General features: G+C 38.2%; 2 protein-coding genes and 1 long non-coding RNA gene across 3 annotated transcripts; 1 reads left to right on the top strand and 2 right to left on the bottom strand.

Moving 5' to 3' along the window:
* Positions 1 to 6,234: 6,234 nt before the first annotated feature.
* LOC117293715 (major facilitator superfamily domain-containing protein 8-like) lies at positions 6,235 to 20,959 on the top strand. Its single transcript, XM_033776137.1, has 14 exons — positions 6,235 to 6,451; positions 7,094 to 7,224; positions 8,716 to 8,736; positions 9,635 to 9,735; positions 10,023 to 10,066; positions 10,638 to 10,881; positions 11,700 to 11,813; positions 12,543 to 12,670; positions 13,726 to 13,873; positions 15,487 to 15,631; positions 16,653 to 16,784; positions 18,294 to 18,412; positions 19,082 to 19,389; positions 20,084 to 20,959. Exons 2-14 carry the CDS (start codon positions 7,106 to 7,108, stop codon positions 20,465 to 20,467), a joined length of 2,007 nt encoding a protein of 668 aa, XP_033632028.1. The 5' UTR covers positions 6,235 to 6,451; positions 7,094 to 7,105; the 3' UTR covers positions 20,468 to 20,959.
* An 85-nt stretch (positions 20,960 to 21,044) lies between these two features.
* LOC117293716 (probable dolichyl pyrophosphate Glc1Man9GlcNAc2 alpha-1,3-glucosyltransferase) lies at positions 21,045 to 45,748 on the bottom strand. Its single transcript, XM_033776138.1, has 13 exons — positions 45,667 to 45,748; positions 44,812 to 44,890; positions 43,583 to 43,776; positions 42,196 to 42,314; positions 34,725 to 34,792; positions 31,471 to 31,597; positions 30,975 to 31,078; positions 29,543 to 29,663; positions 27,601 to 27,746; positions 24,916 to 25,055; positions 24,054 to 24,151; positions 23,430 to 23,502; positions 21,045 to 22,193 (listed from the first exon to the last, which is right to left on the bottom strand). The coding sequence occupies exons 1-13, from the start codon at positions 45,741 to 45,743 to the stop codon at positions 21,950 to 21,952; spliced, it is 1,590 nt and encodes a 529-aa protein (XP_033632029.1). The 5' UTR covers positions 45,744 to 45,748; the 3' UTR covers positions 21,045 to 21,949.
* Positions 45,749 to 55,157: 9,409 nt separating this feature from the next.
* LOC117293229 lies at positions 55,158 to 70,902 on the bottom strand. The gene is made up of 3 exons (XR_004519393.1): positions 70,591 to 70,902; positions 57,374 to 57,424; positions 55,158 to 55,819 (listed from the first exon to the last, which is right to left on the bottom strand). It is a non-coding gene; the product is annotated as an uncharacterized LOC117293229 (long non-coding RNA).
* Positions 70,903 to 72,089: the final 1,187 nt, after the last annotated feature.

Raw genomic sequence — 72,089 nt, forward strand, 5'->3', positions numbered from 1 at the left:
ATTGACCGATTTGACATACTAGTTCAAATCAATCGCAAAACGCGACAGTAAGTATTGCAGCATGGAGTTTTGTGCACTCGCTGGACGTATGTAACAAAAATAATACAACATAGATAAAAACAAAAAGCACTTAGGCCTATATATTACTATGGCTTTCATCCAAAATAGATATTTTGTTTAAAGCTCATACGGCTTTTAAAGGCAGTGGACACTATTGGTAATTACTCAAAATAATTATTAGCACAACACCTTACTTGGTGACGAGTAATGGGGAGACGTTGACAGTATAAAATATTGTGAGAAACAGCTCCCTCTGAAGTGACATAGTTGTCGAGAAAGAAGTAAGTTTGCACGTAGTTGATTTCGAGACCCCAGATTTAGAACTTGAGGTCTCGAAATCAACCATCTATAAGCACACAACTTCGTGTGACAAGGGTGCTTTTTTTCTTTCGTTATTATCTCGCAACTTCGACGACCAATAAAACTGAGCCCAAATTTTCACAGGTTTGTTATTTTATGCATATGTTGAGATACACCAAGTGAGGAGACTGGTCTTTGACAATTACCAATAGTGTCCAGTGTCTTTAAACTGAGGAGCAAATTCCATGTCCTTCCAATCTTAGTAACAGTCGTAGCCTTAAGACATTGGTCACTATTGGTAATTGTCAAAGACCAGTCTTCTCGCTTGGTGTATCTCAACATGCATAAAATATCAAACCTGTGAAATTTTTTAGCTCAATATTGGTCGTCGAAGTTGCGTGATAATAATGAAAGAAACAAAAAAACAACGAAGTTGTGTGCTTTTAGATGGTTGATTTCGAGACCTCAAATCCTTAACTTGAGGTCTCGAAATCAAATTTGTGGAAAATTACTTCTTTCTCGAAAACTATGTCACTTCAGAGGGAGCCGTTTCTCACAATGATTTATACTGTCAAACTCTCCCCATTACTCGTAACCAAGTAAGGTGTTATGCTAATAATTATTTTGAGTAATTACCAATAGTGTCCACTGCCTTTAATTAACCGTAGCCGCCAATCGGACACGTGTTTTGAGTTTATGGATGGAATACAATAAAAAATAGGTCAACATTCGTGTGCCGTACAAACTGATTATCAAAGTAACCCCACACCCTTTTTATCGCATTTTAGTAATTATTGGGGGTTCATGAAACAGATAGATTGTGTATGACAAGTTTTCACAGTCTCGGAGTTATGTGCTTTAACTTGTTAGGAAACTTGATAAGGTTAAGCTTTAAAGGTGGTCTTATTTGGTTTTCAATATGGAGGGATACTTCATGCAAAATTGCAGCTAGTCAGTTAGGGACCAAGTCTATTTTCGGGGGTGTTACTTCTTGGGGTTAGCATTCCATCAATCCAAACGGCTGACCAGTCAATTAAAGACACTGGACACTACTGGTTATTGTCAAAGACTAGCCTTCACAGTTGTTTTATCTAAACATATGCATATAATAACAAACCTGTGAAAATTTGAGTTCAATCGGTCGTCGAAGTTGGGAGATAATAATGCAAGAAAAAACACCCTGGTCACACGAAGTTGTGTGCTTTTAGATGCTTGATTTCGAGACTTCAAATTCTAAATCTGAGGTATCGAAATCAAATTCGGGGAAAATTACTTCTTTCTCGAAAACTACATTACTTCAGAGGGGAGCCGTTATACTATTGACCTCTCCCCATTACTCGTTACCAAAAATAAGGTTTTATGCTGATAACTATTTTGAGTAATTACCAAAATAAGTGTCCACTGCCTTTAAAGAAAACTGAAGTGAGTTGTCGGAAAATGTATTGGATTGGTTTGCAGAGATATTAAAGTATTGTTTGAGCATTTCTTATATTTAGCATTCAGCATTGGTTTCTATAGGAATGTTTATTTAATGTGGTGAACCCTCATTGGTTAGTGCGCCCTCTGCTGCCAGGCTCTTGACCACAAAAGTCCTTACAATGTAAGCTTCAATTTCATAAAAGCTGTTTATAAGCAGAAGATAACAAGTTTTTTTTGCTAAACAAAAAATTTACCAGTCACAGCAATGGTAACTTTATGGAATGTTGGCTTAGTGTAACCTTTTTTCTAAACATGATTATCCTGTGCTTAGCAGGTTCGCAGGTTGCGTATTATATATATGTAGGTAAGAGTTCGCAATTGCAAGCGGTAATACTATAAAGAGGTCGTTTTGATAAGGGGAAGTAATCCCTGATAAGTCTATGTGTGTTTGTTTTTATCAACCATAATCTTAAAAGTGCTGCCACAGGTTATGTACAACCATTTCTTCCCCCGTGACATCCGTAAGGGCCTAGACTTGACTCAAGTCCCAATCTCGTGTATTTTTTTTCTGTGAGGACGCACTGCTATAATAACCGGCTTGTTTTGATAGTTGGCGTGATATGATTATGGACCTCTCGCGCGAGCACCAAGCAACTTAGAGGCTAGACTGGTCCCTTGTCCTTGGACAGGTATTGGCTTAGCACGTATACACATGTACGTCGATTTTACCTGCGAATCTCAAATGTGATTTTGTAAGTGGGCTCAAAAGCAGATCTCTTGCGTAATTCACGAGTTCATGCTGAATACATTGATGGCACATGAGTTTCAAACATTGTCTTGCGATCCCTAAGAAAACAAAATGTGAAAACTCACGAAAAGACTTTCGAACAAAACCATAGAGCAGGGGACACAACATCTGTCATTTTCCTCATTTCTGTAGACAAAGTTTTGTGTATGTGTTACAAACCATCTTATTTTGGACTGTGTATAGGGTTAGATTCTTCATGAGTTAGATTCTCGTCATTCTTTGGCCATCGAGATTGCCTGGAGCTGGTTACCCGTAAACTGCCTCGTGTGATATAGCCCTTGCGGTCACCCTACCGCTATAGACAGAAAAAAGGCTGTATCTCAATTGGTAGAGCGTCAGCATGCTAATTTGAATCACCAGGTTCAAGTCCCTCTCTTTGTTCGTTCCACCCACAATTATTTTAAAGTTACCAAAAAAAGTCCGTTTCCCTGGTTTCCCTTGCCTTCATGAAGACGATCAGAGCATACTGATCGAAACGTTGAGTTGTCAACCACCGAACTTTCAATACCAACACTACCCAAAGTATACTTTTACTGGTGGTGCTACCGCAAACCTCGACCCTTCTTTCGTTAGACATCTGGACCAAGGTAAACATTAAAATAAAGTGGCTTCAAGCCACTTGATGGTCAACTTCAAGGGTCAATGAGTGGTCTAAAGTCAGGGCAGTCATTATGAATGACTCGACTAAAAAAAAACCTTAAAAAAAACACGTTTTTCTCTTACAGATTATTTCACTTGGTACATTATTAAACAAGACTGACAGGACGAGTGTGCCAAGGTGGTATACGCGGTTTGACAATGTTAACCATCGGCCAGTGCCCCCATAACCCCTTCACGATCCAGCCATAGAGTTGACTGTGTCAGCGAAACACTGTGCTATCTTTAGAAATAATCTTCTCTAAAAACAAACGCGAATTACGTAATTAATTGATAAATTTCTGACTAAAATTGCCAAATGTTTGAAGTTGGATCAAGATTTTGAGGGTTCCACATTATGTGTGGCCATGGTGAAGGCTTGCTGATTATGGTGCGCCTTTCTTTAAAGGGACTGTCTGGGGTTAATAATTATTGGTATACACAAATTTAATTATGACAAAATTATCAATTAATTTCGTCTGAAATGATGCCAAGGCTCTCATGAAATAATTAAATGCGTTTCAACGAACTGGGCTCTGTAGACGACCTATTCGATATGAGAAACATACAAAACAACTGTTTTGTGATGTATTCTGGAAAACTTAAAAACAAAAACTTTTTAACAACCTTTTTCAGGCACTTTAAATTAATTGTATTTAATTAACAAATTATTGTTGGTGTCCCCCCCCCCTCCCCGTTAACAAATGAAGGTGCATCACTCCTAAAAACAGGTAGCCGATCGCTTAAAAAATGTATCGCCAAGTATGAGCAAAGTTCAACGATCCGAAAAGACAAAGAAAACAGTACAAAAGAAGCAAAATTAGAAGACAAAAATACAGAATGAAGGCTGCAAAACAACCAGGCATCCCACACCTGTATTTCTTATTCTTCTGTATTATTTGATAGCTTTGTTTAAAATTCGTGTATAAATTAATCCCAGAAAAATGAAAATTTGGGGTGCGGGATCAGTCCAAACCTTTGAGGGGGATCTGTTCATATTTTGCCCGTGCTTCTACTGACTGAGTTCATGCTCCGACACGATTCGTCTTTCTCTAATCTCGGCAGAAACATCAAAGTCCAATTCCTTATCTTAGGAACAGGATCATAAAAGAACCGCCTTTTAAAACATCTACTCATAACTACAAGTATACATCAACGTCATAATCGAGCCAGAATTGACGGTAGCTAGTTGATGAGAACAATAACACCTCTTCAGAAGTTTGGACACGGTTGGATTTATGGTGTTGGGGATTTGATTGTAAAGAAAACTTTCTGGCTGTAAAGTGATAAGGATAATTGCAGTATTTTAATAAAGGTAAGCTAGTTAGTTTCAACATGGAGGAAGTAATATTCCTTCCTTCTTGGTTTTAAGTACTGGATAATTTTATAGAGTCGGAACCTTAGACAATAGCCAGCCATTTTACTTAAGTGGGAAAACCTCAAGCCATTGTCTTAATTTAAGAGGTGGGCCTACTGACAAGAATAATTTGCCTAGTCACGAAAAATGATGCGTATCCAAAATAAGGTACAAAAACAGGGCAAGATTTCGTGTAAAATATACAAGTATAACTTGTGTGCAGACAGACAGACAGAAAGAAAGAAAGAAAGAACAAATCAACAATTTGATTTGCATTAATAATATTAAACAAACTACTCTTTTAAAGGTGCTGTACATGTTTGGTAATTGTCAAAGACCAGTGTTTCACTTTGTGTATCCCATCATAACCACAAAATAACAAACCTGTGAAAATTTGAACTCAATTGGTCATCGAAGTTGTGAAAAAATGATGAAAGAAAAAACACCCTTGTTGGACGAATTTGTGTGCTTTCAGATAGGAATAAAAGGCTTCTAGCTAGAAGTCTTTTAATATTTTAGTGAGAAGTTACCCCTTTCTCAAAAACTACGTTACTTCAGAGGGAGTCGTTTCTCACAATATGTTATACTATCACCGCAGGGGCCAATTTCATAGAGCTGCTTAAGCAAAATATTTGATTAAGCACGAAAATAGCTCGCTTATTTTACACATGTTACTGGCCAAAATTTCCTGCCATATACATTGCTTATAACTAGTATTAAGCTGTTGTTTACTTAGCATTGCAACTGAGTGGAGTCTTGGCCGGTAATCTGATTTTACTAAGCAATGAATTTTTTGCTTAAGCAAAACTTTTTGCTTAAGCAGCTCTATGAAATTGGGCCCAGCTCTCCAATGCTCGTTACCAAGTCATTTTTTAAGTTAATACTTGTTTTGAGTAATACACCAAACGTGTACTACTGATTATTGATTTCATTTTATAACTGGGTTGTACCCTTACACCGATGAGGCACTTTACTCACTGCTTTACTCGAGTTCTGAGAAAAACACAACGGGAAATCACTCACGTGGGATTCGAAACCACCACCCATGCACCACTAGTGCATAATTTTATGATTTCAATTGCTTGTTTTAACAGTTAATTTATAGGGTTTCAAGATGAGTGCCAACACGCCGTCCACAGACTCCCCGGCCCGGCCGAGGACTGAGTCCCACTTGGCAGTCAACAGGCTACGCTCGGACAGTAGACGGTCGCGTGCACCTAGCGTGCTGGATCGCATGGCAGAGAAAGTAAGTCCAATTAATTAGGTTTCTTGTGAAATTCACCCGTTTTTTTCACCAACTGTACGGTAATAAGCGATGGGTTCAATGCAAACATTAGAGAAGATATATTTCCTTTTTGGAAACTAGGGAATCAAATGATGTAGTCGAGATTGGCTCCTTTGGTCTTGGTACTACCAATGGTAGAGAGGCGTTTACTTGACCAGGTTTTGATCGCACTGTCACTCCCAGGTTTTTTGTAAACTAAATTTCACGAACCCTCGCGCTCTCTTTCCTGAAAGAACTAAATTGGCGTTCAGCAAGCATCTGACACTGAAAATAATAGGCATGTATAGTTGGAAAAGCATCCCAAGGGAAACATCAAACCACCTTTTTGTAAAGAAGACAATGAAGAAATTCCAGTTTTAGAAACGCCCAACCCGAATGCAATGCAAGGCTTATGGTCTGGGTATCGAACCGGGGTCTCACAGAGTGAAAGGCAGGGACAGAAACCACGAGCCAACCCGACTACCCGTAGCATTGCTAAATAAGACCTCCGTTCAAAAACGACTCATTTTTACAAGATGGGGACACTTTGTTCGAGTTTAAAGTACCTGTTTCTCTCAGTATATATTCGGTCGACCTTTCTAGACAGGTAAGGATATAATTTGACCTAAATAAGGGAAATGAAGTATGGAGATAGTCCTGTGTGCGTGCTGCAGCATGGAGCTCATTCGTCTGATAGGCTATCTAGCCTGTTGGGTATTGAAATTATACGTAGACAACACTTTACTGCTTGTTCAAACCAAAACAGTTCAGCTATGTTGTACCACGGAGGTACAGTGTGGTCTTTTTCTCATTTTTGTTTGTTCTGATTTTGTAAAAAAATTAATAGTGTTGAGCTACAACTTACAATTTACAAGCCCCATCAGGAGTATGTGGATTTTCATCTTAATTCAAGCCCTGTAATGTAGCCTGTAAAGTGTAGATCCTTGAATCTCTTTGTTAGACTTATTGAACATCGGTGCAAAAGAACATACAATTTTCTTACCATTTGTCTATACATACCGTCCCTTTCATACCTCCGACCCAAATAAGCTCCACCTATCTTAACTCCCCCTCTCTCTACTGACCTATATTCATATTTTTATAATTATTTATCCCTACTCACTAGTCTTGTTTGTTGATCTTCTATACGGTCCCTTCATAATCCTGCACTCCCCCATATAGGGATTATACCAACACACCTGTTGTGTTAAAGCAGTTTTCTTACTTGATATTAATGATATTCTTGCAGATTGGTGCTGATATGACCTTAGCAGCAGAATATTATGATCCACATACAGGTCCTGGGTACACTTCACCCCCAGCTGACATAGAACCAATTGCAGACATTGATGCAGAATCAGGCAAGAAACTCACCAGAAAGTGAGTACCCTATATCCTTAACCCATATAGCCTTGTCATTTGCAGAATGCACACTCTCCTACTATGGTCCAAAAGAGTAGAACACTTTTCCAAGTCGCATCAAGGATGCTCAGACTACTCCAGACTTATTAACTTTTGGTTTTTACCCAATCACACATGTACACCAATGTGTGTAAGTATTGTATACTGGGTACTTTTCCGAGTCCTGTAAAAAAATATCACAGGCATATTACTCGGGTGGGATTCGAACCCACGACCCTTGCAATTCTAGAGCAGTGTCTTACCAACTAAACTACCGAGATTACCCGGTAGCTAGAGGCAAAACTTATTTGTTGAAGAACTTATCAAGACTTATTTGTTGAAGAAACTCCTCAAATGTAACTTTTTTTGTAACAAGTATATATTGTAACTAATTTTATGTAACTGTCTTGAGCTGGCCTTGGATTTTGAAGCTTTATAAAAGTTTTCTGATTGATTGATTGATTGATCCTGAACCCTTACACAATGTACTCCAAACCCCATCCCAGACACAAATCCTAATCAATCCCTGATCCACACACTATTCTAATATTCAGCCCCTAAAAAAATGGGCCCATAACAAACAAAAACAGCCCACCTGAAAACACACACATCCACTTTTCCCCTCCTGGTCTGCCCCATTCATTTGGTGCTCGATATGTTGGCATGGTGTACCCAACCTCCTTGTGTCCTGGGCAAATTGGTGATTCTTTAGAGGATCTTAGAGGAGTGGGGGGGGGGCTTTTGCATGAGAGGAAATGAAGTATGTGAAAGTATGGGAACACTTGGGGGGCACCCTCTGCCACATCTCAGGCATGGTATAACCCCAACCCATTAGCCAGGGCCCAATTTCAGAAAGCTGTAAAGCAGAAAATACTGCTAGACAAATTTCTTTACTAAGAGTTGAGTGGAGCACCAGTCACATTAATTTTAAACTTTATGTAATTTTGGCTGGGAAACTGTTTCTGTTAATATAGGATTTGAGGCATTGCATGGTGAGGTATCAATGTATATTTGGTTTGCGGTACCACCATGTGTGTATCTACTTGCCAGGTAGAGTTGTTCTTAGGGAACTGTCTTGCTTTATTCTACTGCCGTGGAGTAGATAATCGGAGGTTCGGGAGACTTCTCAGTTCTGAAAAGAACTGTCCTGTTTCTGTTAAGCAATACTTTTATGTGCTTAGCAAGTTTCTCAGGCTTTATGAAATTGGGCCCAGACCCCATCCCCTACCCCTCCTTACTCAAATTGATCAATTGACTTGTCCTATTTAAAAAAAAAATGGAAAGCAATAACGACCTCAAAATTCAACCCTAGCAGAATCAACTTTTTTTCAACTAATCTTTCTCACTTTAGTTTTGGTAAATGAAAGAAGTTTTAAATATAGCTGTTTCCTTTTTCATTTTAGAAAAGTAAGCAGAGATACCTTAATCACTAATAAACCATTAACATCTGTAATCCTTTTTATTTTTCAGACAAAGACGAAAGTTGAACAAGTAAGTATTTTTGTTTTTATCCATACAGCAGAGTTATTCATTTAAAAGGTCTATTTCAATTGATGCACCTCAAAACATCTCTGAATTGTAAATGACAAAATATTGAAGACTGTAATGCCAGGGCTCACATTTGTTGGGCAAGACTACTAGTTCTTGTTGCTCATACTTTTCTTTGGGCCAGACTTTTGTTCACAAGAAAAGATTCAGAAAGAGAAATAGTAAAATAGAATCAAAATATTGAACTTGTTACTGCTGTCATAAGTTTTTTTTTTTTACTTTGTTGTTTTAATTTTGGTGTTTACCCATACACTGATATGTGTTAGCACTGTATTCTCAGTACTTTTTCCGAGTCCTGTGGAAAAAATATTACAGGTATGTTACTCGGGTGGGATTCGAACCCACAACCCACGACCCCAAAAATGTCAAAGGCATGTTCCTTGGGTGGGATTCGAACCCACGACCCCAAAAATGTCAAAGGCATGTTCCTTGGGTGGGATTCGAACCCACGACCCCAAAAATGTCAAAGGCATGTTCCTTGGGTGGGATTCGAACCCACGACCCACGACCCCAAAAATGTCAAAAGCATGTTCCTTGGGTGGGATTCGAACCCACGACCCACGACCCCAAAAATGTCAAAGGCATGTCCCTTGGGTGGGATTCGAACCCACGACCCACGACCCCAAAAATGTCAAAGGCATGTTCCTTGGGTGGGAGTCGAACCCACGACCCTTGCAACTTTAGAGCAGTGTCTTACCAACTACTGAGGTTGCCCGGTAGCTAGAGGCAGTTCGAATCCTATGTTTTGGCAGCGGGTACCGCAACTTTATTATTGCCCAATATTCGTGAAAACACACATCTATTACATATTCATAAAACTGTAATATCTTGACTTTTTCAGAGAAGTTACATTGAAGGAAACCGGTGAGACGTCTGATGAGTATGATTCAAGATGGGTCTCTATTTACATTGTGTATCTTTGCGTCTTCCTCTCAGGAACTGGTGAGTTTTTAAATTTCAATTATTTGATCCACTACAAGCCTTGGTTTTATAGGATCGTGCCTGCACAATATTTGGCTTTTTGCATTTATGTTATGTAATGTTGAGTATGGAAATAAATGATAACATTGAATTGAATTAAATTGCAATCCATGACTGCTCTTAGTCTCACTCCCATGAAAGCTTGAATTTTTTAAATTGTATTTCTTTTAGAAAAACTTGTTTCCTGTTTTTACTCATGTTCCCTCTACAGGGAATTAATTACAGTTGTATTTTGTTTAAACCAACAGGTTTTTCGCTGATCCTGCCCTCTGTCTGGCCATATTTACAAGAAGTAAGTTATGTTTAATTCTTAAACACAGAAGAGCTCAGAAATGAATTTAGTTTTAATCTCAAACATGTATCTTATCATTTCAAATCCTCCCCATTTAAAATGCCTTTACTAAAAGTAAATATTGATTTTCATTGATAACTTTCACCCTGTTGAGAATTTTTTAAATTTAAAAGAACAAGATATTTTTCATTTTTTTTTTTTTACAAATGGTTTTTAATTGAACCAAAAAATATTTACTGGGAGGGAACTGAACCTGTGACCTTTGGAGTAACCAAAGCTATTTAGCCCTAGTGTTAGCAGTCTACTTATTTTGGCAATATCTTTATGCAGGTTACCCCAGTCAGAAGCAATACCTGTTGTATTGCTTTAAACTGCTGTATAATCAGGGATCACACCCAAGTTTACGATATACCCTGGGAATTGTTAGTAGAGGAATCACATTCAGGGGATGCGACTCTTGCTTTTCAGTCTGGTTAATGTTTTCAGATTGAAATAATATGTTTTCCCTGATGATTTCTTGATTGATTGATTGTGTACCTAATCAACCTGTCTTGCCCTTTCCCTATTCAAGGTAGACTCAACAAGCACGACTAACTTCCTTGGATTCACAGTGGCTTCATTCGGCCTGGCCCAGTGCATCGGCTCACTGGTCTTCGGCTGGTGGGCAGACTACTTCAAGTCAGTCAAGATGGCGCTGATCTACTCCGCAGGGCTGACTTTCATCGGTAACATGGTCTACTTTCTGGCAGACTTTGTCCCGACTAACGGCCGATGGGTCGTGTTGGCTGGACGTTTCTTTATCGGTCTTGGGGCTGGTGAGTCTTATGTTTAACATATCGATAGAATATTGAAAGCAGCTTTTATCATGGTGAATCAAGTTGGTTTTGCTTCCACTCGAACCAATGTAATTATAAAATCAAGGCTTGGAGGGTATACATGGGAGTCGATATGATTTACAAACACAGGGTACTTATTCCTCCATGGTATAACAGTGACTGCTCTAAGTCCTGACAATCTGTTTTAGGACAATCCCATGTCTGAGGTGTTGGCTAAAATTATTTTGATCCAGAGTCTGTTGCCACCTACTCCTAGGGCTGAAACAGGGTTACCCCCTTTACAGTCCATATGTATGTAAGCTTGGGTATCATCAGTCCGAAGCCTGGCTGGTAGAGCAGAAAGCACTACCTCCCCAATTCTATGTAGCAAGTGTCACGACCGAGATTCAAACCAACACCCTGCTGGTGAAACACCAGAGATTGAATCCAGAGCTCTTAACCGCTCGGCCATGACACGCCAAAAACACAGTACACTAGGGTTAGGGTTAGGGTGAGAGTGAGGGTTATGGTTAGGGTTATAAACAGGGATGTTAGAACATAAATATGTGCAAACAGCATAATGTAGCCTAAAACTTGCTAAACTATACTGTCAGCCTAATGAAATCTATCAGAGAATGTGTACATAATAATTAGGGGGCCATATAAAATGTGAAATTTTTTTTATAAGGGAAAATTACACTGAACTCGTTGCAGTTTCACCTGTAGAATTGAATATCGATTGTCATAACAACTATAAATAGTTGTTTATAATACTAGTACGACTGACTATTACAACTTTTTTTTTTTTTTTTTTACAGGGGATGTTGCTCTTGGTCGTACCTATGTGGCTTCAGCAACTACAGTCCGTGAACGCACGGACGCTGTAGCTCTTATGAGTGCATGCATCTCCATTGGCTATATTGCTGGACCATGTAAGTTATCTGCATTGAGACAATTGTTTCACCCTTTAAGCCAAGGTTATAAACTGGTAATGAGCCCCCCCAAAATGTGCAGATTTTGTATCCTTGTTTGTTTAGATGGTAATGGTAGTGAACATCATGTAACATTGTTTTGTCTGAAGTGCTGTCATTTATCAGAAATCAATATTTGATGTTGACAAAATTAAATCTCCAAAGATTGCCTGGAGGCTGCCAAAATCTGGCAAAATAGTGGTGACAATTTGGACACAAGCAAAAGAAAACAAACTGGCCAGAGAAATGTAATACTCAGTATTAGAAATTTGTACTTTTTTTATCTGAGTGATATTTTGAGGCAAATAAACCACTCTGCCCCCTTAACCAAGGAGTCCCCATATACCAATGCTTACATAATATAAATTTGAGGAATAACTGTTGGTCACTGGGTTTCAAGTAAATAACACAATATTCTATTTACTTAAGTTATTTAAGTCTTTATCAGACATATTTGTGAAATTTAGTTTGTGTTGTTGTTTTCACTCTATATATTTGTCCTCTACCTTAACTTGACTGTTATTATCTTTTTACATTATTCTTTTTAATGTTCCTAGTCATTAAATTGTTAAATTCTACTGTTTGTTTGTAGCTGCTTGGCACCTCTGAAAAACTGTTTTGTTAAGGGGTCTCCTCAGGGTAAATACGAAATAAATAAATAAATTAAATTATTATAAATTCTTTTCTCAGTGTTGCAGACAGCGTTTGCCACCATTGGTTATCCCGGCTGGTCCTTTCTTAATATGTACTCCGTGCCAGTCCTATTCAGTGCAGTTATTGGAATTGTCAACATTGCTCTGATTGCCATCAAATTCTACGTAAGTCAGTCTGGTCTGTCTGTGTTCATTATAAATGAACAGTGCAAGAGTTCCCAGGTCCAATGCACAAGCTTCCGTTACTCTTTGGTGCACAAGGCAGTCGCTAGGGACCATCAAAAACATGTCAAATTGGACTTTTACAAACAGTCATAACTTAAAAACCACAAACCACAAATATACCGCCCTCATTCGATTGTTTAGAGCAAGTGTTGAGCTTTTGTTTTGTGTGATGTTCGACAAGGGGTCCTTTTGAACAATTTTGAGGAAAACAAGGTGGAATGTTTCTTTTTTGACTTAAAAAAATAATAATCTGTACACCCAAGTGTAAATTGCTCCCTTTTGACAGACAGATACAAATATTCCACAACACCTGCTCTATCAAAACTCACGAATGAGAAAGTTGGGCCTGGTTGTGGTTTTCAACAATAACCTTCTTGCTCGCTCCTTGTTTGTATTTTTCTAGTCAAAAAATTGAATTCTTTTCAATTTAGTGTATATTTCTAAAGCCACTTGTCTCTGTTGTTTGTTGTATTTTTGTAATTTTAGTATTTTAATGCAATGTTTGATATTTTAACTTTGTACATTGAAGCAATTTGGCCACCTGTTTCAATTGAATGTGTTGATAATAAATAGACCTGAAATATAATATAAAGTATCAGAGGCTGGCATTCTTAGGCATTCTCATGTTCTGTTGTTGAAAAACAAGGGTTAAAATCCGGGTTGAGCTTATCATTTTAAAGGGGGAAAAAACCCAATATAGACAACACAACTGTTCGTTTATTATTACCCTTGCACTGATGTATGTTTCATGCAGCAAAATCATTGTGTCATACAATTATTCAAAACAAGAGGTTCTTGAAGAATTTAAAGATTTGTACTAATGAGATTTTTACTTCTTTTAATTTAATTTAATATAATTTAATTTGTTTTTTTGTATGTGCATATTTGTATATTTTGCTTTATTTTTTAATATTTACCTGCTGTTTACAAAAACTGAACACCTAGTTTATGTGATGTCAAAACATTCAATAGCTAGTTATTGTTCTTACATTAAGGATGCACCTGTAGCTGATAGGATGCTAAAGGAACAAGAGAAGTTAAGGAAAGGCAGTGTAGCAGCCGACGTCTTGGAGAATGGAAAGGATGGAGCTAAGATTGAGAAGGGTGTGGATGGAATGAAAGATGATAACCACAATACTGATGGTAAGTTACTTTCTCTGATTCTCAATCCCTGTCTTAAGTTAGAGACACTGAACACTATTGGTAGTTTTCAAAGACCAGTCTTCTCACTTGGTGTATCTCAACATATGCATACAAAAACAAACCTGTGAAAATTTGAGCTCAATTGGTCATTGAAGTTGCGAGATAATTTTGAGACCTCAAATTCTAAATCTGAGGTCTCGAAATCAAATTCGTGGAAAATTACTTCTATCTCGAAAACTACGTCAATTCAGAGGGAGCCATTTCTCACAATGTTTTATACTATCAACCTCTCCCCATTACTTGTTACCAAGTAAGTTTTATGCTAATCATTATTTTGAATAATTACCAATAGTGTCCACTGCCTTTAAGCATATTTGGCTGTAGGCTCTGTGTTACGTAACAACTCTAAAAAAACAAAAAAAAATACCAAAAAACCATAGCCAATGTAAAGCAAAGAAAACATGCTATAACCATTGTGGCTTTATTTGACTGATGGCACACCCAAACAAAGATAATGACAAAGTAGGGAGACCACCAACATAGTATACAAATATTGACTGCTTTGAGTGCTATGGTTAAAACTATGACCCCCGAGGTGATCCCCCGGAGCGTTCTATTTTCCCGAGGGGAAAATAGAACGCTACGGGGATCACCGAGGGAGTCATAGTTTTTAACCATTGCACGAGTAAAAGCAGTCAATATTTGTTTAATAACACCCCAAACATTTCTAAATACTGTACTTTTATTATTAAGTTACAGACCTGAATGCTACAATCCACGGACGACGCGAATACAGATTGCAAACACTTTTACTGTGCTGCATGTAGTGTCGTGCAATCCGAAATGGTTACAGACTATTAATTTATCATCCTCGTACACGCAACGGACGTCTGGGTACTGCACGCCGTGTGCTAGTCTTTGGACTAGCGCATGGCAAACCGACGCACTATCACACGGCCGTCGTCTAGCAAAACTAAGACATGTCATGTGACGCGCTCTAAACCAATGAGCAGGCAGAATACTTGCAAGGGGTGTTATAAAAATAGATAGCTCATTTGGTGGAGCGCTGACATATTAATCCAGAGGTCGTTAGTTCAAATCCCGCTGTAGCCAATTTTTCTTTGTTCAACCTCAAAACATTAGTATTTTGAACGTTTTTATAGAATGTTCCGGTGGTCCTTCAGAAAGCTTCATGAGCAGAACAAGCAATGAACACTCACTTGAACATTCATCCCATCCAATCCACTAACCCCTGGGAGGCATGAACTGGGAAACAACGCTGATTGGCTCAGGAAATTGGTTATGCATTAGATGTCAAGTGCGTGCGCGCGTAGTTTTAAATTTGTTTTGTGTTGATCACGCCTTTTTTAGATTGAATAATGAATATGTACGCTCATTTATGGCTCATTTAAATGTGCTAGCATATAGGACATTTAAATTTTGCCAATTCCAGGGGTTATGATCGAGCAAGGCATACTGGGAAAAAATGGTACGGTGAGATCGATCACCCCTTGGAGCGAGGTTGAATCAGAACGCTTCTACCATTCAGACTTTTAAAAAAGCTCCTTAAGCTAGTGTTAATTTGACCCAATCTCATGATTATGTCATTGCAGGTGAGAAACGAGGCAGCACATCCAGTGATAGCAGTGGCTCTTCATACTTCGAGGATGACAGTGGCGCCAAACTTGACATTGTCGCTGTCATCGTCATTAATATCCTGTTCTGTGTCACATCATTCATATTCAGTGCACTGGATACGTAAGTACAAAGTCAATCCTCTAAAAAAAAAATATATTATTATTATTATTTCTTGAAATGATTTCATTGGAATAAACTCATGAGAGACCATTCATTTATTTGTGTATACACTGTTTAATCAGGTTTCATAGTCATTCGTATTTGGAGGGTGGTGACGGTGATTGGTCTGTAATGATATTGACACTAAATGTGTAATGAAAAACGTATTTGGGCTTTCCCAAACCGGCTACATAGTGTAACTTTTTCTAATTTTTAATCTCTGTATATTTTCCTGTAATTGGACCTCTGGTCGCCGTGGGAATTTTGTTTTTTGATGAATAAACCATTAATGAATGAATGAATGAACATTGGTTACAGGTTTACCAACCCATGATCTACAAAAGCTCTTCCTTTAACCCAGGCCTAAATGTTGTCCTGTTTTGTGATAATTTATCAGGCCCCTGTGTAAATTTGTTGGTGTTAATACTACTTTCCTTGTACGCCTTATATATTTGTTTTCATGTACCTTTATTTTCATGTATTTAATCACTGCAACATTGAAATAAATGTATTATCTATCTATCTTATTTGGCTTCTCAAAATCTGTCTGATTGCATTGAAATATTCATGATCGTGCCTCCAGATCCCATACTGATCACACCACTTTTGGTAAAAATTCCTTCTCTGTTGCAGGGCCATGAGTGTGGAATGTTTTTCCCTCTTCCTTACCACCCCATTAGGGAGGCACCATCTCCCATCATCTTCATGAAATTGTTAAAAATCTCATCTTTTTGCATAATCAAATGTTTTGTTATATTCTGTTCCATTGCCTTTGTATTTGTACATGTAACTGTTTTGTACATTGTTTACATCTGTGAACAAGCGATATATTATAAAATTATGTATGTGTATGTAAACCTACTCAGTTATTAAAAGCTTGTTTATTAAGTCTGTTCTCCTTCTGAGGATTTATTTTTGGAGTACCTATTTTAATGAACACTCATGTTTTTTTTTTTATTTTCATTTAAATTGTTTTCTTTAGTGTTGGAACTGCTCTGGTAATGGACATGTACGGTCTGAACCAAGAAGACGCCATCTTATATCAAGGCATCTTACTCGCCTCAGTCGCATGTCAGTTCATCGTCGTTGTCCTCCTTCTTAAACCATTGAAAAAGTGAGTCATTCCTATCATAGGTTTAAAACTTGACGTCCTTGGTTATAGGGTTCGAAAGAAGTACATTATTTCATTTATTCTCACTAAAATATTTTCTTTCTTGTTTTTTTCCCTCTTTTTACCAACCCCTAATCTACACAATCGTTTATTTTTTTTGTGCTCCTTTTTGTATGTTTTCTTGTCTGCTTGTTTGTCTTTCTTTCTGTCCGGTAGGCTAAGGCTTCCCTCCTCATGCTCCTTTTTGGGGGGATTTTCCCACACATCAGTTTCTTCTTCAAGTTCTTGTTTGTTTTTTTGCCCTTTTTTGTATGCCTCTTTTGTTAGTTCATACAATTGTGTATTTCAAGCATGCACCTCAGTATGTTTGTCTTTCTGTGCTATGGAAATAAATCTTGTACAAATGAATGAATGCATATTTAAAAGCCAAATGCTTTCTTAGTAGGATTTGAAACTTTGCATGGTTGGAGTATTACTAAGACAGGTTCGCGATAACACCATGTGAAAATCTCTTTCTCTGATTGTCTTCAGGAGCATGCTGGACTCTGTTGCTTAATATTGCTTAATTAAATTCCATTATGCCAGGTTAAATTCTAAAATAAAGGACCTGACCAGCACGTTGTTTAATTACTTGTTTTTAAATGCTCTGGTATGAGACCCTGCCAACCACAAAAAAACTCACTTCTTTGTTAACATCATTTGTTCCTAACTCAATCTATCTGCTTAATTCTGTAATCAGTCGGTAATTAACAATTTTCTCCCCGCTGGAAAGGGACATAGTTTGTAGTTATAAAACTTTTGAAATGTGATAACTTTTTAAGTTCACAATTGTATGTAACTGTTTAATTGTACGATTTACTGTATTTTCTGTATATTTAGTAGTTTAACTTTTATTATAATCTAACAATAATAAAATTAATATAATAATCTAATTCAGTGCCTAGCGTTTTAGTGCACTGGACTCAAGCTCTGGTGATTTAGTCATCAGGGTATGAGTTCGCATCCCAGTCATGACACTTGCCCCCATCTCCCACAAAATGAAGGCCTACAACTTGTATCTTATTCAATATGTTTCTTTTAAAATTGATGCACATGAATTCAGTATCTTAATTATATTTACGTACAGTTTGGATTACATTGGAAAAAACAAAACAATCAATGACTGTAACTTTAACTTAATATTTTCTAGGTTCATAAACATAAGAACATAAAAACCCGATCAATGACTGATAACCTATAACTTAATATTTTCTAAGTTAATGAGCAAGCGAGGCATCTTCATGATGGCAAATTAGGTGGTTAACTTTTATAGGCCACTGTGTATGTTCTTATATGAGTTGTTTTGTGATTTTATAGTTTCAGTTGCCAATGGAATACAACTATCTGTATTCTTTTAAAATAGTAGGCCTACCTTATTCAATATGTTTCTTTCAAAATTGTATATGCTCAAAGTAGCATTACAATGACAAACACCAATCAAAACTGATATACCTTAAACTTTTTTTTCTCCAGGTTAATGAGTGAGAGAGCAATCTTCATGTTGGGATATGTCATTGCTACTATTGGAATATTTGTCATGATACCATGGGGAGATATACCACTGCAGGACATTTCAGAAGGACAAGATCAAGGTATAAAAGAAAGACACCGTGGTGAAGCCATCTTGGGCCTCCTACCCCCAACGGTTGGTGTAACCAGAGGGGTAGGGGGAGTTGGGGGCCCCCACTCAGAACCTTTGCCCCCCACCTCTTTCCTTCCAAGTGAGAATGCCCCCCCCCCCCAACAAAAAAAAGAAAGAAAAAAAGAAAAAGAAAAAAAAGGGAATGGCACGTTGTGGTTGAACGGATAAGGGTGGTGGTTCTGATCAGCAGAGTGTGGGTTAGAGTCCCAGTCATGACACGTGTCCTTAAGCAGGACACTTAACCATTGTTTCTGCGTCCTAGGGATGGGACGTAAAGCTGTAGGTCCTGTGTGATGTGTAATGCACTTTAAAGATACCAGTGCACTCCTATCATTAAGAGAAGGGGTTAAGGGGTTTGCGAAGGAATAGGTCTCATACTTCAACTCGTACATGTAGCTCCACACCTTGTAGGAAAAATACTTACAGGGCATAAGGACTTCACGGTGGTATGCGCTATATAAGAATGGTTTATCATTATTATTATTGTCAATGATTATAAATTAAATGGACCCTTAAATTATGTCTTTAATTGGTTACTATCATTACTGTTATTTTTTGAAATTGGTCCAGGTTTGGATAAAACTTCAACTTAATAACCAAACACTTTTCTCTTTATTAGATCTATTTGATGAGTTCCTTGGTGGGGTAAGCCCTTGGCCCGAGGTCTGCGGGGACTCGGACCCTGTCAGCGCATTGACCAACCCGGCCAACCAGGCCGTGGGGATCTTCAGCGGACCCACAGGGGTAGGCGGTGGTAATCTAACCTATGGGGTATGCTGGGAGCTGTATGAATGGTGTTGTTACGTTCCACGTATCTACATCTCACAGTACTTGATAGGGTTCTTGCTGGCTATGGGGGTGTCTTATGGGTTCTGTTTCATCATGGCGTCTACGATCTACTCCAAAGTACTTGGAACAAGCAATCAGGTGAGTCAGATTTTGGGAAACTATGTTTGGCATTAGAGGTACTGGACATTATTGGTAATTGTCAAAGACCAGTCTTCTCACTTGGTGTTTCTCAACATATGCATAAAATAACAAACCTGTGAAAATGTGAACTCATTGGTCGTTGAAAATGCGAGATAGTAAAGAAAGAAAAAACACACTTGTCACACGAAGTTGTGTGCTTTCAGATGCTTGATATCTGGAACTCAAAATCTAATTCTGAGGTCTCAAAATTAAATTCAAATGTTTTTACTTCTTTCTCGAAAAACTATGTTACTTCAGAGCAAGCCCTTTATTCACAATGTTTAATACTATCAACAGCTCTCCGTTGCTTGTTACCAAGTAAGTTTTTATGCTAACAATTATTTTGACAAATTACCAGTGTCCAGTGCCTTTAAACGGTGTGTAAAGAGTTGATATTTAAATATTGTGCAATAATTTTGTTTACTATTTTTGTCACTGTGTGATAAATACTTGTATGCACACTTTTAAAACTGTAATGTCAAATTTTAATTTATTGTGATGCCATACAGTTTTGTGAGTCTATAACTTCAAGTGTGACATAATCTAACCCTAAACAGTCTTACCCTGGTCAATATTGTGATTTGGAGCTTGCTGGATTTTGATTCCGACGATTCATTTTGATTCTATTTGTTGATTTTTGTCTTTTCTCCAGGGTAAAATGATGGGCTACCTCACAGCAGCCGGTAGCCTTGCTCGTATCATCGGCCCAATCTACATGGGTCAGATGTACAGCACAGTGGGCCCACGGCTCTCCCTAGCAATAATACTTGCCATGCTGATACTCTCCGTGTTCCTGGGTGCTTGGCACTACTCTAAGTTTGTCCCGTATGGAACCAAAGAACTTTTTAAGATTCACTACTCAGACATGGAGGGGTATGGACAGAGGAAGAGTAGCACGGCTAAGGGTGAGGTAAATCCGACATTCCAGGGTGACGGGATTGAGAATAGTTATGCTACTGTGGATGAGTCTGATACTGTCCAGGTATCCGTTACCGTCAACGAGCCTGCTACAGTCGATGAGTCAACTGCTCTATAAATTCATGGGATAAGTTTGTGGAATTGCTGAAAGAATAAGCAGTGAGATCGGAAAGAGAAAATGTAACTGTTAGGGGCTTCGCAGGCCTACTTCTGTGCCATCTAGTCTTTATCTAGGTGCCGTTCAAAATGTTGGGTTTTGCTTATGGACAATGCCTTTCACAACAGGGTTATTCCACATTTTTAAGGAAGTTGTGCTAGGAGTATTTTTTAGAGGAAACTGGTACACAAGTGAAATCTTTTTTGGGAAAGGGTGATGAGAGAAGTTGTGATCTCTAATATCCAAAATGCATACACTTCGAAAATCATGAAAAGCTTTCAGTTTTACCTTATGTTGTGATTACTTATGCCAGATTGTTGGTCGAGTTCAAGTGGGGTTCATTAATTCATAAACTTGCAAATTGTTCTGATCAATATTTTACTGTTTTTTTTTTATTGTTTATACAAATATTTAAACGATTTTTCATTACTATTACTCAGTTAAATGTGCAGAAAGTTTGAAACCAAACATATACCTTCCCTTAACAGATAGTAAGAAGTGATTATCTATTTAGTACAACTTCGTGTTTTTTTTTGGGGGGGGGGGGTAGGGGGAATTATATGCTTATATGTTCTTGTATATAAAATATTTAAAATCTCTATGCAGGGTTGAAACGCACATTCTTAAAAAAGTATATTATACGACCTATTATACGACCTAAAAATATCAGTGAAGGGCTGAAGATTTTAATATCAGATTTTACATAATTTTTTTTTTTTTTTTAATATTAGAAAATCTATGATATCTGTGCTTTATAATGTGAACAAAAAACAGTTCTGTCTTAAAGTTTTCAAGGAAAAAGTTTATTTTTTTTTAATTACTTAACAAATTGTGTATACCAAAGAAATTAATACTTGATCTATTTACACATCAGCAATAAAAGAGTTCAAATATTGTTTGATCCACAAATCTCTGTAATTGAATGACTGAGTAAAGTTTATTACATTGTGACTACTTTATTCACGGCCATGGAGTTCTACAATTTAACTTGAGGGAGCTCTTATTATTCCACACGCGTAAACCGCGCTGTCCATGAACAGGCATGAACTCCTAGATGTCCACACTTACAAAATTGTGATTGTTTCAACTAGTGCATATCTTGTGTTATAGGATGGGTCGGCACCATGTTCTTAATGACCACAAATACTTTTTGTTTGGCCATGTTGTGTTGTTTGCACTGACCGGTGTTCAATAGGTCAAACTTACACATCATTGTAAGACTTATTTAAAAGTCTGGTGACATAAGAATTATGCATTATTGCCAAGAATAAAATTTCCTTCTTTGTTATGCCGTCATAGTGCTGCTTGACAAATTACAAAACTTAAAAATAAAAGATGATTTTATTAAATCCCATGACATCAAATCAGTTTTGATATAAGTTTTACAAGATTTATTGTGACAATTTTCTTCTGACAATATTCAAGTTTCTACTTGGAATGGTCTTATCTCCCACCTCCCCTACCCAAAGTTATAATGTTAAACTTCAACCATGCATAGCTGACACCGAGGGCACAATATGCCGACGTTAGCATCAGTGGCAAGAATTCATAGCGCTGAAGCGCGGGTACCATACCGTGGATGAGATTCTTGTATATGAAGAGAGGTACCAGGCCGAGGAGGTACAGGGACTCTACCGGTGAGAGATGCGGTAGGCGTGGCAACAAGAAGGCAGACTTGGCAGAGTATCTGTAGATGAAGTAAATCGGGTTAATTGACGTCAATGAGTCGGAATGAAGACTCTATAAGACAAATTTGATTTCATTTCAATTATTAATTCTGGTTGTGAAGCCAGGGACTCTCAGAAAAGCCAAGAACCCAATGGAGAGAAGACAAGGAAGGAAGTTTCAGTTTAAGATGAACATGTAGAAAGAAAACCTTAGATGATTATTCAAGGGAAAACCCAAGCAGTCGGGCAGGGACTGAAAACCCAATCCAAATAGTGCCCCCACTGGGATTTGAACCGGGGTCCCAGAGGTAGAAGGAAAGGCAAGATACCACTTCGCTAACCTGACGCACATTAACAAAGATACACGCGTTGTGTTTCACTGAAAGTGACCTCTATAAAATATTGTCATGTTGTTCTATGTGTATTGACGGATGTTTTATGCTGTCCGCAAAAGGCTCCAAGAAAAAAAGTTTGGACTGACAGTCAGTGTAAGACCTCTTGAGGAGAAGAGAGTATGTTTGTAATGAACATGTTATTGGTTTTACTTCATGTAATATCCATAGCCCATAAAGCTGACAGTTAGAATGTTAAAAAAACTCATGCTTTATAATGAACACGGCTCTTACAAAGCACAATTCCAGAGAAACGAACACTGTGCTTCAAACATTTTTACCCCTCGTCACTGGGCCACTGATTTCATTCCGTAAACCATCACAGCTTCCCATGGACTATCATCAGCCTGTGCTGCCATGTACATGTATGTAGCGCACAAAGCTCAAGCAATCACAAGAACCATCTCTGCCCTCACAGGATGAGAAGCAATTATAGTTAAAGGAACCTGACATAATTTGTTTGTGCTAACATAACAGTTGCTGGCAGTGTAAGCACTTTATGTAATCCACCCTATAAATTAACTGATAAACCTGTAGAAGTTGCATAAGATGTTTGCATCAATGTCCAAACAAAAATGAATAAATCGCTCACTGAGCGATAAACTCCAAACGCGAAATTATATTATTTATTTCTCATCAAATATGACATTTCAGACAGAAATATTTCAAGGGATGTTTTCTACTATCATCATCATTAGACCGTGTAAGTTTTATGTAAATCTGTGATCATCACTATTTTTGTTTCTTACCAATTCTGTAACGTTCCTTAAAGCATCTTGCTCAATGACACAAGTGTCATGACCAACGCACAAACCCACTCGGTCACAACACACTTTAAACATAGTAAATTTGACAAAAACCTACCTGTGAATATTTGTTGTACTGATGAAAGTAAAAATTGTGAAGGCTAACATAAGACACACTTTTATTGGTGTTTCTGTGAAGGGAAGAGAAAAAAATACAACAATACCGTTTAATTATGATATGAAGAGAATCACTGACTGATTAGTTTGAATTGTAATCAAAATGGTAGAAACAACAGTGATCAAACTAGTGCACACACAATAATTTGTTCCCCCAATGTGCAGCTCTTATTGGCTAAATGTTACTTCACCAAAAAATCCACCAAACGGATTTGGCCAATCCAGAGAGGGCATGCGAATCACGGAGCGGTCACAGCCCGCTGTACCCAATTTGCATAGAACAGTTCTCGGGGAGCCATCCCACCTGGTAAGTCTGGAACGCATGAGGGCGCCACTCATAATGTGTTCAGCAGAGTCTAAAGCATTTTGATTGCAATGTGATAAAATTAATTTCTATGGGCCATAAATGATCATCAGTGCAGAACTCAGTCCGTAATGTTATGCATATGTTAAGATAAAGCAAGTATACAACAATTACCAATAGTGTCCTTTGTCTTTAAACGAAGTGCAAGAGAGTTCACATTTCAAAAACTACAGAGTCTTAAGATGGTCCAGATGAACTCACCATTCTGTGTAAAGAGCAGAGGGAACAGGGAGTAGTGGCCAACTGTTGACCCTATCAAGAACACTTGGGCATCCTTCAAACTCTCCATGGCCAAGAGGCTGACAAGCAAAGTCAAACAAAATGAAACGCCGATAAAAAAAACCTTGTTGCATTTACCCTGGCTTCTTTCAGATCTTTCAAAAGTTTTGAGATAATTTTTTTTAACAACTCAAATGCAGGACTCAATACGAATGCAGGACTCATTTGTCTTTTGAGTCTGACTATTGTGCAGACATTTGTAAAAAATCAAAAATTTATTATGGTAGTACATCACAAAAGACATCCCACAACAGTCATTCGGTACATTGTAAATCTGTTTAGTTCATTGTAAAAAGAAAAAAATAATTCTTTGTCCCGATGCAAGTTTAACATCTCTTATATCGTTGCGGTACCCACTGCCAAAACATAGGAATCGAACTGCCTCTAGCTGCCGGGCAACCTCGGTAGTCTAGTTGGTAAGACACTGCTCTAGAATTGCAAGGGTCGTGGGTTTGAATCCCACCCGAGTAACATGACTCGGGAAAGTACCGAGTATACAGTGCTAACACACATCGGTGTATGGGTAAAATTGTGCCGTAAGATCCCCATCTGTTACTCTGAATTACAGTCGTAAATAAACAAACTATACAGGCCATGAAATATCTCACGACACCTACAGCAATTGCCATGATGCCCTGTGCTTTCACTGTGGTGCCTTTTGCAAGGTTCCGAAGCAAATTTTACACTTTCTTCATAGAAGTTCCCCTTACCAAAAGGAAATTGGTAGTGCCTCTTCGCGAGCGAGGTTATAATGACACTGAGATTCTGTTGTCTTTCTACTTACCTAAGTGGTATGATAACAAGCAAGATGGCTTTTTCATGTACGTGATATCCAAACATGAAAGAGCTGTAGGCACATAGAACCAGGCATCTCAGAAATCCCTTTGGTCCACTTGGATACCTCCAAAGATGTAGCAAAGACGGCTGCAGAGGAATTAAAATAGAACAACATTACTGGAAAGGGAACGTACACATTTGGTAATTACTCAAAACACAAATATCAACTTAAAAACTGACTTGGTAACCAGCATTGGAGAGCTGTTGATAATATAAAACATTGTGAGAAACAGCTCCCTCTGAAGTAGCATAGATTTAAAGAATGAGGTAAATTCTCACTAAAATAATAAAACTATTCTAGCCAGAAGTCTTTTATTCCTATCTGAAAGCACACAAAGTCGTCCAACAACAGTGTTTTTTCTCTCATCATTATCTTGCAACTTCGATGACCAATTTAGCTCAAATTTTCACAGGTTTGTTATTGTATGCCTATGTTGGGATACACCAAGTGAGAAGACTGGCCTTTGACAATTACCAAACGTGTACCTTCCTTTTATAAGAAAGAGGCTAAAATAAAACACCCTTTTCATCTGATAGCTCACACCTGTTAGGCGCCTTGTCAAAACGTCCCGGACGTTCCTCCGCTGACAGTCTGCGGACTGGACAGCAAATACCGCCGTTGCTAAGGACCTCGGACAGTCCGCGGAAGAACGGCCATGTGCGTTGAAGCGCGGCGAAGTTAATGAGCTATCCATGCCGGGCGCTATTGTTGGTATAACAATAAGTCTCATGAATAAACAAGTTGTATTTTCAGGTCATGAATATCAGCGGCTTGGACGCGGACCGGCCGTGCTCTCCCAGAATGGTACATTTTCAACTAGTGAGTACCATCGTCCTGGAAGTGGACAGGCTGCACCGACAAGATCATTGCACCACGCACGTTGGTAGTGCCAGCCGACCATCCTGCTCACGTGATAATCGCCAGCTACATGTTTAGACATTATAGTCAACCAAATCGGCGACTTTGAACCTCAACATTCCAGAGGCATTCAACAGGCATCAAACAGGCATTCACGAGGCTTGTATTTTTGAAAAGGCACAATATGTTGAGTCCCGGCTAAACAACTCAAAATGTTAATCACTTTATGAGTACGTCATCACCAAATAAATCCCTTACTATAAAAAAAACAAGTTTGATTCGATGTAAAATATTTGCCACCCTAGTTAATAAAAGTTTAATTTTGTAAAAACAAGTTTGCACTGGCTGCCAATTCCGATCATTTTAATGGTTTATTCACAATAAAAGGTTTTCGCGGCCAGAGGCCGAATTAAAACATTAATTTGTGCATTACACACGTTGGACCATCATGTAATTGTTTGGTGTTTAAATTTTATTTAGGATGAACTGCAGTTTAGCGGTAGTTTTGCATAATACGTTGTGGATGGGTCATTGATACAGTGATCGATACATGGGTATGGGGGAGGCTACGATGCATTGTTTGGGAAGTCAGGTTTTCTATTATAGCGAAACACTATGAAACGGCGTGGTAGTCACAGAGAAAGGATGTTTTGACCTTGCTCCAAAATATGGAAATTATTATTATTATTATTATTACTAAGATTATTTATTATTATTATTACTTATTCTGCCATTTCAACATTAGATGAAAATACAACAAATACTTCCAGATGGGCTAGGAGAAACAAAAGCAAAATAATTAATGTGGTCCATAGACCTGCCTAAACAAACCATTTCTACAATTCACATGTTTCGGTCATGTAACCAAGCCTTAAAAATCACTCGTACGAGAAAATGGCTTTACACACCCTTAGTTTGCTTTTGCCATGCAAAGGTAAAGCCATTGTTCACCACCTGGGTTCCTCCGCGGTTCCGCCGGCAGCCGGGCGCGGAGCCGCCGTATGATCATGCTTATTGATATTTAAATAAGCTTGGCTTCACAATAGCTGACCGGTCGCTCCGCAGAGCCGCCGGAATATTCATGTTTATTGACATGTAAATGAGCCGTCGTGGCCGTGGACCTTCCCGGTTGCTACGGGTTCTTTTGTTACAAAAATCCGCGGACTCCCGCAGAATGCACGCGGAATGGAACAGCTTGGACGTTTTGACAAGGCGCCTTATGGCTGTGTAATTCCTTTCTCAAAAGGTGGTCTTGATTGGATCATCATACAAAACCAGTAGGCCTGCTGACTGACCCAGCCAGATAAATGGTTTATGCATTAACAATAATGACTGAAGTTTTTCGATGTAAACACACCGACTCAGTGAAAAGGACGAGTTCTTGTGGCCGGAACTTGGAAATTCATTCATGCAGTTTTCCCGTACCAAGAAGAGTCAAAACTAACATCACTAAATTGTTGCGTTACCCACTGCTAACACATACATGTAGGATTAAAACTGCCTCTATCCACCAGGCTAGCATGGTGGTCTAGTAGTAAGACATCTGCTTTGGTAATATCAACAATAAAGACTTGTAACGCGAACATATCCACCCTGCTGGGCGTTCTAGCGATGTAATGGTTGTTGGTTTGTATCACACTCGAGTGATTCGGTTGTGGATTTGATTTGTTCATAGATTTCGAGAAAGTACTTGATTACATTGCTTAATTACATTGGTGTATCCCCAATACAAAACTAACATCTATTAAAAGGTGATTTTAATTGATAACTTACTAATGCTGTAAGAGCTGTTAGTACTAAGGTAGCAATAGCAGGGACTGAGGGTAGAAAGATATGATGAAACTCTTGCACCAGTCCACCAGTCATAGATGCCTGACTCTTCTCTAGACTCTCATCAGACAATAAGTTAAATCTTTCACCTGTTAAGATGGACAATTGTTGACAAAGGAAATGTAAAGTTAAGGTGTTTGGAGTTAGATTTCACATTGATGCATAAGGGTAGGCCCCCTATAGCTTCCCACTCTTTGTTTGGTAGGGCACTAGGGCCCAATTTCCTTACCGTTGTGGGTCCTTGAAAGGGTACCCAAGCCTTCTTTTGGCCCCACCCCTTCCATTGGAATAGAATGCTTTTAGTTGCCTCTAGCTAATGGACAACCTCGGTAGTCTAGTTGGTAAGACACTGCTCTAGAATTGCAATGGTCGTGGGTTCGAACCCCACCTGAGTAACATGCCTGTGATATTTGTTCACAGGACTCATGAAAGTATCGAGTACACTGGTAACATGTTGAATGGCTTCTGACTGGCACCCCCGTAGATATTGATAAAACAGTGAGACCGCCAACCTTAGGGCTTGGTAGCTCAGTTGGTAGAGCTCAGCACATTAATCCAGAGGTCACCTAGGTTCTAATCCTGATGTAGTAAATTTTTTCCAAAATAAATAAATAAATTAATGAATGTGAATATGGAAAATAAATGAAGGGTCTAAATTTAACTGATTAGCAAAAAAGACAGCTATTCTGTGTGAGGGAATTGAACCCAACGAGCCTCTCCTCGACATCCCCCGAACCCCTGAACTAAACATTTTTTTTTTTAAACAAGTTTAACATTCCTTCATGTTAAAACGGTCACTTTCTCTTCAAGAGCAAAAACAACATTATAACACAAACATACAACAAACTCAAGAGTTGTTTTTCTTTAAAATAACACAGTATGCCCTCTTACAGTATGTAGCTTGTGCAGCCAAGCACAAAGAACAGGACTCTATTATTTACCCATGGGTGAGGACATGCGGTTATCGCTAAATTCCTCATGAAATTGTGACTTTAAGTTTAAATTGTGATTCACACACGCACTTGTACTAATGGTAGTGTGTTTTGAACATGTAGGCTACTCAGAGCCAAGTGCTTGCATTTGTACTGGGCTGACCTTCACAAGTGCTGGTTTTTCACACTAGTGCTTTCATCAAAAGTGCATTCATCAAAAGTGCGTTCGAACTACATTTGTGTGTGTGTGCACTGGTGGGACGGGGGGGGGGGGGGGGGGGGGGGGGGGGGGGGGGGGGGGGGGGGGGGTGGTAGGATATTGTTCAACTACATTCCCGCACTCCTGGCACTGAATATTAAGTTTCAGTTAACACGGTTAAAGTAAGTTGCAGATGCCACCAGATGCCTGAAGATACAGATTCGTTGAATTTCTTCACAGAAATGTTGTCGAAAGGTTGATTGCATTTAGCTGCCTTAACATAGTTGCCCAATTTCAACATCAAAATGTTGAATAACAAATATTGTATGTCTGGTCTACCTGTCAAATGCTAATTAAGCAAAGATGGTTCATACATGTAGGTGGTGGCAGTTGTAACGGAATATCAGGGCCCAATTTCATAACGCATGTAAGCATACAAACCTACTAAGCACAGAAATAGGCGATCAGCCAAAATAACATACAGTTTACATTGATGCGACTGGTAACCCACTCAATTCATGCTTAGCAAAGAATCTTGCTAAGCATGTAGCCTAAGCATAAAAACCTGCTAAGCACAGAAATATATTGCTTAGCTGAAATAGGTGATTCAGCCAAAATACTACACAGTTTACATAGCGACTGGTAACCCACTCAATTCTTGCTTAGCAAATAATCTTGCTAAGCAGATTCATTTGCTTAACCAGTTTATGAAATTGGACCCAGATTGGTTTCTAAACATGATTGCTAGACTTACCAGTCATAGAGGCCATTTTATCCAACATATTGTACAAGGCCCAGAAGTTCGGGGCCCAATAGGAATGGCACAGGCCTCGCTTGAAGGGGAAAAGTCTCGTCAGGACTTGCGGTAACTGGCCCTTGGGAACAAAAGAGGATTTGACATACAATGGTTAAAACACTTGCTTTCACAAAACTTATTTTAGTTTCTAATTCAAGGGATGTATTGCACAACTAGTCGTACCACATCTACATGTAGGTGCTGCCTGCACAACTTAGACGTCAAAGTACTTATACAAGTAGTAACAGTGGTCATTGTTGGTTACCTAAGAAGGAAGTGTCGTGGCCGAGCGGTTAAGAGCACCGAGTTCAAACTCTGGTGTTTCTGATCAGCAGAGTGTGGGTTCGAATCCCCAGCCGTGACACTTGTGTCCTTAAGCAAGACACTTTATCATTGCTTCGTCCTTCGGATGGGACGTAAAGCCGTTGGTCCCATGTGTTGTGTAACGCATGTAAAAGAACCCAGTGCACTTATCGAAAAGAGAAGGGGTTTGCCCCGGTGTTCCTGGTTGTGGCTGCTTAATGCGCAGTAGCACCTTGTAAACCCTTATAAGTGCTACATAATTGGGTCTCAGAATCCATCACTGCAATAACCTCTCTTTCTGAAAGTTTGTATATAGTCAACGCCTTGAGTACATTGTTTGGTAGAAACATGTTCGTGCGCTATATAAGACTTTGATATTAAATCCCAAGAATTTAGAGAGTGCGGTAATTTTTAGTTTAAAACTCAGGCAGAACACCAACTGATCCTTTCAGACCAATCATTCTTATAAACGCTAAGCTATGTTTAGTCCTTTAGCAGCTCTATAAACTTGGGCCTGGGGTGCGTTCCACTCGCGCAAACGACTCGCAACTGTTCACGCAAACGTTTTTTTATCGTTTGAACGATTGGTGCGTATACGCGATGTCAATATGGCGGCGCCCTGACATGAAGATGGCGCGCACCATACGTAGGTTTTTGTTTTCGTTTTTGCTGCAATAGTCCTCTTTTTGACATCATTACATCAACTAATTAACTTTGTTATTCCAAATCTGCATTATCATCCACCGAAAATACAATGTAATTATGTTTGTGACAAAGAAATAATACCGTATGCTTGTCCGCCATTTTAAAAATCACTCGCCAACACCTCCGAAGTATGTTCGCCTAAAGTTGCCAACGTTCGCCAACGGTGGCGGCGAACAACTCGTTCGACTTGAAATTGTTGGCGAACGTGCGCAACTGTTGGCAACGTTTGCGCGAGTGGAACGCACCCCTGGTGTGAACTGAACAATATATTTAAAATTAAATAGCTACATTGTACACATATAATGTAAAATTGTATATCCTGCAGAGTTTGATGCACTAATCATTTTACAAGGAAAACACAAAGGGAGTCCCTTAAAATTACCATTGCAATGAAGGGTCCAAACGAAGCAGCAAACACAGATATAACAATTCCTCCTAGTCCAACGAGTCTCAATGGAGATAAACTAGTCCACTGTACCCCTCCATCTAAAATGTGTAAAATAAATCTTTATGTTAAATGGAAACTCTTGATTGCGATAAAAAGTGAAAAATAACTTAAAGTGATGATGATGATGATTCACAGTATTTGTATGGCGCCATATATCCGTTTCAAAAACATTCAGGAGAGGTGAGCCTTTGATAATTACACCAACAATTAATGACCATAAAAAAGTGACTTGGGAAAGAGCGCTGGGGTCACCCTTTGAAGTAATGTAGTTTTAGAGAAAGAGGTATAACATCACCCCAAAGTTTGAAACAAAACCAGTCTCAAACTAAGCAGTTTGCACCTGACCACCTAATATCTTCCCACTTTGTTGTTGTTGTTGTTGTTTATTTACACCTTTAAAACTCTAACCCCACCATGTGGCCAAACCAACCTGGATTACTTCTTGTGAAGCAGTAAGACCTCAGAAGGTAGATGAAGTAAGCTGGCGCAACGTACAAATAAATGTGCTTGAAGTTTAGCAGAACAGCAAACCAGAATGCACCCTCAAGGTTACGGCCCTGTTTGGGAAGAGTAAAATTTGATCATTATCTGCTCGAGAATGACAACAGGTTGTGGGTTCCAATCCCACTCATGAAACCTGTAGAACCTGTAGATATTTCTGGTATGATATCAAGGATGTTTCATTAAAGTGAACTTGTTTGGGAAGAGTAAAACTTGATCATTATCTGCTCGAGAATGACAACAGGTTGTGGGTTCGAATCCGACTCAAGAGACCTGTAGAACCTGCAGATATTTCTGGTATGAAATCAGGGATGTCTCATAAGTGAACTTGTTTGATCATAGCTGCTCCAGAATCAGAACAGATTGTGGGTTCGAGTCTGACTCATGAAACATGTAGAACCTGTAGATATTTCTGGTATGAAATCAAAGATGTCTCATAAGTGAACTTAATAATCACTTAATCTCACAGGCCTGGGGATACATAAAACAGAGTCCTTTTTATGTGAAAAAGAAACACCTGGGCCCAATTTCATAGAGCTGCTAAGCACAAGAATTTGCTTAGCATAAAATTTCTTCCTTGATAAAAACAGGATTACCAACCAAATTTCCACTTGATTTTCAGGATAACCAAACAACAGCTGAATACCAGTAACAAGCAATATGCATCAAATGGAAATTTGGTTGGTAATCCTGCTTTTATCAAGGAAGAAATTTCATGCTTAGCAAATTATTGTGCTTAGCAGCTCTATGAAATTAGGCCCAGGTTTGACTCCTACACTTTCATGATAAGTGTACAGTACTTGGTTATTTTACATGCACTACCAATCCTAGTACATTTTGTACATGTACATGAGACCCATGGCTTATTGTCCCGTCCAAAGGACAAAGCAATAGACCAATCCACCAATCCCCATTGCATATTGACCAATCACAACGCAACGAAGGTCTGACAAATAAGGTCCGACATGCATGCGCGTATCTTGGCGCGCGACAGAGTTGTGCAGAAAGGCATTGGAGAGCCCCACGTGGTCTTGCTCACACGTGCGTCGTGGGTGGAGCCTACTGGATTATGGTGAAGTGTCTTGCTCGAACCACGATTTGAACCTACACTGCTGATCAGAGAGACCTAAGCTTAGGCACTGCTCTGTCAAAATGATGGAAGAGTGTCTAGGGGCCGATACGAGTTGCAAATATAAAAGCACAACACAAAAAACTCTACTACCAGTTTCATTTTCTGAAAGCGTATTCTATCCCCTACGCAAATTTAACATCTATTGAAAAAGTATGGTTTAATGTAGGAGGGGTCAGGAATGCCCACATGTATATGCTACAAATAGTCTTCAGTACTGGACACCAAGGCACAACAAAGAGAGAAAAATGAGCACAAACACAGTGACATATCCCTGTACTTTTGGGTGTCGTATGACGATAATTGGAAGTACACTGAATACAATTCACTCTGACGACCACACAAACATGGCCATTATGAGTGTATAACTGAAGAAATGCATTCATTTCTACAGGAATTCTTTTTACGTGCCAAAATGTTCGAATGGAAGGAGTCACTGCACCATGATGTCTGTGTTCAGCTCAGGGTGATGCTTCCCTAGTGAATATTCCCTCAGAGCTCATTGTAACGCAGTGAACGATTTCCCTTGTATAGCAGAGCAAAATGCTGTGCAAAATGTGTCAGTTGCAACTCAAAAATCATTGCTTAAAACTCAATAGTACCATTCATTTTGCACAAAAGTACATATGGCAAGCAGTTTAATGAGGTTGGATTAATAAACCTTTTCTGTCCATACCAATAACTGGAAACTTGTCGATCAGTTTCCCGTTAGTGAAAGTATTGGTTGGAGAGTCGTTGGAAATGGGATTTAATGAAACAATGGAACAATGATTCATGCTGCTATTTTAAAGATTAAATCTTTTCGCTAATTTGAGGTTAGATTAATGGGATGTAAAGCCAATGGCAATGTCATGAATGTTAAAAAACCAGGTACACTTATCATTATGAGCACAATTGACCCTGGCCATGTGACCCCTGAGTGGGTGCAGCATCTATCATTTCTTTGAGCAGAAACCAGCTCTTCTCAAAGCACTCACAAAAGAAATTTCTTACAATGGTGTCATCGCAAACCTTACTTACAAGGTGTCTTTATTTAAGTTGTGTACCAGAAAGGGGAACAAACAGCATTTATAAAGTTCAGAGAGTGTGTATGTTGGGGAGGGGGGGGGGCCTTTAATTTGATCATATAGACCCCTTTCATAACTCAAAACGCTACAGGGACGCTGAGGTCACTAACACATTTTTACACACAAGAAGATATCGTCCATCGATTTGCCTCGTTTTGCCTCAGCGAGGGCGGATTTTGGTCTCAGTGAGCTCACTTTTTGATTGCAAGGAGTCTATAAAAAACATTCCTAATATGTAGGATTTGAGGCATTCCTAATATGTTCCCCCTCTATTTAACTGTCAAGAGCTATTAATTCCAGTGTCAATGCACTCCAACATGAATTTGATTATTCCGTCCAACCTGTCTCATCAAACTGACATAATTGATTCTCAACCAAAGCTACCCAGAAAAAACACCTGTATGTTTCTAAAACTGGATGTAAAATGTCACAGTTCAGTTTGACTGGAGTAGTTTAAAATACATTATGCCAAACCCTTTTAATTTGCAGAGAATTGCCCAAAGCCAGTAAAACATGTCAGTAAGAGTTATATGAAAGCCCTGATGACTCCAAAGTATTAATATCTTATAATCCTTCAAAAACTTCTAAATCCTCAATTGTTTTTTGCTGTACACAGTGAATTTAATAGACTTCAAGCTATTTAATAAAAATTGCTGTTTTTTTTCTGAGGGACAACAAAAAGAAATCGGACTTAAGTCTGTAAGTAGGACGGATATCATGCCAGCATAATAATGATAATAAAAATGAAATCTTATATAAGCGAACAAATCCATAAAAATGCTCTTGGCACTAAAAACAAACAATAACATACACATACAATAACCAAAAAGCCTTTGCAAAGAAGAAATCCAGAATACAGAACATGTGCTAGAGGAATATAAAATACAATAATAATATAGCAAATAAATATTTGATTTGAATTGCTATAAATGCAGTACTGGGCTTCAAATAAAAATGTAATAAAACTTCAGGGTATATTATTTTTACCTCCGTTATTCTTGTGATGGACAGCAGCATTAGTCCAAACAGGAAGCCGTTGTACTGAAAGTGAATATCTGAAGGCAATTTGTTAAGAAATGTTACAGCAGGAAATGTAAACGGATGTTGGAAGAGTTAAATTTAAATCCCAAGTTTTCAATAATCACACCATTTATTATAACCAAGCTGGGAAAATGTCATCCAATTTAGTGGTAAATTTGTTATTGAATGATGTTGTGAAACAAAGGATTTTCAAAAAAGATTAATCACTATACTAGCCAACACCCCTGTGGAGAAGATTCAATTTTAGATGTGGGCGGAAACCCTTTAATCCAGGGAAAAACCCATGCATTCACGTAGGGACTGAAAACCCAATCTACATAGAGCCCCAGGCAGGATTCAAACCGAGGTCCAAGCAGTAGAAGGCAAGGAAGGACACCACTATATTCCAACCTGATCCGCCAAAAACAAATAGTACGCAATACTATTCCTGCACCTTGGGGAAAGGTCAAGAAGTCTGTTCTAAAGCCATGATAAACAATTGCTCTTTAAACTTTAATTTTATAGAGGATGTTTCTTGGTGAGACCCAGGTGAGATCCTGCGCTCCCAACAGGGCACTTACCAGATTTCCATTATCCCATCACAAGACTCGCTTAGCAAGTAGATGTTAAATTTGCATCAGGATAAAGACTACTTTTTGTTTGTTTTACCCTTATACCGATGTATGTAAGCACTGAAAACTCAGTACTTTCCCGAGTCCTGTAAAAGGGACTCACTAGTGGCATTCTATAACTGTAAAAACACAATTACTCAACTGCATACAGTGTACAAACAGTCATAGCATTGAATACAACATTTGCCTGCCTAGTGCGTGTATCTATGTACAAGTAAAAGTACTTTCATCAAAGCCTGGTCTAAAGTACTTGTTGTTCATTGACAGTAACATATGTACTTGTAGTGGCATCTTCTACAGGCAATCTAAGCTGGCCATCCCACTACACAAATTATTGCTAGCTCATCTGTCTACTATTGTGCTTCTGAAATTATAAATGATGGAAATATCTAACCCAGTCACTTTCCCTTGTGGTTTATTACCGAATAGTCAATGAAGAATTTTGTAGGCGTTAAAGGCAGTTACTCAAAATAATTGTAAGCATAAAACCTTACTTGGTAACGAGACAGTATAAAACATTGTGAGAAACGGCTCCCTCTGAAGTATCGTAGATTTTGAGAAAGAAGTAATTTTCCACGAATTTGATTTTGAGACCTCAGGTTTAGAATTTGAGGTCTCGAAATCAAGCATCAGAAAGCACACAACTTCGTGTGACAAGGGTGTTTTTTCTTTCATTATTATCTCGCAACTTCGACGACCAATTGAGCTCAAATTTTCACAGGTTTGTTAAATTGTGCATAATGTTGAAAAACACCAATTGAGAAGACTGGTCTTTGACAATTATCAATAGTGTCCACTGCCTTTAAAAGGGAAAAGCTTTTATCAAGTTTGATTGTACTAATTTGTGAGTCACTGCTAATACCCAGTGCTACATATCATTAAAACTAAAGCTTCATCCCAGGAGCTGCCTTATTTGAAATTCACTACTTGTATCCTGCTTCCATGCCTGTACTTTTAAATTTTCTGATATTTTATCCTCTTAGTTCTTTTTCTAGCTACCACCTCAAGAGGGATCTGTGAATGGGGACTCCCCATAATAAAAAAAAAACATAAAAAAAACCCCATAAAACCCCCACTTTAGGGACCGTAGCGGCCACAAGCAGCTTGTACCAAAGTTACCATAGTTACAAAGGCTGCAGGATTTTACCTACTTTCATAATGCTCAAACAAGAGACCAAATACCAAATATACAAAATTTATTAGACCAAGTGTTTGTTTCTTTGCCCAGTGGTTATTGGGAAAAACATGAGGGAATACCAATGTGCCTCATAGCTTAGTTGGTAAAGCATCTGCCCATAGTGTCAGGGTCTTGGGTTCAAATCCCATTGAGGGCCATTTTTATATTTTCATTATGTTTTTCTGGAAGATGCCACAGAGAAGGTTATGTACCGAATTGACTCTGTCTAGTATTTCTCATGTTAACAACGAATCTACAATTCCATAACAAACCCACATATTTTTTAATTAATAATGATTTTCTTGAATTGTTTCCTGATAATAGCAAAGTAAAGTTATAAACAATTTAGCAATATCTGGGCATATGGTAATTATAAGAGAAAAGAATGGTCCGTAAAAGGTTAACATGGCCCAATATCATGAACCCTATAAGGACAAACAACTTATTAAACACAGAAAACGTATATTGCTTGGCAAAAACAGGCTTCAAGTCAAAAATACATTAAGTTCTGCCTAATAGCTTTAAGGATTAGGGCACAGGGCCAAATTTCATAAAGCTGTTCAGCAGAAAATACAGCTTAAATTGTTTGGGGGCTAAGCAATCATTGAGTGGGGCACCAGTCACAAGGTTAGAGCTAGGGTTAACTAAATTTTGGCTGGTAACCTATTTCTACTAAAAAACAATACTTTTCTGTGCTTAGCAAGTGTTTGTGCTTACAGGCTTTATGAAATTGGGCCAGGATGACAGCCGTGCAACATAAATTGAAGCTCACTCAAATCAAACTCAGTTGATTTCATGTTTGCTCTGCTTGCTCTGCTTTATACACGAACCCAAACTACCAATTTATGCATCATGAGTGGATAAATGAACTGTCATCTCAAAGCCCATTTTATCAAATCGGGCAATCTCGACTCGTCTTCCTCTCCTTATCCAGCAACTATCATACTGGGTTTCCAGGTTAAGTACTATTGACTTGCTCACTTTATGTTGTCCGATAGAAAAAAATTTCCTCACCACTTTTTCTCCGTTTGTTGCTCCAGCTCTTGATAGATTCGACATGCACTGTTTATGTATACAAATGTCAAACTATAATTGAAAACAATACAGTAAAACTTCCAGAGAGTTTTACTGCGCTCTGACGGAATACCTTGAGGGAGCCCCAGTCTACTACCCCTTGCCCATTCTACCTCTACCCCCCCCCCCTTAAAAAAAAGATAACACGCAAAAACAAATCCAACCAAACACCTCTTTTTAGGGCAATCACATCTTCCCCCAAGGAATCTATAACATACACCCGCACGAATTAATAAACACAGCGAGTCAGTTTTGACAATGATTTGAGAGCAGAATAAACACGAGTTGTCTCTCCAATCGAGACAGGTGCATGGTTCTAGGCTTGACAAAAAAAAAAATAACACTTCCCCCCTCCCCCCTTCTCCGGAGCAAGCAAATATAACCTGTTATCAAAGTGGTTCATCTTCAAATAACATCTGAGTCGATTTGCTCAGGAACCTGGGATGCAAAGAGGCATTGGCCCAGTTTTGCTTGTATATATTTGAGTGTACAAAATGAAGAAGAAAATTTGTGGCCTGACATGCCTGATGTTTTGACCAAAGCAGAGTTCTTTCTCCATGACTATATGGCAATACAAGCAGGTACATGTATACTGGTGTGTATCTAAGCAGTCAAGAGGAAATAGATGATATTTTGTCTAACAGAAAAATAAAGATGATTTTGGGTTCTTCTAATCATACAAAAATCAGTATTCAGCGCGTCAGGCATAGTATAAATGGATGAATTTTGAGGCCCATCAATGTATTATATGAGAAATATATTGTGAAAAAGACAAGATTTTTATTGACTGAAAATCGCTGACTTTTTGAGAGCTAACATGGCTAGGTCAAGTTAAATTGAGGAAACAAGTTTTTTTTTCCTTTCAAGCAGGAGTTGAAATTCAAAGACATGTTTGAATTTATGTTGTACTCTCCTCTCAAATGATTGAAACTTTGATTCAGCGCTTCTCTCCATTGATGCAGAATAATAACTTAGATCTGCACTAAGGTCTACATCACAAAAAGATAAATACAAACGTGAAACGTGATCTGACTGTTTTAATAGCAGGAAATAGCTCCATTCGAAATGTACAATTTCCTCATAGGGCTCCCTTTTTATACCTAGGAGAAAATACCTGGGTGCCTTTGCCCTTTCCGAAACGAAGCATACAGGCCTGAGTCAGTACTTTAAACATGAGCAAAGTTATAATGGACCACTAAAGCAATTATGATCTGGGTCTTTACATTAGCATGTCACTTGAATTGGAGCTCGAGTGCAAGTGCATTGTAAAGTCACCCAGACCGTGCAATTTATCCCACTCAACTAAGCAAAATTTTAGCTCATGTTTTATCACGAAAAAGACCGAATGTAAGCTCAAAGTTCTATGTGCATTTCATAAAGCAAATTATACCTTATTTGTTTGATTCGTTTTATGGAGTGCACTTAAAAAGCCCTATTATTTAATAGGAAAATATTTTAATGAAAGACCTCTATCGAATGATGCATTTTATGTGCGGAATATGTCCCGCTACATTTATCAGTCGTTGACAATTGTCACCTGGATAAAGGGCTGTGACTGGGGACATACTATACGCAGGAAAGAGCTGATCAGAGACATTCTGAACATGAAGCTCCATTTATATTGCTTCTCCCCTTTACAGCCTCAACCTTTTAAAATTGAATACTGTGTCAGACATAATGCCATATTCCTACCAGCTTTTTCAAAAGATTTGCAGAAAAAAAAAATCTGCCAAGTCGTTTCATAGCGCTTTCAATTTGTAATCAAAAGCAGTTTTTAACTGCACTCACGAACGATGACATGCCACATAAAATATGCTTTTGAATGGAACTTCCAAAATTGAATTTCCAGCCAATCCATACAATATTTGAGTTAATCTGTATGTGTCTTACAGATGCACGTACATGTACATGTAGGCCTACATGTATGGGAACATTGATAAAGTTAAAGTAGAGTAGAAAAATGGAATGTTTACAGCGATAAAACTTGGGTAAAATTTGAAAGGGTAACAAGAGGGTACACCTTGTTTTCTAGGGGTGAGGGGCACGTCCTGCAAATTGAAACTGTAATTTCTGTTTCAATTTTACTTGAACAAACCCCTTTTGAGTGCTCTTGGTATGTCATTTTGGAACTTTGGATAAGATAATCTGACATTAAGATAAAAATTAACACATTGCATGCAACGTCTGCGTGGATAGTTTTAAAAACATTGAAATTACCATTAGCCCTTATAAAGTGTACATTTTTATTCTTTTTTGTAACCTAAAAAGTCTAGTAATCGAATTTTAGTTTGAAAGCTTACTGATTATGAAGTCCATACTAGAAAACAATTTATCTGTGAAATATTTCCCTCTGATATGAAGTAGTATTCAAGAAGTCTCTGTCTGGAAACTTAAAACAAAATACTACAGCTGATTTCAGCTCAACCAAAAGTAAGGAAAACTAATTGTGATCACATGTTGAAAAATCTGCACGGTTTTCAGTATTTTCTCCAGACTCCCACTCTGGATTAAGCCCAAAGTTTCACAGGTTTATTATTGCATGTATGTGGTTGATCGATCATTCAAACATTAAACTGTCTCGGACTATTTTGCCAGCTCTACCAACCCTCTATATCTAAGGGTTTTAAGCATCATGGATGTGCAAGTGGTTGGTCACACAAAAAATTACCACAGTCTGCGACTATTTTTTATCTCTATCTCTACCAACCCTTTAAAATACCTTTAAGCATTATGGATGTGCAAGTAATAATCAGTAATAATTGATGACACTTTTCAACTACAGGCAGACAGGTGCAGTAGCAGGTTCGGTTTCATTTATTAGAGTGAATTACTTGGCTCCTTCATTACCCCACTTTAATGTAAGTCATGATGTTACCACGTTAACTGATCCCCCATAAAGCATGGATCAGTGTAGTGTTTCTTTGTCATCTCCACTAGCTTCCAATGATTCAACGCAAACGGTTCAAAATTCTTCTGCTCACTTCCAAAACTCGTAATGAACAGTGTCCCACATTATCTCTCATTAGACCATAAGTCCCCTCAACCCGGCTATGCCCTTTCCACATCCTCTCCCTGTCAACTTATGCCTGGGGCCGATTACACAGAGCAATAAAATTCATCGCAAGACAAATTGTCAGTATTACCATAGTAATTCGTATTGTGGCATCACACTGTACTTAGCAACTGTGATCAATTTGCAGTAAAGATCAATCTTAGCTCTAGTGAAATCGGCCTAATGTGAAAACACACTACAGTGACAGAGCTCTCTCCATCACTTCTTCCATATTATGAAGCATTCTCCCTCCCTAAATTAAAAAATGCTTCATCCTTGCAAACATTTCAAACCATGTTGAAACGAAAACTAACTCATTTGAATTTGTTTGTTTTTTACCCATACATCGATGTGTTAGCACTGTGTACTCAGTACTTTCCCCGAGTCCTGTGAAAAAATATCACAGGCATATTACTCGGGTGGGATTCGAACCCACGACCGTTGCAATTCTAGAGAGGTGTCACACCAACTAGACTACCGAGATTGCCCGGTAGCTAGAGGCAGTTCGAATCCTGCACAGGACTTGGGAAATGGGTAAAAACCAAAAAATTCTTTATCACCGATGCAAATTTATACCTATTATATAATAACCCCAATCCAAAACTTGTGATTTATTTTAGTTTCTGTATCTATTTTGTTTACCTTTCTCGAATTACTTTGGGGTCGAACAAAGAACAGTTTACTAGAGCAGGATTTGAACCCACAACCTCCGGATTTAAACCAGCCCGCGCTCTACCGACTGAGCTATCTACATGTAAATGTAGCCCTATGTGGGTGGTCTCCCCATTCACGTTTATATGAACTGCTTCTGTTTATGCAATCTTTTCTAATTTTGTTTCTTGCCGTGCTATTCCCCTGGTTTCAACTCACAGTCTGCAAAAAACAACAGCACAATAGCGCTTAGAAATGTAGTATTAAGTGCGGCATAAATGTTTATTATTATTTGAAAGTGCAGCCCTTGGTTAGCCAGAATCAAACAAAATAAGCAGTATGATTGAAGGGTTGGGGTGGTTGCGGTTAAGTTCTACTTTAGGTTGAGTTCAAAGTTTGAACTATTCCTATGGGATTCTCCATCTGTTTTTATGTAATCTTCAATGCATAAGGTCTATTAAAGGAAGAGCAAGAGTGGGTTATGTTGAATAAAGTTAAGATACACTCGGGAAAGTACTGAATACTTCTTTGTTTTTTATACTCATAATAGCGCTTAGAAATGTAGTATTAAGTGCCGCATAAATGTTTATTATTATTTGAAAGTGCAGCCCTTGGTTAGCCAGAATCAAACAAAATGAGCAGTATGATTGAAGGGTTGGGGTGGTTGCGGTTAAGTTCTACTTTAGGTTGAGTTCAAAGTTTGAACTATTCCTATGGGATTCTCCATCTGTTTTTATGTAATCTTGAGTGTACACTAACAGTCAGGTTAGTAGATGCCTAGTGCTCAAAATAAGCAAATCAGATTTTTTCAGAAAAAATACAAAGTACATGACACTAAAAGCAAAAGGATACGATCCAGTAGAATCAGACCGAAGTTGCACACTAACAGAACAGCCAAAAGAAAATGAGGCTTTTCAAGCAACTGAGCATATTCCCTCCGACCAGTCCTTTTTGAGAGAGACAGACAGTACCTGCACAAAACAGAGAAGGAAAAAAAACCCATGTAAAAATAAAAAGACCCTTCACAATTACACGGATAGGCCTACTAGTAATTTCTACAAACTCCACACTTGATCCCTTGCGCAATTCAACCCTAGCTCTTAAAAAAAAAAGGTTTACTTCTGGGCAATTGTCTGCATTAGGTTTAAAGTGTCTCCAATGAGGTTTTCGTCTCAGACTGCAAGACTTGTCGATTAATTGTATTGTTATTGGGCAATTAAAAAACCACTAGACTTTGCCCAGTGGGTCATTGTGTATTTTGAACCCTGCTCTAATTTATACACTTTATACACTTTCGGTACAGAAAAGAAAGAAAAAAGTTCACAGATTTACAAATAACTTACAGGGTTTACAGAAGGTAATGGTGAAAGACTTCACTTGAAATATTATTCCATGAAATGCTTTACTTTTTGAGAAAACATTAAAACAATATCAATTCTCGATAGCAAGAATTACGGATTTATTTTAAACACATGTCATGCCACTGCGAAACGTGCGGAACCAAGAGTGGGTTTTCCCGTTATTTTCTCCCGACTCCAATGACCGATTGAGCCTAAATTTTCACAGGTTTGTTATTTTATATATAAGTGATACACAAAGTGTGGGACTTGGACAATACTGTTTACCGAATGTGTGTAATGGCTTTAAAGAGGTGAACTTTAACTTGTGTGTTTTATCCTCTTTAAAGGTTAAAGTATGAGGCCTTGGGCCTGAAACTCTACAAAGAATAGACCTTATGCACATGACGCCATTTCAGTACGGCGCCCTCGCCTTGAGGTCAAAAGGAGGTTGTTCATTGGCCAATCTATGTGCGTTTTTATTGTTTCGTCACTGTTTGACCTCAAAGATGGCGGATGGCTGACGTCAATGCATAAGGTCTATTAAAGGAACAGCAAGAGTGGGTTATGTTGAATAAAGTTAAGATACACTCGGGAAAGTACTGAATACTTCTTTGTTTTTTATACTCACATACTCAGTATTTTCCCAAGTTCTGCTGAAAGAATCCACAAGCAAGTCACTCTGGGCGGAGTCCAAACCATGACCTTTGCACTTCTAGGGCAGATATCTTTAAACCACTTGACCACCGAGCTAGAGGCAGTTTGAATCTTTAGCAGTGGGTACCGCAACGATTTAATATTGTAATTTTTTACACCAGGGGATAAGGAATATGTTTTGGTTTTTACCCATTGCTGCTCTCAGAAAAACAGAATTGCTGCCTAAATTCTGAAAAAAACCTTACTCTTTAGCTGCATAGATGAAAACCAAATCTGTGATGATGACAGACAGTCGTTGAAAGATAACAGTAGCTGGACTTGCATAGTTAAGGTTGGCAACATCCAGCATTCCTGGATCAAAGAACTTGGCGACTTGGGACAGACCAAACTCGAACCAAGCAAAAAAAGGTGGATAGTCTAGAGTCCATTCGGATGTGTCCTGCAACAAAAAGAAACACATTCTGAACTTAAGGCACTGGTCACTATTGGTATTTACTCAAAATAATTGGAGAGCTGTTGACAAGTATAAAACGTTGTGAGAAATGGCACTCTCTGAAGTAATGTAGTTGTCAAGAAAGAAGTAATTTTCAACTAAAATATTTGAATTTGATTTCGATACCTCAGAATGAGGTTTTGAGGTCCGAAATCAGGCATCTGAAAGCACGCCCGAGCTTCGTCTGACAAGGGTGTTTTTTTTCCCATTGTTATCTCGCAACTTTAACGACCAATAAAGTTCAAATTTTCATAGGTTTGTTTTTTTGTGCATATGTTGAGATACACCAAGTGAGAAAACTGGTCTTGGACAACTACCAATAGTGTCCAGTGTCTTTAATAACACATGCTGATTATATATGTAATAATCAAAGACTTAGTGTCCGCACATTGGGACTATGACCCAATGAAATTTAAGTAAGAGGGATAGTGTGAAACTCAGTTTTATGATTGAAACTTTCCAAATTTGCCCGGCTGTTTGAAAACGAGGGTGCTGTATAATGTAGGTCCCTGCAACTGTTGCCCCTAATCTTGCCCTTATTGTCCTTTAAAGTTTCCTGTGCAGACATAACATTTTCCAATGGAAGTACCCTAATTCCAAAATGAGAATGACCTTGCCTTCTCAACTTGCCCTCTCATTACCAGGCCTTCTACTGTTCTTTGACAGGGCCCAATTTCTCGGTTCTGCTCTAGAGTTTTGTGCTAATGTAGCCCTGTTATAGCCCATGATTCTATGGGTCACACAATGCAGGATTTTGCGGTAAGCATAGTCATGAGGTTGGGGCAAGGCTGTCTGTATCCTAAAAGATGGCTTTGGCAATGGTTACACAATTTATGGCCAGAACGCCGATAAAGCTCTATTCTTCAACATTTTCATTGTGACCAATACTACCTATAGCCATAGCAAATGGCACCTTAAATCTAGACAATGAAAGGACCTTTTTTAAGGTTGTTTTGAAACGAGACTGAGCCTAGGACTTACCTCAAAATACCACTTAGAGATGGGTAATGAGTGTGTGATAGCCAACCAATTTCTGTGAACTTCAAAATCAGTAGATCGACTGTAATAAAGCATATAAACCATACATTTTTATATTAGATTCCATGCACACATTTTTAAAGCTCTGATCTGAAACTAGTTGTGATGATAGCAACCCCCCTTTCTCGACAGTCGTAATCCAATTCTATGACTGTACATAGAAGGATGGATGGATAAGATCATTGCAACTTATCAGAAACAATTTGAGAAGTCAAAAACGTGCGATGCGAAAGAAAAACAACAGTGACTGTGAGTGAGTACCGAGCAGAAAATTGAATATTTTTGAAGATGTTTTTTAAAATTTCATTTTTTTTTCACTCAACAAAAAAACAATCTACAAGCATTATGATCTTGATCTTGATATAATGATTGATCAGCTCCTTACTAAGAACAACAGTGAATGTATACTGAGTGTGTGGGGAAAGTTTTGATTGTGTATGATGTCTGTATGTAATGTAGTCTATTTATATAGTCTGTAGTAGTACTACTAGTAGAACTACCGTCTACAGTGTAGACGGTAGTTCTACTTCAACTTAAGGCCTACTGTACTAACTGACATAGCCCCACTTGTGTGGCCAATGTTAGCTGGATTCAGCTAGCCTTGGCCCCACTTGGTGGGGCTAGTAAAACTGACATACTGCATGCAGTGACCAGTCAGTGCAGTGCAGTGACTGACACACACGACAGTAAAAAAGCGAGCCTTTAAACAATGATCCATTCCATAGAGACGCTTTCTTACAAAGCAAATTGAAAGAACTAAACACAAACATATACACTGTTAACATTACGTTTACTTACTATGCTGGAATAAGGAGAACTTTCAGTGTTGAAACGAAGACAACTAGCGGCACAAAATGTTCCATGGGCGCCGCCATCTTGAATAGTCTGGTGCACAAAATGCGATGCGGACGAGTCTAGTACACGCGACTTGTTGATTGATTGAAAAACACCTGTGCTGCGATTGTAAACCTGCCGAAAACACAATCTCGGCTTTTAAGTTTTCGAAATGGTTTTGTTTATTAGTTAATTGTAAACATTGTTATTTATTTTCATCATTTCGTGTCTTTGTTGACATATATTTGCAGACAAAAAATAAATAAACCAACGAGATCAACTTCACAAAATGTCAAAGGTCACGGGACAATGAATCTTGAACCACGTCACCAAAATACATGCTTCAACCTACATACGCAACATAAAGTAGGACCAAGTGACAGAAAGCGAATATAGTTATGTATCCATAAATTGCATTTTTACTTCATTTGATCACGTTAAAAGAATATTTTGAATCAAAATTTCTACTTGTATGTAATAACAGCATCATTATTACTGAAGTAGTGGAAGTTATGTTTTGATTGGCGGAGGCTTTTCGAAGTTGCTTTTGTGATTCGGTTTTTCCGAACTGAACTTTTCTCGTTACAAATGGCTGCTGGAACCACGGTGTAAAAACTGATCACATTTCTATTATTTTACCAAATTTCCGTTCATGTGGACACTGGATACTATACTGTGAATAAAATTCATGGAACACTGATACAAGGTGAGTCTTTTTGAATAGACAGCACTTTTTTATCATTGCACATTTTAAGATAAATGTTTGGTTTTTGCTCTGCAATTTGAGCAAATCTGTTTCGTCTCCATCAAACAGTACATACAATGTAAATATCGCCCTCTATCGTTTGATTAATGTGAAACTTGCAATAGTGTCTGTTCGAGCCCCCAATGTCACTCCTACTAATAAATTGCATATTCATTTTATAAAGGGACATTGTATACACGTCGTTGCTGCTGACTCTACGAATTTCAGTTTTAAAGAAAATGTTTAAAACTTGCAACTGAATAATTTTGCCTATACAGCTGTTTCATTTCAAAAGGGGGAAAAGGAAACATGTTTGGAAAGAGAAGAATGTGATAAACTGAAAAATATGCTGTAACCCTTATTCTGCAGTACTACTGAGGAGAAAATTAAAGAGACCGAACTGTTTTTTTACTTTTATGTGTGTAACAATAATGTTTTTCAAACAAAATAAAGTGATTCATATATAATGAGTTTTCTGTAAATTGCCAAAGTGATTTGTATTGTTTAGTGTTGTAGTCAAGTACTTAAGTAGAGCTGAGTAATTTGAGTAATTGAAAACTTATCAAAGTTATTTTTTAACTAAGTGCTAATTGAACCCAGGGACCAAATTTCTTAGAGCTGGTTATTAAGCAGAATAGACTGCTTAAACAGTTTCTGCTTAACAAAAATAAGCATACCTGTCACAGATTGTCCATAGGACATGGTATGATGGCTGGTAACCTTATTATTCCGGTAAGCAACATTTTTGTTGCAGTTTCATAAAGTTTTGTGCTCTTTCATTAGCTTGTGTTCATGTATCTCTTTCGTAGTAAAACTAATGAAACAATTACTAACATCTGCTACCTACAGGCTTTTTTGTTTGTTTGTTTGTTTATTTGGTGTGGGGGTGAGGACCCGAAATTGTGGAAATTCATATATAATAGGGATTAAAAGCCCAGCCACATGAGAGGCTTTGTTCTGGGTGGAAATTCGCTGAGGTCCACAGAAGTCCGCACGATACAATGTACCTATAGTGAGCGCTATGTGGCACAATTTCACAGCACACAGACCAAAGACATACAGCTTTTGTAGCCCTGTAAAGTGCATAAATCTTTTGGGTGTGTAAGCTTGGAATTCCGCTTTAACTATTACCCAGTTTATCAGTCAAAAGAGCATGATTCAAACATTTTCATTTTGAGCTCTTGATAATGTCCAGTGATAGGATCTGTAAAAAAGTGTGTTGACATTTGTTTGGCAATAGTAACTAATTTAAAGTTACAGGTGTCAACATAATATATACTTTTCAATTTGAAAACAGTTGTTTGACACCAATGCTCTTGCCAATGGATTATGGTGGCACTCAAGTAAATTTGAAAGTGGATTCATTTCTTAGACATGGATGTCAAATCAGATTTTAAATGCAAAAACATTGCTACGAGATGGCTCAAGTCAAAATCAGGCACTTATTTGAATTAGTGAAATGGCATTCAAAGTGAAGACAGGTGAAATGTCATGCGTTGATGTTGATTTTCAATGACATTATAGGCCCAATGGGTTTTATTTGAAAGTGCAGTGTTGAATGAAGTTTGGCAGAAGTGCCTGCATATTGAAGGAATGCCACTTAAATAGTGCATTGTGTTTTCTTCTATTATTAGATTCCAGAGTTTATAGTGGTCAAGCAAAGCCCAGGTGAGCATCTCAGGAATGTGAAAGCCACACAAAGGCAGTTTTGTTGAACTGTTCATCATCAAAATACTACTTGAGTCTCAGCATGAAATTTGCTCATAGGCAATGCATCCACAATATGGAGAATGAAGTACTGTTTCCTGCAGGATCAACTTGGGTCTTCACGAAGACGCTTATTCAATCTGCTGTTACAGAAGCATAGGTGAGTGATACCCATTTTAATAAGTGTGAGACCTTCCAAAAATCAAATTCTTCAAAATTGTCTTTGCAGACACAGAAATAATCAAAGGTACAAAACCCATTTGCCTACGAGATTTCCCGTAGAACACATATCCATCGCCTAACTAGGGAAAAACGTTGACACAAAATACAATAAGTGTATTTCTGTATACTCTCTTGTTACTTGTGACAGGAGTGCTTGGGGAACATGGCAAAGTATAATTATACTATATGGAAAATATTATAGATGTTATAGTATATGTCAAGAATGAAAGATAATGTGCATGCTCTTTACGACGGCAACCGGGATAATGTTGTTTGCAAGGCAGTAAATACCGAATGCTTATTATTTTCGTCACTAATAATAGTCAAGCAGCTTAGCGAATGGTTGTGGACATTCCGGACAAAAGCACAGTTTTTGCCCACATCTTTATTACCTATAGCTATACGTTTTTGAGAGGAACCTCTTTCCCAAGATGTGTTTCATTGGCTTAGGTAGGAACAGTGGTGTGTAATGTAAGGAGTCAGGCGGATCTGGGTTGTCTCCGGGTTGTGCTTTAGGGTGTTGCTTCGGGCATCCTATGGTTCGTCGAGCCAAAATCATTGACTTGGATGGAATAAAAACAAGATGTTTGCAAAAGAATCCATGACAGAACTTGGAAGTAAATCATTCTGCACTTCGATGTGTGCATGCTAAAAATTATAAAATGGGAGTTCTGGGAGGGCAAATCTTTTTTGATGACAGTTTTTTTCTTTCACGTTTGCCCTTCCCTTGACGGCCTCTGCTTGATTTTATTGTCCGAAGAATTAAGTTAAAAAAATATAATATAAAAAATAAAATAAATTAAAAGGGTTGATGTGGAGCATAGTAGGTTAACTACCAGTACCTGTGGATGAAGGGCTCAATTTCATAAAGCCTTTGTAAGCACAAACACTTGCCAAGGAAGAAAATAGGTTACCAGTCACGTTACAATTACATTGTTGTTACTGCTGCATGCTCCGCTAATTTTTGGCTTAGCAGAGAAAACTGCTAAGCAGTATTTTCTGCTTAATAACTTCATGAATTTGTCGCCTGGTATAACCCATCCGACGGTCACATTATGGGCACCACCTCACATAATCGAGGGTGCGGTAGAAGCGTACATTAATTTCAATGCTCTCGGTCTAGTTCCAGACTGAAAGCTTAACAAATCAGTGTTCTGACAAGATTTATCATAAAGACAGTTGCACAGTTCTGTAATATGAGTGGAAAAAATGCTTTACTAGGCAAGGCAATGAAGTCTCAAGTGATGTTCAACAAGATCGAAAGTAATAATCAATCTTTTGGAGTTAATTCCCTAACCCTTTTGACTTTTGTTTAATTCCCAAAGCAACCGAACCTACTTAAAAAACAAATTTACCAATTGGTAATTTGCTTTGTAAAAGCACTTGTGGTGTCCCCAAATGGATGGTATATCTGAAACACTAATGCAATTATCTCTCTCCATGAATTCATTACACAGCTTCATCATCAGCAACTTTATTTTTCCCCCGAATCGGATTTGTTGTTTTTAAATTTCAAATTGAAATTGTAATCAGCCAACGACATCATGAGAGTGTTAATAGTCTTTTACATATCGGGTTCCATACAAGATGATAATCCTGTCTGAAACTGTGATGGTAATCGTATATGGATTGGAGAGGTACAAGAAAACCCTCCAAATGTAAAATGGGTCACAAGAAGTCTCCAATAACCAGTTAAACTATTCAACAGTCTATACGAGCAGTTTAATCGCAGCGATCCCGTGTAAATCGATCCCGCCAAGCGTGGTATTTTGAAGTCTTTTGACCCAACTTGCATCTTTATATTAAAGTGCAGTGGACACTATTGGTAATTACTCAAAATAATTATCAGCGAACCACCCTACTTGGTAGCGAGTAATGGGGAGAGGTTGATAGTATAAAAAACATTGTGAGAAATGGCTCCCTCTGAAGTAACGTAGTTTTCGAAAAAGAAGTCATTTTCCACGAAATTTGATTTCGAGACCTCGGATTTAGAATTTGAGGTACGAAATCAAGTATCTGACAGCAAACAACTTCGTGTGACAAGGGTGTTTTTTCTTTCATTAATATCTCGCAACTCCGACGACCGATTGAGCTCAAATTTTCACAGGTTTGTTATTTTATGCATAATGTTGAGATACACCAAGTGTGAGAAGACTGATCAATGACAATAACCAATAGTGTCTAGTGGCTTTAATCCATGCCTCCTCCCAGTTCCATCAAAAACGACTTACATGACTGACACTTGTCTTTTAATAATTCAAAAATAATGAACAAAATAAAGGTATTTTATACTCTAAGTTTAGGCTTGTTCAATCGCAACACCATGGATACATCATTCATTGCACTTTTTCTCGATTGAAATGCAACAGATGGCAGGTGTTCCCTTCCATGGGGAATACATAATGAATTGATTAATATTATTTTGTTTTTAACATTACAAAGGTAATGACCATCAGCAGTTCGTGAGTCTTATGGGGGTGGTGAGGGGGTATGCACAATTCCATGCAGGGAGGGCGTTATAAGCAAAGAATCAAGTAATATGATACTTAAACATAGACACATTTACTTCCAAGCACTTCGAAGGGAATATCGATTTAGGCTTACCTCTCAAATACTGGTGGTATTGGGCTCCCTCGCATAATAAACCCCTTTAGTGTGAGGTGTTAAAAAGTAGCTCAGTTAGTCGTATGAAATAACTTTGAACTTGAGATGTTATGTTATGCACTATGTCTACATCAGTGTTGTTAGGTTTTTTGAAGTAATAAGTTTGGCAAAAACAAAGTTGAACTGTGAATGATCACAGATAAACACGCCGTGATAGTGATGCCCTATAATATCAGAAGTGATATCATGGTTAAATTTGCACAATTAAGTCAGTGAAACACAAAAAACGTCAATTTGAGTCGGTTTTCCAAGTTGATTTTGACACGTGTGCTCAGTTACTCAACTGGCAGTTTGTTGGCACTTGGCAAACTGCGATCAAATAATGTTTTAACGGTGCAGGTGGGAGTTACTCGACACTATATACGAGTTCTCGTTTACGACAACTACAAAAGTAAATGTTGAATACATTACCCCATTCTTCCTTAAAGGCACTGGACACTATTGGTAATTACTCAAAGTAAGTGTTAGCATAAAAACTTACGTGGTAATGAGCAATGGAGAACTGTTGATAATATTAAACATTGTGAGAAACGGCTCCCTCTGAAGTAACGTAAATATTTGAATTTGATTTCGAGATCTCAGAATTAGATTTTGAGGTCCCGAAATCAAGCATCCGAAAGCACACAACTTCGTGTGACAAGGTTTTTTTTTCTTCCATTATTACCTCGCAACTTTGGCAATCAACTGAGTTCAAATTTTCACATGTTTGTTATTTTGTGCATGTTGAGATACACCGAGTGAGAAGACTGGTCTTTGACAATTACCAATAGTGTCCAGTGTCTTTAAAGGTGTAATGAATTTCTTGAACGATGGAGAAGGAAAAATGCGCCTTGATGCTTCTTGTGATAAGACCCAGCTACCATGTCTCCAACTAGAAGCGCATCGTCTTGTTGATATTTTGTGTTGGGTCTTCAAAAAAGGTCACACGTTGAGTTCGACAGGTTTAAGGTATTAGAGCTAACCTACCGCTCTCTAACACGCCAGCTTTGTCACGGTACATCGGGGGAAAAAAATCGGCTTAAAATTATAAGCTATTAACCATTGCTCTTACGACGTTTCGTGCGACATGAAGATGCACAGTCTTCATATAAGCCTACAGGTCTAATGCAGCTTAAAGCCATTGGACACTTTCGGAACAGAAACAAATCAAAAGTTCACAGATTTACAAATAACTTACAGGGTTTACAGAAGGTAATGGTGAAAGACTTCTCTTGAAATATTTTCCTTGAAATGCTTTACTTTTTGAGAAAACATTAAAACAATATCAATTATCGATATCGAGAATTACGGATTTATTTTAAACATGTCACGACACGGCGAAACGTGCGAAAACAAGGGTGGGTTTTCCCGTTATTTTCTCCCGACTCCGATGACCAATTGAGCCTAAATTTTCACAAGTTTGTTATTTTATATATAAGTTGTGATACACGAAGTGTGGGCCTTGGGCAATACTGTTTACCGAAAGTGTCCAATGGCTTTAAGTAAGAGCATGCCGGACCCAAAGCTCTGATGTTTCTGATCAATAGAGTGGGTTCGAGTCCCGGTCGTAACACGTGTGTCCTTGAGATAGATACTTTACCATAACTGCACGTGTCATTATTTTGGATGTGATTTTAATCTGTATACTGGGTATAGTAATACACGTAAAAGAACCAATAATATTTCGAGTATCACAAAAATAATGAGCAAGATACCAGTCTCAGATGGTATTTTACCCGGTACCTTATTCTGGTAACCGTATTTTTGTTTGTAGTCAGCTACATTCTGTGCTTAAGCAGCTCTATGAAATTGGGCCAGGGCTTTTTCTGTGCGACTTGTTCTGTGCACTGGAAACCTTTATAAATTCCAGGCCTGTGTTCATTTGAAGGTGACAAGCACTTTGCCATTATTGCCCATCAGGGGATACCCAGAACCAGAGCTCATTTCTATAAGACGCCACCTTGGGCACCTTTCATTTCACTCATTCCTCTCGCTGGGAGTACTAGGTGCCATTAATCTAATAGAGGCATTGACCAGCGGTTTTAATTTCGAGGGGAAAAAAACACACCCACCCCTTAGTGGCGTTCCATATTGCATGATGTGACGTTCGTCTGCTGCGTTTTGAGCTGCGTGTCATTTCATCTGATTGAAAAGTACGCAATGAAATCATACATTCGAAAACTTTGTCGTTGCAGAAGTCAAAATGGTATTCTTAAACATATGTGTAACCCTTGACTCTTGAATCTTTAGCTGGCATGGCAAATGACCTGATATAATATAAAACAGTATCCACCTGTTCCGATATGGTAGGTTTACGTTCAGCCAATAAGAATGGTGTGTTGCATTGCAATTTAAAGGGATAGATTTTGGCTAAAAGTCAGTAGATATAATTGACGTTGTTGTTATTTTGTATTCTTAGTCTTGTACCCTAATAGGAAGTGAGCCATAGTTTCCCAGAAGAAATATGGAAAAACACATTAATGATAGTTACCAGTCAAGTTCAGCGAATAATATCGGTGAGAAAATTTGGATCTCGCGTTAAATTACATGACGACAAGATTGGGCAAGCTCCAATCCCTGGCCCAAATGAAAATTACCCAAAAGAACATACAAATTATTACGCCCCCACGCTCAAAAACCCCAAAACAAAACAAACAAATAGATACAAACAAGTAAACAAATAAACGAATACAAAATAATAAATATTCAAGTGAATACATAATGTAAACAAATAAATGGGCAAAATAAATACAAAAATAAATAAATAATAAATAAACAAAATGTGCCCTAAATAAACACAATCCCATACATACAAAAATTAATAAATAAATAAATTAATTAATTAACACTATAATGTTAAAATAAAAGAATATGGAGCACAACATTGACTCTTCCTTATCTGTTTCATAATGCTTGAGTGATAGGACTTGACACACCGTATTTGTCCTCGACATAGATTTGACAATCTCTTCGGCTTGTCTGAACCTCAACGCAACATGGGAAAGGAACAACATAGACAATGGCATTGACGTTATAATGTGTTTTGACAAAACAATATAACGAAAATAACAAAGACCGATGGGCATGTTATGGTTTCATTCTGGAGGATGTCATTCTTAATTAAAATTAAAACTTGCCTAGGAAAGGTTGAAAAGAAACATACATGGTGCAGGACGAAGAGTATGTTGAGATCTAGGGACAAGCTATCTAGGTCGCTGGTTGGCTTGGTTATGTCTCCTTACTAGTCAGGAATGATAGAGGGGCTTAAGGGAGATTGTTCAACGATATCAACTGAAGTAATTTGAATGTCATGAAATCCTGCTCAAAACGTCATGAGGACTATGCCACAGATACACACAGGTAAAAAAAGTCTGTTCCAAGGAAAGATATAAGTCTACTCGAGTTCAGGCATTTATAGGTCTTGCATTAAAGGAACATTATCCATGGCATCAGTGGTTTAAGGAAAGAAAGGTATCATCGTTTCTGACATGTCCTTGAAATAAATTGAAATGTACACTGTTCTTCGACATTTTTACATAATTAGTTTCGTGTTTTATTAGTTTTGGTTACACTTCTATATGCACGTTCCGGTTACATTTTTATTGAATGAATTGAAATAACAGTAACACGACTCACAGTGAAGATCTTAATGCAATATTGAAACAAGGAAAATTTGTACTTAGTCCTAATTGCAATGTTATGAGAGTTAAAATCTGCAGGTTCCACGTTTAAACCACACATTACTTTACACGGCAACTCTTCGGGCCCAATTGGCCTATCATTTTTATCTTAAAATAGTAAGATTTGATCCGTTGCCTGGCGGTTAAATGTGACTTTAAACCTAGTATTTTATCTTTAAACGATCTGCCAACTGCTGATTTCTCTCACTCAAGTTCCTTCTCCAAGCAGCCACCTGCTAAGGGGCTTATAGAGTTTCTTGAGTTAATCTGGCTGGGTTTGCGGGAAACATGAATGTAATATTGGGGTGATCGTCTGATATAAACTATGATTGAATAATATTGTGATTTTCAGTCATATACTGTTTTCCAATGCATGGAAAACTTGATAAAAATTAGTTCATGAAAAATAAACAAAATTGCATTTTGGATGAAAACAATAATTTGTTTTATATGTTATTGCATAAGACAATTATATGAAAATAAACAAACTGCATTTTGGAGGAGGGAAATAAATAAATAAAACACATCAAAAAGATGCCCAAGTCACCGCTACATTAGGTTCATGGTATAGTTTGATAACGATAACAAAGTATATATCAGCTGGGAAGACGGTCAATAAAGAAAGTCACATAATTGGATCAAACAATAATACTCTCCGAATATCAACATGAAACGCTTGTGGATGTCTCCATCAAATTACATTATAAACCGTGTCACTACAAGTTAAGAAAGTATTGTTTACTTAATGAAAGTGTGTATAATCCCCTGTTTTTAATCTTATTATTTATAATTATAGTTCCCGGCTATTAAGACAGAAAAAAAAATAAACCGACCACTGCAATACTAGCACGCTATGGCCAAAGCCATGAACTGTGGTTATGAGTTGACCATCAGTCGCCCGAGGTAGCCCAATAAGATGAGCATGGCCGTGCCCTCCTTGCGTAACTCGAGATGACAGATCTATTGGCTACAGTTAAAAGCATTGGCCATTGGGTAGCAATTGCTGCATGGTGTTATGGTTACACCTCCGTTATCTTCGTGGTGGGCGTTTTTGAGCTAAGATGTAGGCATCATCCACGTGTCCTACCAGTTCGTTCGGATACTCCGAGAGTGATTTGTTCTGTGCAGAGAAAGAAAACAAAGGTTGCCCTGAACGTCTTGTGCCATGTTTTCCAATGTGACATATTTTTTCGGTCGGTTTCAATAAACCGGACTTTAGTTTTTAAAAGGAGGTATGGCATCCCTTTGATATGAACATCATTTTCTTATGGTTGTTGATTTTTTGTATAACTACACCATGCTTTATTTGAAAATGTACATAACAAAAAACCCACACACAATATAATATACCAAATATCAAACGTCAAAACTAGGTCTGTAATAATTGTAAGAAAAAAAACCCCACCAAAAACAAAGGGTACTGTCAATGTTAACTTCATAAACCCATATAATACCCATCTTCATAAATGCCTGCACTTGAAATTAGTCTTTCGAGGTCTTCATGAATAAATCGTTAGAGTACATTAATCTTAACTTGTTTTTGTAAGAAGCAAATTATGTGCGTACTCTGTAGTCTCTACCTTGGTTTTAACCATGGGGGTTTAACCAACGCTCAATTTGAATACTAAAGTTTCCAAGTTGTTTTTCTAAAGCTGCTCTTTTCCCTTGTGAAAAGTGTTGTTTGCACACACTTCCGTACTTATTGCAAATAAATCCTTTGCAAACTGTTTAAATCGGTTAGATAGTACAGGTAAAAATAGTTCCTGGAAGAGATATTGCAGAGTTAAGCAAAGTAAATAGCATCGCTCCGCTCAATTAAAAAGTAAATAAATCGAATCTGCTCAGTGGATGAAATGTAAGCAGTTATAGATCAAGTGATGCATGGCACTAAATCAGATTTTTACCTGGAAACCATACGTTTTTTTAGCAGTTGCTTACCACTTTCCAGTTGTTCTATAGAGGGCTGTGTTTGTCTTTTGCTAGAGTATAGTTTTTACTTTTTAGCAGCGTTTACACTTTTTACCACATAGAAAGTAAGGATAGCGTAACTAGTCGTGTATCCCCGATGAAATTTTATCATAAAAAACGTCAGTATTTTCTTAAATATTTTCAGTCTATAAGCTGCAGTGAAGTGAATGTACAGATCATGCAACTACAGACATAAGGTGATATAAGATGAACATCCGAACACCTGAAAATCGCAGCTTTTTATTTTCCACTGCAACACCGAAATAATAACTAAGTCTATAAACTAAGACCATGTTTTTATTTTAAACTTATTTAATGACCATAAAATTCACGACAAATTCAATACAATAAAAATGTACTAGGCGAGAAGCACTGCAGCAGATGATAAAGTATTTTGAAAATTATTCCACTGGAATGGATAATTTTCCGCCCCAAAAGATTTAATGATTTTCGCAAAGGTTTGTTGTGCTTACTGAAATAAAATTAATCGACAAGGAGTGGATTTCACAAAGAGTTAGGACATAGTCTTATCTCGAGTTAGGACGAGTTACTAGTCCTAACTTTTTAGGACTGTACATTTTCGATATCTCTTAGGACCAGTCCTAAGTTACGACTAGTCCTAACTCTTTGTGAAATCGACCCCAGGACCAATGATCTAGCATCCCTTTAAAGTGAAAACTAATTAATAGCTGATTTCCGAACTTACCAACATTTGTGCTAGGTGTGACATACGCTGACGTAAACTATGACGCCATATCTGTTAAAAAGTAGAGTAAGATAAAAAGGGCTTCAGTATCACAGTATCCTATCCCAGCAATCAAATATATTCTAGATTACAATCTGAAGGGTAAAATAACACAAAATGTTGACTCTCTGGGAAAGTCAATCGAAAGGCTGCCATGACGTCATTCCATTAAGACCGATTTGCAGAAACAGATCAGCAGTATGGACCTTATATAAGACGATGTTTGAAATGATGTATTACCGTAAAGTGAGAGACCATGTGGCAAGTGTTTCATTTTACATAAAGTCCGGGTGTGATCTTCACAGTTGTGTGCTTATTTGATAAATTCCATCCACCATGGCTTCAGTTGTTGCTCTGAACTAACCATAACAGTGGATCGATTGTTAATCTCTGTACTTGTGAATCAATTCAGCATGTAGAAATAGACCGACAGTGTTGTTCCTTATTTTCCGTTTGACTTGGAGCAAATTGAACCCTTTTGGTAGACTGAGCACCGAGTCGTTAGTTCTCACCACGAGGTTCAGGTTCTAGTGTCTTCCTTATAAAGTCTGTCTTCCTTTAAGGCCGTCTTCAAGACATCGTTGACTTGTTTATTTTCATAGCGTTATGTCTTGCTTGGAGATGTTTACTGATGGACAGTGAACTGAGCCGTGCCCGTATACGAAATGAAAAGTTACCTCTTCGGGGACCGATTCATAATTGCTGTTTTCCACTTTTTGACTCGGCGTATGGTGTGAGTGTTTGACTACGGAAGTATACCGTGAAATTAAAATGCCGAGGTTATTATTGCTTGTTGGAAATGGTTTGTTTTGTAGTTGGTCTCAATCCCATGCATAATTATTATTATTGTGTTTAGAACGTGTACACACTAGAACTGGGCTGAAGGTTTCTTATACGCTCAATCCTGTGTCGCAATAAAGATGGAGGCTGGGCCTGGTGTTATACTTTGAAGAAAACATTTTGCTTCTTGGAATTCCCTTTTAATTTATGAAACACCAGTGTGTTGTAATTAGTGAGTAGGGATTAAAAACATAAACTTGCCACTTTAAATACAAGCAGCGGAATATTATACGGTCCGCCATGTTTTTAATACCAATGAGTAAATCTTTTGTTACTTCAAAGAAGCGGACCAGGTTCTATCATGAAGTTGCAATGTAATAGCAGACACATTAAAATATAAAATCAGTTATTTACAGGCAGTATTTTATAGTATGACCGTGATCAAAATGAGTCTCGAATGAATTTGATTTATTATTACTACAATACAACGCTTAGTTTAAAGTTCAACTTACTGAGCATATTAATTTACCCTGTGAGTAAAATAAATTGAAAATAAATGTTCATAAATAGTATAAATGTTGACGTTAATGTAATGTCAAAATGTATTGATTGTTTTTACTTGACAAGAGATGTGATAAATTTTCGGTGACACCACGTTCATATAGGGTGCGTTCGTTTAGCTTCTTTGGGTCGACCCCGGTCTTCCCCGGTGCGTCCGAACAGCTTTGACGTCATTCCATGGACTCAACCGGGTCAGCCCCCAGTGACCTGCTTGTGACGTGGGTCACCCAGATGCATGACGTCACTACGAGAGCGGCGAGTGATCGTTCGTTTAGCTCTTGTCAGGGGCTCACCCGAGTGTGCGGCACCATAATGTAGCCCGAGCCCTAAATGTAGCCCGGACCTAAATGTAGCCCCAAACATGCCCTAAATGTAGCCCGGACCCAATTGTAGCCCCAAACATGTACCTAAATGTAGCCCGGACCTAAATGTAGCCCCAAACATGTACCTTAATGTAACCCGGACCTAAATGTAGCCCCAAACATGTACCTAAATGTAGCCCGGACCTAAATGTAGCCCCAAACATGTACCTAAATGTAGCCCGGAACGACATGAATATTTAATTAGCCGAATATGGTACCGCACACCCGAGTGAAGTTAAACGAACGCACCCATAGATATCTCTTGAGTGATTGGTGGATCTGTGAAGTACTAATGGACTCAACGTGGTGGATAGTACTTTCAAAATATAAACTTTTAACTCTACTGCTTCGATGTTGCAGTTTCATTTTACTTTGTCATAACTTAAAAGCAATGTAGCAGCAGAATTAATAAGTACAATTAAGATTTGAAAAGTAAAATATCTCTATGTTTCGCTGATGAAAAGTTAAAGATTGAAACATAACCACACTGACCACTTGACATTACTGGGAAAAGCTAGCTTAGAATCAATCAAAAAAATTTTTATAACAAGCTCAAAATCTGTTCCCGGGCAACCTCGTTTTCAAATTTGTAGGCGTTTTGGCAATTTAAGTGACACATCTGCATCCATTTATGACAGAATGAAAAAAAGATTGTTGAATGTGACTGACTACCAATCAGTTCCACTTATGATACAATAATGTGGTGGATCAGTCGCAGAGGGTGGATTTTGTGTTTGTGTGGTGTGGGGTGTGGGGGGGGGGGGTGGGATAATGAAAAAAGTGACCGATCCTAAGGATGTGTGTATAGAGAGTAAAACAATAATGTCATTTGTGAATGAAAAGCTGTAACTCCACACTGGAAATAAATCAATACAGTATACATTCAGGTTGTCTCATTGGGTAATATTTCAAAAAATGATCGTGACATAACCAACAGAAATAACACGCCTTAAACTTGCTATAATTATACTGTGACATTATTGTGTTTCGGCCCCGATTCCGTGTCTCTGTGCGGATTGGACGTCAAGGTTAGTCCTAATGGCGATATGGTGACTACATCATCTCGACGTAATACGCGGACTATAAACTCAATACGGCAAACAACATTTTGACGATGTCGGCACGCATTTCTTATTCATTGCAGATTCTCTTTTGCTATCAAACGTTAATAATTGTGTGACCAGCTTATACGTTTCTCTGCATCGCCCTTTTTATGTTTTTAGAAGTGGCATTGTTTAAACAAAACCACCGCATGCCCGCACTGTTTTCACTGACATGCCCGCACTGCTTTAACAGTAACATACATTAACAGAATAACTATTGACTAAACAAAGATAAAACGAAGTTTGTGTCCCCTATTCTAATATAGTTGTCAAAAAAGCCAATTTAAAAATTTTAGTTTTACCATAATAACACAGTTATTACTATTTCTTCCCGTATATAAAGTGTCTTTGTTTGTGTTTTTTCCTGGGTTATATGCTGTGTCAAGTAACACAAAGTCATAATTATAAGATGTTGACTGCTATGAGGGGCACAGTTAAAATTATAGGCCCAAGGTAATGCCCAAACCATGACTATTGCCCGAAGCGGATTCAAGTGGGGTGCACAAATCGATGGGGGAAGTAAGAAGGCCGTTGTTTTAACTATTATTAACAGCATTTATAAAGTTCCTCTTTTGGTGGTTACAAATCACTAAAAAAAAAAACGAAAAAAAAAAGAAAAAAAACACGATTGAAAGCAACAAAGGTAACTTTAGGTAAACAACATGAGAAATAAGTTGATTTTTAATGGGAAGCGGAAGTCACATTAAACTGGGAATTGAGTTTCAAAGTGTAGGAGCTGAGCATGAGAAGGAATGATCTTCAGCTTTTTTATTGTGTCTTTGGAAATCCAGGGTAGTCCGGCATTATGAATATAGGCAGAGTAACTCAGTGAGGTTATGAAGGCGGAATGGTGGATATGGGGTAACTCGGTGAGATATTGCGGACCCTTGTTGTGAATAGACTTAACGACAGTGGACACTATTGGTAATTACTCAAAATAATCATTAGCATAAAACCTTACTTGGTGACGAGTAATCGGAGAGGTTGATGGTATAAAACATTGTGAGAAACGGCTCCCTCTGAAGTAACGTAGTTTTCAAGAAAGAAGTTATTAAAAAAAAAATGATTTCGAGACCTCAGATTTAGAAATTGAGGTATCGAAATCAAACATCTTAACACAATTTCTTTCATTATTATCTCGCTACTTCGACGACCAATTGAGCTCAAATTTTCATAGGTTTGTTATTTTATACATAATGTTGAGATACACCAAGTGAGAAGACTGGTCTTTGACAATTACCAATAGTGTCCACTGCCTTTAAGTGACTGTCAGCATTTCTGAAGTCAAAGTGTCAGAACTTATAACTGTATATTGAGGGATTCTGAACCAGTAAAGGTCAGCGATAAGTGGCGGAGTTGGTGTTTGGTTATATGTAGGTGTCACGGTGGAATGTATTTATATTGTTATCTTGGATGCACTATTTTACATTGTATATCCCCCAAATTTTATTAAAAGATTACTGATATATCCAATATGCGGCAATGTTTAAGGGGAATTAGATTTGTCTCCCATGTTTTTTTTTTTGCGTCCGCTAAGCTAGTTTGGAAAACAGTAAAAATGCAAACTTCAAATCGAAGTAGAAAGTAGGTATTACCTAGGCAGTTGGGGTCTCCCTTATGTGGTATGATTTCGCCATAAGTTATACAGTAAGTGACCCGTATTGAGGGTTCCATGTGGATTGAGCAGTTCAGACTGGTCAAAAAATGGTCATTGATATCAGAGTGTGATTTGGACTCTGGGGTCAAAGTTTTTGACACAGATTCCGGTTCGAGCGAGAATTGAGGCAATCCCCAAGGGAAATAGTTTCGGGCCGGTCAATTTTGGAAACCGTTCTCAACTCAACGAAATATGCATGTGAGGTTCATTTGAAAAGAGAACCACAATGAATCAATTTGTACGTACAGTTGGTTAGGCAGTTATAGTCAGACTGTCTTCACTGCATTGTAGTGCGAATATCTCGATCAATTTCTTTTGAGAGATGAGGAAGTTGAAAACAAACAGGGTGAAGAAACTTTGAAAAGGGGTTTGCAGTTCATGTTACAGTGTGTATTGGTGCTGTATTTGCGTCTTGCAATCAGGGAGAATGTGTACACAAATCAGGGAGATCTTTAGAATTACATTCAATATCATAATAGGGAAAAAGTTTCCATAGTCCGTGATATTTTTTAAACTTGTTCATCAGAAAACGAAAAGCTTGCTATAGGGAAACCCTTGTTTAAAAATCAGAGAAAGTTTGCAGCTCTGTATAATTTATCTTTGTTTCGAGTCGTGGAGGTTCTGAAAAAAGGCGAAAAATTTAACAAATGCTTTTTGATTCGTTGATCATATCGTCTTCATGTGATTACTTATAAATCTTTAAAGAAAACGGGTTCATTGGGCAGAGATTTTTCTAAATGTATTTGTTCCAGCTGCTTCACATTGTGTTCGTCTTTGATTACCGAGAAATAAAGATCATGTTTTTTGTTTTACCGTATTATTTTTTACATTGATAGTGTAACTCAAGTACAACACCTTTCGGTGATGGCCAGGCAGTCTGTATCCGCATCTGTAAAATGTGTCTAAAATTTTCAAGTCTCTGCACATAGGTTCAAAGCAAACCAAAAATGTCACAATGTGTTCGTCTTTGGTTACCAAGAAATAAAGATCAAAAGTTAACATTTCAATCGAAAGAATCCCGGAGAAATCGAAGCCGAAACCCTTGGAGGAATTTGAAGCCAGATCACATGGCTTGCACTACATTATATTTGACAGCCAAAACCCCACGGTATAAGGCATCGAAGCACGTGTGTGCCGTCGCCCGTAATTTCAGCCTGACCTGACAGAAGAGTCTACCCGTAATTGATTGAAGGGTTTCATTGCGCACGTAAATAATCCACCCTTTTGTAGTCATCTGGCTATCAAAAAATCAGTGGCCGTATCGTGAGACATGAGAATACTTAAGGGATGGCATAATAATTTAATAGCCCTATTTCTCAGCATCTTCGTGTTTCCTTCTAAAGACATGGAGTCGCATCAACCATCAACCATCAACAAATAAGCTATATCTCATTGCTGCGCACATGCTGACAAAAGACGTGTTCGCTGTACTGATTCGACTTTTAAAAGTAGTTTGTGACTTGTCAAGTATCAGACGAGAGTGAACCCCTCATTGATACAGTAAAAACGTCGTTCATGTAAGCTTTAACGGGTGAGACTCCGGGTCCCGTGTGGGGCCTTACCCACTTCTAGGTCAGTATGAGCCGATATTGTTTCAAATTGACCAAGAATCTAGTCAAACTAACGGAGAATCTGACTTATAACTGAAATACCGGTCAATTTCGACGGAAGAGATTTTTTTTATAAGCATGCAAGCTACATGCTCTCTGTTTGTGTCTGGAAATTTTTTTTCAATAAGTTTACAGGGCACTGCAATTAGTTATTCAACTCAATTTTAAATTCAACAAACAAACTCTGCCATAGTCATTTAAATATGTATTAAAAAAACTTAAAAAAACAACAACAACAAAATAACCTGTTAACGTAATAGGTTTTTCAAGCAGATAATGCAGATAATGGAAAGTTGATTAAAAGTATCTTTTATACAAATTATAAACTGGTGGCATCAGTTATAAGCCTGAACTCGGCCAACATGGTTTTGTTGTTGTGTTGAGTGTGCGTTGCAATCCGTCTTATTCGTCGCAGTGTTTTGAGACGACCACGATCCCCAAAGTTTGATTCTAGTGTTATTGATCTTGCATCATCTCATGCATTCCATATTAAACTTCCACCAAACAAACGACATGTACGAAAGAAGGGAAACAACTTCCAAACAAACAAGATAATAGATGCAATACAATATCACATTATTATAAGTTTAGGAGAAAGCATGGACACTGCTACCGTAGTGTCCAAAATTCATTTGCGCGTCTAATCTGGAAAGAGGGTTGCAACGAAATATAAACATCACAAACTACAAGACCTTGAATGAGATGGTAGATCTGATAATTCAAATGAAAGAAGACATTAAGAAGGGTGCTCGTTTTTTGCTCTGACCTCGGCTGAGCAAAATGAGGCTGCGGGTCTAATACTTCGTTCCTAAGGGCACGGCATTTTTCATTTTTTTTTATCAAGGCCAAACTTCTATAATTTAAAGGCAGGGGACACTATTGGTAATTACTCAAAATAATTATTAGCATAAAACCTCACACAGTAACGAGTAATGGGGAGAGTTTGATAGTATAAAACATTGTGAGAAATAGCTCCCTCTGAAGTGACGTATAGTTTTCGAGAAAGAATGATTTTTTCACGAATTTGATTTCGAGACTTCAAGTTTAGAATTAATTTGAGGTCTCGAAATCAAGCACCTGAAAGCACACAACTTCGTGTGACAAGGTTTTTTTTCGTTCATAGTTATCTCGAAACTCCGACGACCAATCGAGTTTTCACAGGTTTGTTATTTTATGCATATGTTGAGATACACCAAGTGAAAAGACTGGTCTTTGACAATTACCAATATTGTCCAGTGTCTTTAAGGGAAGAAAATAACTTGTATACAGGAACATTCACTAGGTACAGAGAGCCAATGACGAGAGTGCAAGGACGCGGTTGCCTCCGTGAAGGCATGATATGATGCAAGATCAATACTGCTTGAATCAAACTTTGGGGGTCGTGGTGGTCTCAAAATACTCCGACGACGAATAGACGGATTGCAACGCAAACATAAAAACGCACAGCAACAACCATGAAGGCTGAAAACCATGTTCTTAGCCGAGTTCAGGATTTTAACCGGTGCCACCAGTCCGTAAATCTATGTAACCGTAATTTAAAAAGCGATGAACAATAAACTGCAACCACTTTTCCAGCTGTGGACTTTGAATCTCCACCGATTTGCCTTTAATTACCTGCAATGGTTCTCTGCGCTCCATGTACCACTCATGCACTAGAGTCCATTGCTCGCCTAGAGGGGTCCTCTGCCCCGCTGTCGCCACGGGGCAGACATTCTGCTGATGACGGGTGACTTGTTGAGTCATCATCTTGGTTTACAAATATTGTCCACGTTCTAGTTATTAGGGTGTCTGAAGGGAGATCTTGCGTAGTTGAGCGCTATCATCTTGACTTTTATGGATCTTGGAGAGGTTTTTCTGCAAGCCTCGTTTATGCTTGCGTTTGAGGTTTCAGTGATCTGCTTTATCGTTGATTTTTCTTGTGTTTGATGTTTATCCTCATTGTTGTTCACAACACGTAGGCCTAGTTTTCAATTTTGTCCCTGTTACGTCACAAACATCTTGGATTCGTATACAGACAGTCCGCGGGCGCGCATGTTTGCGGATACCAAACGTACTCGAACCATAGATATAGAATAGAATCACTAGATCGGCCGCGCGTACATACGCGGGTTCTGGCAAGGGGGCTGCCATTGCCCATCTCCCGTGTACATTTTCTGTGCGTTGCCGTCAGCACGTGACTTTTTAGCGTCAGCACGTGACATTTAGCGCGTCAAAGGCCTATCTCCCGTGTTCATTTTTGCCTTTCGAACGTGTATTTTTTACCGCGTCCATGGCGAACAATTGTATTTTCTACACAGGCAATGGCGCGTATGTACGCGCGGCCGATCTAGTTACTTAATTCTATATCTATGACTCGAACGTACTACGCTTACGGCGTGTTTCAGGCGCATCAACGCAACTGGAAAACTCGTTTACCACATCCATCGAGTCGCCTGTTTGAAGGCCTTGCACTTTTTGAACAAACAAACAAGCGAGCAAGCAAACAAACGAACAAACAAACAGACATCCCAACACACGAACTAACAAAACAAACAAGGAAAAATAATGTTCTAACAATGATTTCAAATACAATGCACAATGCAATTACATTTATTAACAATTTGGTAAAGGTTCTGTTTGTGGTCCAAATTCTACTTTATTCTTAACGATGTTGTACAGGGATATATCAGACGTTTGTATTCCCTCCCGCGTCCCGATTCGGTTTCAATGACTGGCGGCCGGCAACTGACTGGAACATTGAACCTTGCAGTTAAGGCTTAACCAATGATTTGCTTAGTTCTGAAACATTTTCCTCTGATTGAAGAAATAATGTACCTGATGAACTGACTTCGTTTTCTTAGTTAAAAATATACTGGACACTATTGGTAATTACTCAAAATAACTGTTAGTATAAAAGCTAACGAGCAATGGAGAGCTATTGATAGTAAAAACAATGTGATAAACAGCTCCCTTTTTTGAGAAGAAGTAATTTCTCACTAAAAATATTAGAATCGAATTCGAGACCTCATCAGCTGAGGTCTCAAATTCAAGCACTGAAAAGCACACAACTTGTGCGACGGGTGTTTTCGATTATTATTATAATCGACAACCAACTTAGTTCAAATTTTCACAGGTTTGTTATTTTATGCGTATGTTGAGATACACCATGTGAGAAGACTGGTCTTTGAAAATGTCCAAAGGTGTCAAATGCCTTTAACAACAGTATTAATCAAGCAGCTCAAAACGACTGTTTACCCTGTAGTGTAGTCCGTGCACTGCCAACAACGAAATTTTGCTCGAGATCATCTCAAAAAACAAACATCGTAAGGAATATAAAAGCTATAAGTTATATTATCTAATAAGTAACTGTTTGGAAAAATATCATTCAGGTGTCGGTCATTGTTCATCCGAATCATTGGTCGTAAGCATTCTTAACTTAGGGTTAGAGAGTTGGGTATATGAGACACCCTGAAACTGATTGGAACCATATCATCCCCGAAGCCTCAAGGTATCACTTTCGGGTCCGTGCGGAATAAGCCCTCAAAATCACCACAAAAGGGCAACAATAAGCCAAAAGCACGATGTGGATCAGTTTCAACTTTGGTACCAACCACATTTAATTCGAGATAGGGGCAAGTTGGATTCTATTAAGGCACACACAACAACTGAAAGACGTCGTAAACAAATGAATTTTTTCCCCGGAGGAAAACTGTTTTTGTCGACGCCAGGTTTTAAGAATGGAGAATTTTAAAAAATAAACAATGGAAATAGATACGGGAGCGAGGGGAGGAGTCCAAAATAGTACGGTGATATTCTGATATAAGTTTAATAACTTGAATGTCCTCAGGCATTTTTATTCAGGAATTGAACTCCCGTTTCGTCGTTTTTCAGGACCACATTTACAAGTATACCTGCTTTTTTGTACCATTTTTCAAAGCAAAGCAAAGCAACGAACCTCAGCAAACTTTTCAAAAGGTTTCATCCAATTTTTACGTGAGCCAACAACACATAAAAAGCTCGAGTGTGCTGTATACCAAGTGATGCATGCATCTACGTTTTCCAACTATGCAGCAGAATGCTCCCTAAAAAACCTCCAACAATATTATTTATATAGGATATCACACATAAAGACTGATAACAGAAACATATACTTTAAGTTTAAATCAATAAAAATTTGAATCTGATAATGTTTGAGAAAACCTGATACATTTTAACTTTAAATTTGGTCATTCAAAGCTGGGCAATGGAGGATTGATGTATAAAGAAAGAAATCACCCCAAAATTACCGGGAGTTGTGTGTACACATGGGTTCATTCGACCTGCCACATGTATATAATTTGAATGCTGCCACTTAGAACTAAAAACTACAAATAAACAATACAAAAATGTAGTAGTTTTCAACGTCACCTGCTTTATTGTCCGCAATAATGCTCGCATTGTTTACACATTTGGAGGAGAGCTAAACTGAACCGACGTTTAAAAAGGCGGCAGGCAGCCGCACAAAGAAAACGTGTAGTTGGGTAAATCGCTCTAGATAAGTCGTGCTCCATATCCACCCCTTTTGGGACACAGCACTCGGAGTGTGAAACACGTTTTGACTGTAATTACCCGAATGTCCTCGCGTTCAAATAGTCCTATATTTATAAGTCCTTGTCGGAGAAGGTTTTGTTTAAATGAAGTCTTGAAATACAATTGAGTTTGATCTGAATTGGATTGAATTAGCGGGAGAAAAAGTGTGTCACATGTTTCTGTTTGATGTCGGTGTGAGGCTTGATATTCGTTCTGGAAAAAGTTTCTCTGCTGGCAGTTTCAGAAGCGTAATCTTGTTGGTGAAGTGTTCAGATCATTATTACAACCTCTTTCCCACGGTAGGTCTGTAGTCAGTCTCTGTCTTTTCTACAAAATATTTCCATGGCAAGTGTGTCACCAGTGTGTCTGCCCTAGTTCCATTTCCCTCAAGAGTCTTTGAACAGAAAGCAAACTATCTGCTTCTTCTCATCCATACATTCTTGATCTTCTGAGATGTAGAACAAGGAGCCATGCCACCAGCTTTATTCCACGCCCTGCATCTTTTTGGAATTCCTTGCCTGGTGCATGTCCCCTCACCTACAATCTATACTTTTTTTTAAAGAGGAATATCAATTCCTACCTTCAGCTCCCTGAGTTTGATGGATTTTTGCGGGATTTTGTTTACTTAACAGCGGCAGAATTTAGTTTACTACAACGCTCCTCTTTGATTAAAAAAGGGTGGCAATTGCTCTCATTCAACCCATGGTTAAAGTATAAAGTGCAATTCTTTACCAATGAAGTTTACACTCTGAAAACTTCCGGTCTGAATTGACCTAGATTCTGGGTCCCGGTTCTATTGGGCGTGACCCATTCCTTGGTCATCTGACTTTCAAAGTGGTTTGAAATGGAATATTACCTCGGTTTCTTCATTAGTTTGACCCTTTGTCTGGGTTATTTGCGATAGATTCCGGGTCACACTGCACTGACCCATGAATGGTCAGGCCCCCTGCGACCAGGAACTGGGTCAGTTTTGGCCCGGAAGTCTTAACAAGTGTATTTTACTTTTCGTAAGTTTACTGTATCTCTGTACAAAGCATAGGCACATTTCTCAAGAAAGGTGAGCACTTTTCCTCGGAAAAATCTGAGAGTACATTAAAAACATGTTTTTGTATTTTCTGTCATACTCACCCAAGGATGGCATTTTCAAGGCTCTCGCAAAGTAGCTTGGACGAAATTCGAATGTAAGACCGTCCAAGGGGACTTAATCATCTTAGACGGCATTGTACACAAAATCGAAGGCTATTTAATTTGGCAAATGGCCATTGCGTGTGCGTAGATGCACGAGGGCATGCCTCTATGGAAGAGATGGACACCGGTTGAAACGGGTGATTTGACGGCAGGGTGATATTGTAAGCCTAATAGCTCAGACCTGCCAGCGGACAGGTTGATAAGAAGAGACAAAGTGCAGTAGTATGAGCTTTTAGGCTGTCGTCCTCACGCTTGCCAGTAGGCTTGATACAATTAGTCAACACATCAAGTACGACTCTCGCGTTTTCTTCGATCGTATTATGACCTTTCATGCCCCACGCCCTTGAGTCACCGATGCTTTTAGAGATGGGTATATCTTTCTCAGATTGATAGGAAGCGTCTGCCAGAGGACACCATTCAAGAAGAAACTCAGACTGAGCTTTGATTTCGTAACGGATGTTTATTAGGCCGGTTGACAAAACTAGACACTTTGTAGTTTGAGGTGCTCTCGAAGCACTCTTTAAGCACTCATGAAGCACCAATGTTCAAAACATCCGGACTCAACTTCCCTCCGGTTCTCCCTATAAAAGAGATTGTAACATGAATGTCCTCCTTAAACTAGTTTATTTCCCCCCTTAATAATAATACGATATGAAGCATCCGCCATTCACATATTCTCAATAGGACAGCCCGTAGGGTCATTTGTTTTGAATTAGGCAGAGTACGGCTTCCGTAAACTAGTTAATTATTTTTTTCTCAATAATATTCCGATATCAAGCTTTAGTCTAATCACATCAGAGGGTCATTTGGTTTTGATACTGAGCACTAAAAGTATACATTTTATGGCTTTATATGTTTTGTCACCTACTAGCACTAGGGTGCATTCTGATTGATTGATTTATTTGATTATGCATTTATTTGTCTAATATTTATTTATTCAACTGATTGAAACCATATTTTTTGATTATGCATTTATTTGTCTAATATTTATTTATTCAACTGATTGAAACCATATTTTTTGAAGGCAGCCCATTGAGCATATCATTAATTTGGGCCCTTTATGGAAAATAGATTACAAATCAGTGACAATCAGGAACTCTTTCCCAGTGGATAGACCACTTAATAGAAAAAAAAACAGGGATTTGAACCAAAAGTTATAGATATAAATTCGAGAACTGGTTTTGACCATTGCCTTTTAACTAATAGTGGTTGAAGTTAAATTCTAAACTCTGTTGGCTGGTGAAATAGATTATAAAGTGAATGCATGATAGTTGATTGAAAATACTTGAGAAACGTTTCACATTCCTCTTTTCGCTTTTCAATTCGATTCATAAAAAAAAAATATGGCAGACTCAATTATTTAGCTTACCTTTTTGTAATGGTGCCACTGGTCTGAGTAATATAAGCGTCTGGGATACTGCCATCTGCAGAAACACTGTCGCACTAAACCCAGTTCTCGTTCCAATTCGCCATATCGAAAACAGAAATAATATCAAATGACAAATTACTTATGTTTCTGTTTTTTGTTTTTGGTCAGTCGGACACGTATACGGAATGCAATGTTCACCATGTCGGAAGTTGTGCCAATATTATGGGAAACAAATGTGAATGCTCTTCCGATAATCAGTGCTGCACAGTACGCCCGAAGAGATTGTGTGTAAATTAACCTTGCTTAAAGACACTGGACACAATTGTTGGCATAAAAGTTTACTTCGTAACAAGCAATGGAGAGTTTTTGATAGTTTAAAACATTGTGAGAAACGGCTCCCTCTGACGTCACGTCGTTTTCGAGAAAGAAGTAATTTATCAGTAGGATTTGAAACTTTGCATGGTGGAAATACGATATAGAAAAGTTTACCGTTGGTTTCAACTCGACGTTTGATTTATCAGTAAAATATTTGAATCGCTTTCGAGACCTCACGCGTAAGGTCCCGAAATCAATCATGAAAGCCTACAACTTCGTGTGTCAATGGGTGTTTTTTCATCCGTTATTATCTGGCAACTTCGACGACCAATGAGTTTACATTTTCACAGGTTTGTTATTTTGTGCATATGTCGGTATACACCAAGAAGTGAGAAGACTGTGGTCTTTGACAATTACTAATGGTGTCCAGTGTATGTAACATTCTTGGTCATTGCTTCCCTAACTCTTTCCACTGCTCGTAAAATATTTTTAATTGGAGTTGGAAGTTAATAGTATAATTAGTGGAATATTCAAGAGCTAAACTAAGAAGTTAAAATTACAGAGTATTGTTATTCTATAGTTGCTTAGTGCTTGATCTGAGGATATTCGACAATTATGATTTAGGTGAGTCTTGCTTGAAATTTTCAGCAAAAACATAAACACTTATACAAAATAAAATCACTATAAAACAAAATACACCTGCCATTCAACAGTAATCTTCTCGAGAGTGTTGCTTTCAAAATCCCCGATTAGTGTGCACTATTGATCTGGAGGCGAACTCAATCCTCATCTATGCACTGGAAATACTGAGTGTCTCAATTTCTTTATTTCTCAGCCAAACACTTTATTGATTTTGAAGAGTCATGCTTCGAGAAGCATCCATTCATATCACACGATGTGGTATCCTATAACAAGGTCGTGTTTCACAAGTAAAGCCCAGTGGTAGAAAGAATAATGCTGTTGGATGATCTTCCTTGCTGGCACCCCCCCCCCTAAAAGCTCATATGTTTGTATTTTATGAAAAAAGTTACCATCTGGCCAGAATACACAGATCTGTGGTGTGAATATTAAAGTAACAGAAAGATTGCCGCGAACATTCGAAGAAGGAAAACAACTGCGTTCCGTTGACACCAAGCAAGCCTTTCTTACAAAAAAACCCCCACAAAAGACGCAAGTTCATTCAA

Source organism: Asterias rubens, chromosome 8 (genome assembly GCF_902459465.1).
Source record: "Asterias rubens chromosome 8, eAstRub1.3, whole genome shotgun sequence".
In the NCBI taxonomy this organism is placed as follows: Eukaryota; Metazoa; Echinodermata; class Asteroidea; order Forcipulatida; family Asteriidae; genus Asterias; species Asterias rubens.

Bases quoted from the DNA above. Each gene is read 5' to 3' on its own strand.
- LOC117293715 (XM_033776137.1), top strand. From the start codon at position 7,106: ATGACCTTAGCAGCAGAATATTATGATCCACATACAGGTCCTGGGTAC. The intron at 8,737-9,634 runs GTAAGTATTTTT...TGACTTTTTCAG, and splicing joins CAAAGACGAAAGTTGAACAA to AGAAGTTACATTGAAGGAAA. The intron at 11,814-12,542 runs GTAAGTTATCTG...TTCTTTTCTCAG, and splicing joins TGGCTATATTGCTGGACCAT to TGTTGCAGACAGCGTTTGCC.
- LOC117293716 (XM_033776138.1), bottom strand. From the start codon at position 45,743: ATGGCGGCGCCCATGGAACATTTTGTGCCGCTAGTTGTCTTCGTTTCA. The intron at 31,079-31,470 runs GTTGGTTTGGCC...TACACATTTTAG, and splicing joins CTTCACAAGAAGTAATCCAG to ATGGAGGGGTACAGTGGACT. The intron at 24,152-24,915 runs GTAAGTAGAAAG...TTTGCTTGTCAG, and splicing joins CTTGTTATCATACCACTTAG to CCTCTTGGCCATGGAGAGTT.